The 60948-nt window shown below is 38.1% G+C and overlaps 2 protein-coding genes and 5 pseudogenes across 3 annotated transcripts; 3 read left to right on the forward strand and 4 right to left on the reverse strand.

Moving 5' to 3' along the window:
- Nucleotides 1-8600: 8600 nt before the first annotated feature.
- Nucleotides 8601-10591, reverse strand: LOC149101011 (melanocortin receptor 5-like). Its single transcript, XM_089276205.1, has one exon. It carries the CDS (start codon nucleotides 10307-10309, stop codon nucleotides 9386-9388), a length of 924 nt encoding a protein of 307 aa, XP_089132331.1. The 5' UTR covers nucleotides 10310-10591; the 3' UTR covers nucleotides 8601-9385.
- A 3324-nt stretch (nucleotides 10592-13915) lies between these two features.
- Nucleotides 13916-14720, reverse strand: LOC149101012 (5-hydroxytryptamine receptor 1D-like; annotated as a pseudogene).
- A 7309-nt stretch (nucleotides 14721-22029) lies between these two features.
- On the reverse strand, nucleotides 22030-23514 carry LOC149101013 (trace amine-associated receptor 9-like; annotated as a pseudogene).
- A 3774-nt stretch (nucleotides 23515-27288) lies between these two features.
- LOC149101014 (melanocortin receptor 4-like) lies at nucleotides 27289-29235 on the reverse strand (annotated as a pseudogene).
- Nucleotides 29236-38597: 9362 nt separating this feature from the next.
- Nucleotides 38598-42877, forward strand: LOC149101015 (melanocyte-stimulating hormone receptor-like). 2 transcript variants are annotated; one of them, XM_089276202.1, is made up of 3 exons: nucleotides 38598-38716; nucleotides 38898-38952; nucleotides 41354-42877. In XM_089276202.1, exon 3 carries the CDS (start codon nucleotides 41473-41475, stop codon nucleotides 42394-42396), a length of 924 nt encoding a protein of 307 aa, XP_089132328.1. In that variant the 5' UTR covers nucleotides 38598-38716; nucleotides 38898-38952; nucleotides 41354-41472; the 3' UTR covers nucleotides 42397-42877. The 2 variants fall into 2 exon arrangements, with proteins under 2 accessions (XP_089132328.1, XP_089132329.1); XM_089276203.1 differs by lacking the exon at nucleotides 38598-38716 and having other exon boundaries at nucleotides 38842-38952.
- A 9806-nt stretch (nucleotides 42878-52683) lies between these two features.
- LOC149101016 (beta-1 adrenergic receptor-like) lies at nucleotides 52684-53981 on the forward strand (annotated as a pseudogene).
- A 4887-nt stretch (nucleotides 53982-58868) lies between these two features.
- On the forward strand, nucleotides 58869-59857 carry LOC149101017 (adenosine receptor A3-like; annotated as a pseudogene).
- The last annotated feature ends 1091 nt before the right edge of the window (nucleotides 59858-60948 follow it).

A 60948-nucleotide genomic window follows, 5' to 3' on the forward strand; every position in this document is an offset into this window, starting at 1 on the left:
GATTCGACTGTTAAATGCATATAAACTTTCAGCGAACAAGAGTATATCTTCTTTCTTACCATTCGCTACAAACAATGTAACTCATGATGTTTTACTATTATATGTGAATACATGTGTGGGCAATGACAATTGAAGGTCTTATATAGCCTCTTTGCAAAGTTACCTCACAAAATTGCCACGGCTGCGTTTTCGTGTCGATCCTGATCTTACCTGAAATTACATTTCCTAATCATCTGAATTTATGCCCCATAGACCTATGTCGTATAATTACAAGTAAAATTTATTTCGTAGCTGAGAAAGATTGAAAGTTCATGCAGCTGTCAAAGGCATCTGTCGAGTGTGAACAAAAGTAAACATCATGCTCGAGATCAATAAATGTAAACACGGTGAAATTAAAATTAAAAAAATACAAACAGTTTGTGTCAAAACTAAGCAGCATCTGGCTGTCCCGTATGTTCATTCAAAGAACATAAAAGATTAAATGCATTGGCTAGCTGTGTGTAAAAGGTTTGAATAAAGCGTCAAACATGCAGTTTTTCATTCGATGCTAAAATTCGATTAACCCTATATTTTGTTCAATAAGTCTTTGAAATCAACTGTCGTTTTGAATTCTGAACTTAGATTTTAATTAAATTTGATTGTTCTGGAAATTAATGTTTAACAAAAAAAAACTAGTTTTGCTATACAATTTCAACGTAATATGAAATATGAATTTGTCAAACAATATTTTGGTGGTGACAACAGCAGTGAACGACGATAACATTGATATCAAGCATCTTGTGTATTTTCCGTCTATGACAAAATTTATGACTCATGCGTTAAGTAGAACACACGAACTGAAATGAACACGAACACAATGTTTTGTTTGATTTTTCCCTCGCTCCCGAGAAAAACAACCTCTTGAAATTTTTACTGGGTTCGTGCAATAATTCAGATAAAAGTCTGGAAGGAGAATTTCCGTAATATCGACTCCGAATCCTGGAAAGTCCGCTAGAAGTCCGCGATCTGCTCTGGTGATAAGTAATTAGAGTCTACCAGAAAGATTTAAACTGAATGAAAATCATCACTGAACAGTTCATTGGAAATCTTGGTCTTCTCATGTAATATCAATTTTGAAAACAAATGTAAAATTTTGCTAGAGTAAAATTCCTATTTGACTAACAAACAATTGGTTAAAACTGAGACCTTATTTAAATATCAGTATCTCCAAAACAAGTTTAAAAAAATCGGAAGCCTTGTTCTACCTTAGTCTTTCCGTGCTCGTTCTTTCATGTCTTAGTGGAATGAAATGGATTTGACCAATTTTAGTTACTGTAGTTTCGGTGCGTTGCTAATATTTCGAAGCAAGAACCTCAAGCATCAATCGCTCTTCGTTGTCCCGCGCTTCTATCGCTTCTCTGAAGCTGACCTATTTCCGAGATGGCGACAAACTGTTCTTCCCTTTTGCAGACGGAAGAGGATCACTGACCTGGTCACGAAGCAAGAGACTACTACACAGCTACCACAGTTAACGCTTTTGAACTGGAAGAAGAACGCCAAACACATAAGATGTCACGCTAAATCGCTTTAATCAAACCGACAGAAATCGCCGCCAAAGTGTACCGCCAAGCTTGTGATTGTGTTTTTTCTCCTGGACAGTATGCAATTGCCAAGAGCTAAAGCAAGGAAATTTCAATAGAAGCTTGTTACATCAAGTCTCTTCTTTGTTACATGTTACGTTCAAAGAAGTCTTTCCGTTTGAGAAAACAAACTATAGACCGTTGTGTGGGCATTGCAATTAATACTTATCTAGGGCAGCCTTCTGGAAAACACGTAAAGCTCATTACCATGTGCATAGGGAGTGTTGGAAAATCAAAGAGGAAGCTAAGCATTTGGAACATGAGACAAAGACACTTAATATGATCTATAATCTCAGGCATGGGGTTTGTAGTGAAGGTTTAGCCGTGCAGTTTGTAGCCGGCGCGAAGAACGAATAGATAAAAAGGCGAGGAGGTTTCGTTCGCCCCCACAAACCGAGAGCTAAGACCAGGCTAGATCATGATAAATATAGCTGCATGATAAATATAGCTGCAAGTTCGTCAAAAAGTGGTATTATAGTAAGGACAGTGCTAGAAAGCCAAAAGATAACAACGAGGGTCCATATTCGCCTCAAAGCTACGACTTGTCTGTATCTTAGTCCCAACATCAGGGCGAGAAGTCTGTCCAGAGTGACCAAGAAAATTGTGTTCTATGACTTATTTCAACTACAATGAAATATACGAAGAGAGACCGACATTCGAAGTTTATGTAAGTTTTGTTTTAGGAAAAAAATTACCATAGCTACCACACCTGTTTTTTGGCGTCAATTCCAAAATTTGTTTTTCTGATATAAGCTTCTAAATTTGTTTCGCAGAAAATATGCTGGAGTAACGAGAGGATTTCTTTTGCAGCTGAGCAAGGTTGAACATTTGTCAGCCGCCGGAAAACATTTTGTCATCAACAAAATTTGTCCAACTTCAATCAATCAACGTTATTATTCAAACAAACTACATGTAAACACGGGTAAATTAAAAGTAAAATAAAATTAAAACAGTTAAGACTTTGTCAATAAATCTTTGGATGTAAAGTGATATGGTTCAATTTGCCATGACATTCGCCATTAGACTGTAATTTAATTTTACAGGTCAATCCTTTCCTATTTTATAAAAAAATGGCAGTCTATCAAAAAAATTCGAATTTATATGGAAAGAAAAAGAATCCTATAATCTTTGAGTCTAGTCCACTTGCAATTGATTCTGGTGCGATGAATGGCATTAAAGACTAATATTTTAGTACATATGGACTCTTCATAATTAGGAAACAGCTTCTTTGCATTTTCTTCTTTTTTTTTTCACCAGTACTGTCTCTTTTGTCACATGAGTTTTAAAATGTAAAACTTCTATTTCCTTATCATGACACTGATGACACACAAATTGTTTTCGATGAAAGTTAATAAATTGATGGTAGCGTTGTATGAGTTTCTCCTCTACGATGTTTTAACTTAATTGAATATATATACGGCGACCTTCATACACGAATATCTTTCTGAACCCTATCGCTAAATTTCGTTGTGTGAGGAACGTTAACTAGAAATGATTTAATATATAGTGTTAAAATATAGAATGATTTTATACTCCTCAGCCAATGATAGGCGTTTCACTAGACTTGCCACAAGTCAACCTTTTCTTAATCCTTGACTGATTTATCTCCCTCGAGCGAATTCGAGCGACGAGGTCGCGAGGGCGAACGCGAGTGACCTAAGTCGTGAGAGGTCGACTTGCTTCACTTGCAGGAATGTGAATCAGAGTGTAAATTTTTGGCGCGAAAAACATGTTTGACATTTTTCACTTTTCAAGTGCTCTGCGCGCGATCATCGCGAAAGCAGAACTGAAATGATTTTAATCAAAGCGTTTACGAGTACTGTTCCCTAACTCAAATGAATTTATTTGAGTGCAGTGTAATATGTAGCCAGCAGACAAATGGCAAAAGCTGTTCCATTGACTAACGCCTCCTGAAAAGACACAACCGCGTTTAAACCGATCGGGAATTATTTGTTTTAGTCTAGATTAACCTGCGATCGACCAGAGAGCTGCCTGACAAGTGCTCTAAAATTATGTAGATCTAGTTTGTGCCGACAATAATCCGAATTAACTAAAGCAGACGGAATTAGCCGGGGAGAAGTTTAATTCTGTAAAACTCTCTTGATCAAACAACGTTGATAATCGAAGTCGCAACGAACGAAAGAGAATCAAAGCGCTGCTCCCAAAAGGTCCTTTATCGATCGACGACTGCTTTCACCACGGTAAAGTCGGTAAAACAGCCGATGCAAATTTGCTGCGATGCCTTTTCTTTGTAGAGCAGAAACTTGGTCATTTATTAAATCAACTTAAATTGCAACAATTACACAAACTGCAGGAACGACTCTGTTCTTCGTCGGCAGGTCCAAACTTAATTCGCTCAAACGATCCGGATCACGCAGGAGCTCAGATCGCGCCTCCCTAAGTAAACATACAGGGAATAGTCGGATAAATAGCCTTCCACTGCTTTTCCCTGTCCTTCTTTCAAAGACTTGAAATTAACTTGGATAGACCATATTTAATTGCTTCCATAAAATTCACATCCTTAAGTATATCCGAGAACAAAAGCTAAATGAAAAATATTTTTAATATACTTGAACTCAGTAGATATTTGCTCTGCGAGTTGTGTCGTTGATCGCGCGCGACGTTATGACGGATAGTCAGTACTTGTTTGTTCATTGGTTAATGTGTATTTACGTCACCGGTGGAAAAATCCACCGGTAAAATATGGCGCGCTGCAAGTGGGAAAAGTCCAACGGCGAAACCAACAGGCCAGGCCAAAATTATTGGAAAGGACTTTTAGAAAGTCTAACGTTTCACGTGCAGGGCAAAGATCATTTTACGAAGGGACTTCGAAAGGAGCAGCGCGGGCTCATTTTACCGAACAGCGGCTGATAATCGGACCTATAAAGATCATGGATTTTTCTAATGATGCAGAAGAAAACCTTTAACTTCGACTTGCTTTAGTTTATGTTCTAAAGGTGGAATTCCCGTTATGTAGATGGTAATTTTCTTTATTACCAGAAGGTAATATAATTAAGGACTTGACCTTATTCACATCGGCGTTTTTTGATCGTCTACAACCTGTGAGGAAATTGAATCCGTCAAAATGCATCTTCTCGCCCCTGTAAATTGAAGAATACGTATTAACAGTTGTTTCAAGTACGTATGGAAATTTTTTCTCTTAAATAAGAAACATGAAATAATGAGGTTATATCACAGGGAGCACACGATTTTGTTGAGTAGGAAGAGAGTTATAAAGGAGTGAAAAGAATATACAATTTACCTTTGTCTACTGTTTCATTTCTTACGCGACAAACCCCTCCGCAGTGTTCGGAGTTTTTCTTGCGCGTCCAAAGTAGCTCGATCTCCGCACGGACATGAAATGTCGCGGGTAAATACCTGAAGCGTTTTAACGAGATTCCGCGATTAAAAGTGAGAGCTGGGGAGGGATTTTGTGAAGATTTGTTGTGTCAAAAAACACGTGTGGGAGATGGAGGGGAGCTTGAGCGCGCGCTGGATGACGCGATTGGTACCGGTTTAACGGTACGATCACGTTACGAAAAGCGAGTTGAGAAAAACCTTTGCAAAAGACGCTAAAATTCTCCGACTGTCGTAAAAGCATTCGAAAACAAATTAGGCCAAGTTGTAGAAAAATCTTTCGACTTCGTTTTGTGTTTGTTTGGTTTCGTGGAAGCAACGAAATTTAGAGATTCGAGCGAATATTCGGATTGTGTTGAAAACGTTTGGGCAAAGAGTTGCCTCCCTTGTCAATATTATATGTAAACCAAAAACATTTTTGCAGAGCGGAAAAAGGCATAGGTACGAGATTGGCGCTACAGTGTTACGTAGGACTTGTAGGCAGAGGTTGTCGCGTAAGACAACAGTAGACAAAGGTAAATTGTATATTCTTCTCATTCCTTTATAACTCTCTTCTTACTCAACAAGATCTTGTGCTCCGTGTAGTTATATCTCGGGGTAGTAGTTATATCAATCAGGATATTCAAACGGCCGCCATTTTGGATCGCCTTCTTGGAATTAACGTCAGAAAAGACACTATAGATGACTCAAACCTAACAAAATCAAAATCAAATTTTTAGGACGTTGAGGTTTTGTTAAAGAAAATTGTAGAATTGGGAAAACCAATACCTGTCAAAATACCATTTCTATTGAAACATGAGTCTCGTGTCCTTCTCCCGATCCTGAATAGGATTAACCGAGTAATTGGTTCCTGACACACAAGAAAAAACCTGATCTGTTGTTTAGTTACTTCAGTTTCACGTTCATCGGGGCAGTTAAGTAATTAGTTATAAAGAAACAGCAAAATCGTCTGAACGTGTCCATCACTGCTTGTATTACCTCCTTTATCTTCCAACATTAGAGGAGTGGGTCTAACGTTGAATTTGGCATAAACATGGATAGTGTTAGTTGTCGTGCAAGATGACGAAATTGCGTTCCTAACCCATTGATGACAAAAAAAAAAAGCCGCGATGCCACAGAGAAGATAACAGACAACTAATGTTATCTGTACTCACAAAGCACTGGACACTGTCTTTCAGCGGCTAAGAAATGTATCCACCAGATTTCGTAATTGCGTCGATAGATTCGTGGACGTTCTTCCAAGGATATACTTCCCTGATGGATCACCCGGTACAATAAGTGTGAGACGACTTATGAAGCAACATGGCCCCTCAAGTGGACTGGTATTAGAGGTGAAAGCTTTCATCAATAGCAATCGTTGGCACAATGCTTGGCTTGTGCTACATGCTCTAGGTTTAGACTGGTTTTGAATTAAGAAAATTTTCTGGCGAAAGTAAGACATAGAAATACATGATCATGAACTGCTGTTGCTGTTGTTGTTAGTTTCGTTGTTATACCTTGCCACACAGCAAATGTGTACGTTCTAGTTCTAGTTTCTTGACTGAGAAAGGAGTCTCACATCATAAGTGATCGTCAAGATAATTTTCATATAAGATGTAGTGATTAATTATTGAGTTAGTTAAAGATGATAATGTAAAATCAAATATAAATAAAGTTCCTGTTCAAAGTATTAGCATGTAATGTAATTTACCCACTTTCGCGTGCATCTTCTGTACAAAATACCGATGCAGATACTGTACAAATATTCAGTTTTAAAAAATCCTACAATAATACAATAACCGAGTTTCCATCAGGTTGGTGTTGAAGGGAATCCAGCCAATCTGTATGCTTCGTGAAATTATCGTGTGAAGGGACTTACTACAATTTGCGTCACCACGTTATTACAAATTGCGTACAAAATGTCGCAGAAGAATGTTGTTTTAATTTTAACCGTTAAATCAGTTGTTGGTTTTTTTTGGCTGCCATGACGCTAAATGAGCCTTAGTTTTGCTGAAAAATCTGATGTTTTCATCAAAAAGATAGATTTCCCTAAAGATGAGTTACAAAAATGTACAATATTTTAATTTGATGCAGGAGTATAAACCAAAATTTGGACTTTGACTTATCAAGACCATCTAGTGACCTGTAGATTGATGACGTCGCAAGTGGTGCAAAGAGCACAACCACTCAGCGTCAATGTATGGGATCTTGGGCGGAAAAGGGTTAATGTGTTTGCCGAAGAACACCAAGAAATAAATGAAACTGCTCCTTTCCAGCTTTGACTCGACAGAGACGCAATCTGGTGATTCTTACCCCATTTTACTTTGGCATCATTGGCTACAAACAACACGTATTGCCCTATTCTCTAGCATCTAAATAACTGAGAGAGACATGGGACAATGACGATCAAAGTTCATTTGGCCCCTAGTATGACGTCACGTATTTGACATACCTGCCCTTTGGCATCAATATTTTTCGGCGTTTATCAGATTTTGAGGGAAGATTCGTTTGGAAAATTCATCACAGAGAGCAGGATTCGCAGTCAAAACGAAGATCTATTTTGCAATTAAGGATAAGAAATGGTTTCTTGTAGCAGACAGCTGCCGGAAAATTTCGTCAGATAAGTAAAATATGATTCCACCAGATCGAACAACCTAGCATGTATATCAGACAAAGTGTAAACATTATAAAATGAAATCAACTTGAAATAAAGAAAAACAAAATAAACAGTAAATTTAAATTTGATTTCATTGTATAAAGTGTAAAGTGCTATTATCTTAGACGTTTAATTAAGTTGTAAAAGTTGTAAGTTGTAAATAATTTTTTTCTAAGGTGGACGATATCGTCATTTACATTATCTTTCAATGAGAAATCTGGGATTGTGGCAAAATGTTAGTTCCAATTAGAAATAAATTAAATAGATTTTAAAGCACTTTTAAATTTAGAAACAAGCACAGGACATCTACATTTCTTGCTTATCGCCTGTGGGTTTTAATTTTTTTTTCCTGCAATTAACCACCCACTTGTCAAAACGTAAGTATTTCATGGTAGCAGTTGAAGTGAGAACGATTAAGGTAACAAATTGATGACAGTCATGTCTTCTGGGCGTACAAGCAATCTCATATATTAGATTTGAGCGTTACTGTAAAATACGCTGCTGAATTTGCTAATCGGTGAGCAAATTCTAAATATGAACTATCCACCTTTCTCGAACATTTTCCCAGTTGATTAACCAAGTTCGTACAGCACGGCTTTAAAAAAAATAATCTTACACAACTACACATGCCTGGTTGTGGGCTCTGGTTGCTTGATTTAAACTCTTGTCCTGAAATCATCTGAGAAAGCATCAGTCGCAGTCAAGGGGAACATACATAGGAAAGTACTTTTCGCAGCAATCGGCTTTTTCTCGCATCCACGTTGGACTACATTGTAGTGCAAATGAGAAAAACTAACCGTGAAAAGGGCTGTTACAATTATGTATACTTGTTTATTAAAATCTGGATCATTGGATAATGGATTCAAGACGGTTTTCATTGACTTAGCTACAATGGTACAAGAGCCGTTACACAATGCTCTACACATACGTTGAGGCATACGCTTAATTTTTGGAGCGTATCTATTTTAATTTTATTTCAGTTTTCCATATTTTGGGAACGTTTTTAATAAAGCAATTATTCCAATCAGACTCAATTAGGGCAAAACTATTTGCGTGACATTGCATCTTAATTAATTATTTATTATGTTAATCTTTTTTTCTGACAGTTTATATCTTATCTTTCTAAACTTAAAAATGGTGACATGACGACTCCGAAACGTTGTTCGCTTTTATCGCCTTTTTTAAACTTGTCTCGAGGTTTTGATTCAAGAAAATTCCAAAATTCGGAAAAAATACCTGCTAAAATACCATTACCGTGGAAGCACAAGCCCCGGGGAGGGGGATTCTCATATGAAGGTATTTCCGTCGTCTCGCTTAGGGGTGTAAATCAAAGATTAGGTTGTTCATGACGAAACACTATCACTGTAGCTGTTAAAGTATCTTTTAGGGTGCACTCGAAGAAATAATAGCAAAACCCGCTCTTATTTCGGTTTTTACGCTCGATTTCCATCGGTCTCTCAAGTTCGGTCTACTAGCGCGGACTTTTTTCCAGACCAGCGGCTAGTAATGGAGCAATTACGTTTAAAGTGGCATCTTTTCGAGTCTTTTAGGGGTAAAATAAAGCTTCAACACACAGAGATTGGTCTCCTTTAGGGGTTTAATTCAAATTTTCCGACGAACATCCCCGACCTTTACATATAGGAGTCCTACCCTGCCGGTCTCGGGTCCCTCTCCCGGTATTGAATAGGGTTAACCAAGTCATTGCTTTCCTACACACAAAACCAAAAACCTGATCTGTCGTTTGGTTATACGAGTTTCACGTTCAATATGACGGCTACGTCGAGAAACAAGAAAACCGTCTGAACGTATCCATGACTGCTTGTCTTATTTCCTTTATCTTGCAGCAGTAGAGGAGCGGGTTTAAGGTCGAGTTTAGCATAAACAGAGATAGTGTTAGTTCCCATGCAAGATCAAGAAATTGCGTTCGTGATTCATTGATGACAAAAATAGCCGCGATGCCATAGGGAAGATAACAGACAACTAATGTTATCTGTATCCACAATGCACTGGACACTGTCGTTCTGTATTGAGTTACATTCAGTGGCATTCCACCTCCGTTTGGAAGTCCTTGGTGAACCTGCCCTTGCACTTGAGCTTGATGATTGCGAAGCGTCAGATAAATTTTTGTGTAAGAGAAGATTGAGGTAACTATGCAAAGTATTGTCGCTGAAAATGTGATCGATAGCGTTATTCGCGCGTCATAACTGGACGTCAATGTAGTGACGATGCTGAAAAACCAGCTAATAACAACATAACTCTGCACAAGTCTTAATGTCACAACGTGTCTGTATCTTAGACCCAACAACAAGGCAAGAAGTCTGTCCACACTTATCGCAGTCAGCGTTGACACAGATACTCCGCCAAGAATTATGCTTAATCTATTAAAGAGGATTGAAAGATAATAACAAAGCATGGAGTGTTCTGGAGACATTATATAAGCCACGAAAAGAGGCTGAGTAATGAGACCCACGCAGAGATCGGTGCTTGCAAGACAACCTAACAAGAGCTTTGATGGCGGACGAAGAGATGACACCTTTTTAAGTGCAATAATGATCAAAATACTTCCAAGAAATGCAGTGATAGATAGGGTCATGTTCACTGCTGAAATAAGTAGTTTTTGATATGCTGCATAAGAACCGGTCGTGCAAAATAGGCTTTCGGTCTCTGTGCGGTTTCTATCTTCTGTTAAGTTCACCATGTTTATGTCCTTTCCAGCTGGTTAGTAGAGGTGTAAATGTTGCTTTAGTTTGTTATCCCAGGAGTGTTTTTGGGTTCATGGCTTGCCAAGGAGACTTCTTTTTTCAACGCTCGCCTGTTCCCTTATCCAGGGGATCGTAACGTAGGTACAGTCCTTTTTCTGATGGGAAGAAAGTAACGAAAGGTAAAGAATTGATTTAGTTCTGAAAAACAAACCTTAAGTAAACAGATAATCCCAAGACTTGATGAACTTAATTTGTTTTGCCTAACAACAACAAGAAATAAATCATAAACTGCTTTGTCATTCTCACCGGCGCCATTTTACCTTTGCACCATTGACTACAAACAACAACTAATGCCCTACTTTTTAGAAACATAGAGACAACTGACGCCAATCAAAGCTAATATGGCCCCAAACGTATGAGATCGCGTATTGGAGAAACCTGCTTTTTGGCATTAACCCTTTTTCGGCGTCGATTTTTTGACGGAAAGGTCATCACAAATAGCACGAGTTGCAGTCAAGGCGAAGATTTATTTTGCAATTAAAAGTTAGAAATCTTTTCTTGTAGCAGACAGCAGCCGAAAAACGCCATCTAATCAAATAAGGAAAGTATTATTCCACCCGATCGATCAACCTAACATGTGGATCAAACAAATTTAAATTTTCTATTTTTTTTTCAAAGCTGCGGTGAATGATATCTCCATGTATTAGCTTTCAATCAGAAATATGGGATTGTGACAAAAAATGATTACTTAAAGTTAAAAATAAACTAAATCGATTTTAAGGCTCTTTTAAAATCAAAAACAAGTACGGGACATCGACATTTCTTCTCTATTACCTGTGGGTTTCATTTTATTCAGTTATTAAATACGCACTTCTCAAAACGTATGTATTTGATTGTAGCGGTTGTGGTGCGAACGACAAAGTTAATGTCTAAATGTCAGTCATTTCTTTTGTATTTATATCATATGCTGCCTGGCTTTGGGCCTTACTGTAAAAAAACGCTGCCGAATTTCTTGATCAGTAAGCAAATTACTACAGCTACCCACCTTTCTATTTTGCCTTGTTCTCGAGCATTTTTCCCATGTTTTTAATCAAGTTCGTACAGCCAAGTTCAAAAATACAACCACACACATCTACCACGCCTGTTTTTGGGCACCAAACTTGATTTAACTCTTGCCATGAAATCATCATTATTGATTACAACATATAAACATGGTATTATTAAAATTGAATTAAAATTAAAATAAAATTGAAAAGAGCTGAACAAAAAGCAGATCAAAATCTCATATATTTTCTTTTTGTCTCAACCTTCCACGCATGTTTCTATTCCCATTTGTTTAATTTGACGTCTGATTCAAACTTACATTGTACATGTAGTATGAAATCATATTCGATTTGTGTTTCATTCAAGTGCTTTTGTTGTGGCACCTCCATTGCACAAGGGGGGTGGCTGGATCCCCTACCCTTCCCCTGAGCGTTTCCGTACCGTTACGCTATTTTGAAAATGTTTTACCTTTAGTGGATATCTTGTTATATCGTTTACAAGATGATGTTGATATATTGGGATAAAAATGCAAAGAGCTCTGATGGGGGGCCAGTTACGTCGTTCAACATGCATGGCGGACAATTTTAGAGTTTTACTCTTTCCAAATTGCAGTGTTGGCTTGTAAAAGAAGAATAACTTTTCAATTTGAAAGGATAGAAAACAAGATACAGAAAAAAAAATAGGTGTACTTTTCGACTTTAAAACATTGATTCTTTCATAGTGATATCAACCCTTAAACTTGTCGTTTAATATCTTTTATATCTAGAAGCCGATTATCATAGAATTTTCAGCATATATGTCTCGTAGATAAACGAACAGAGGTTGAAATGGGCAGGTGCTCAGAGAGATAATCTTGGCAAAATTAAAAAAGAATCCGATGTACATGTGTAAATGGAACGGTGTTTGGGACAATTGATTCAGCTTTCAGCTTTTAACACTTCACCGCTTGCCTAACTTCTCTTACTTTCCAAAAATACAGAGATGGTTCAGAGTCGAATTAATAAAGTGTAGAGAAAGAGTCACAGGCGAAGCAATGTCAGGGGTTGTCGTAATTGGCTGAATGATTGCAAAGATTCCAACAGTTATAATGTATGGAAGATAACAAACCAGTAATGTCATTTAAAGAACGTCATTTAAGTTTTATATAGATCGGTTTTAAATTCATCTGTTTTTTTTTTTTTTTTTTTTTTTATCTTATCACCCGATAGGTTGTGAACAATTAACCACTCGCTCTTTCTTGATTTTTCTCCAAGTCAACAGTAAATCAACAAATAGTTTTTAGATTCCTTTTTGCGCCAAATCTTTGGATTCCAAATGTTTTCCACATAATAGAGTGGATCAAGAAAGTACTATATGAATCCTAATATATCATTCCTTAACTTGTTTAAAGCTGTCAAGCAGCGGTATAAAGTTCATTCCAAACCTTCTACTTGAGGCGTTTCTTTAATTTTTTTTTTTTTTTTCTGAACAATAACTCACACGGAAAGAAGAAAAGTGTGAACGTTTGCACTGAGTCCACCAATATGAATAACAATGCTATAGTTTTCTATCCAATATCATTGCACAAATATTACATGTACATTTTAGGTGACTTTGCCCGTCTAGCACCAGCACCGGACTGGAAAGGCTTCATTTCGTGAAATATTTTAACTTCTTTATCAGTGGTTGTACAACAGGTACCGCTTAATTGATTTGGCTGATTAAATTTTTTCACACTCTTCTTATTCTTTTCTCCTCGTTTAACTTTACCATGAAAAAGTTTGGTGTCTAACCATAGTTAGTAGAGGAAAATGGTTATGAAACCTGGCAAAGTTCTTTGTTGTAGGTTTTTGTTGGCTATTTTTGGGGTTGATTCTGCACAAAACCTGGGAAAATACAGAAGTTGATTATTTGTGCTCATACGACTAACCAATAAGGAAGATTATGTAATTCATGCATAGTCAATGAGTATAAAACAAAAGATGTGCAGGGTCAAGGACCTTCTAACATAAATCTTAGCCTGTTTGTTTTATTCTTGATGTTTACCGGCCTTCTTAACCATTTCCCTCTATTCACTACTGTCTAGCGACCACTGCGTTTTATAAAGGTTATGAGTATTTCAAAATAAGACAAACCAGGCTAAAAAACACTGAGAAATTAGAGAGGTTCTATATAGCTAGCTTCTTTTCGTAATGCTAGTTCAAAATGGTAACGAATGAATTCATCGATTGTAAAGTTTATTGAAAGTTGCGTTTAGCTTCTTGCAATTAGTAGGTACATGATGTAATTTTACAGTTCTTACAAAGGTAAAGATTCGTTTACATAGGTACGGTTAATTCAAAACAATGTTTAAAAGTTCATAACCTTGTCTTACTTCAACCTAAAAGCCTCAAAGTTGGTCGAAAAACCAATCTCAAAGTGATCTTTCATGTGGTTGTGTCAGTTATCGATCGTTTGAAATTTGACACTCGCCCCAGTTACCTGTGCAACTCCAAATTGGCCAATATAGTAATGCACACTAAGCGTTAGTCTCTGAAACGCTTAGGGCAAGTCGCAGTTACAACTAGGGCATTGTACAGTTAACAAGAGAAACAACAAAACTGTCTGATCGTGACCTTCACTGCTTGCCCTGTTCCTTTCATCTTCCAGCGATACAGAAATGGGCTCTGAGATGAGTTGCACAAAACAACAGTTAGCGCTGCTTCCAAAGAAAGATCAAGTTACTGTGTGTGCGCTTCCGTGATGGCGAATATTGTAACTACGATAGCACATGGAAGATAACAAACCACTAATGTAATTTGTACCCATAATGCACTGGACATAGTTTGTTTGGTACCGTTCTATGTTCAGCGAAATTCCTCCTCCATTCGCTATAGAAATCATGAAAATGGTAATACGAAAGTTGAAAAATATCATTGCAACCGTAATGCTAAAGAGCCAAACCACAGCACAAGAATCCATGCACGTCTTAAGGTTACCACCTGTCTGTACCTTAGTCCCATTAACAGGACAAGAAGTCTGTCCACACCTACTGCAGTCAGTGTCAGCAAAGATACTTCACCGAACATTGCAGTCAAGCTATTAAAAACAATGAAAATATAGTTCTGAGCTTGGGAATCTTCTGGTGATGACAAAAGGACAACGTGGAGAGGCTGTGTGATCATACCCAGACAGAGATCGGTGCAGGCAAGACAACCCAACAATAATTTTGATGGCGGATGCAGGGACGACAGCTCTCGAAGAGCAACAATGACCCAAAACATTTCCCAAAAAGGCAATTACAACTAGAGTACTGTTTACTGCCGAGTACGCAATCTTTTGATGTGTCACGCATCCAACATTTTCAGTTACGTTCGCCATTTTCTTGCTTTTCTCTCAGCTTTTCGTTAGAATTGTAGAATGTTCCTTTAGTTTGTCGCCCTCTGTTGGAGTCAACACTATTGTAATTAACATGCTTCATGTAGAAGATAATAACACGGGCTTAGTTGTCTTATCTGATTACTAGAAAGTAATAAGACTCCGTGGGATACTTTGGCAAGTGAGCGTAGTATTGGAATGAATTGTGAAGTTACTAGTAAAGTGCCAGGATTAGTCAGTTAGATCAGCCATAGAAATTACTGTAGAAAGTGTTGAAGAAACCGTCACTGTGCTTGTAGTGGAAAATAGGGTGGTCAGAAAATTACTGTGCGAGTACAGTCTCTTTCCGGGTCATCGGCAAGATGGAACAAGAGTGAGCATGGTGTTTAGAAATGGCATCAAAACTGGCTGAAGTAGTGTTGCAACGTGGAAAATGATATTTGTTTTTGTTTTTTTTTGTTTTTGTTTTTGTTTTTGTTTGTAATGAGGCCAGATTTTCAGTGTCACTTCGTTCAAAATAAATCAAAACAGTTCAATAGATAAAGTCCAGAATCTTGAAAAGAAAGAAGGTAAATATACAAAGACTCTCGCCAAGATTCAGGCGCAAGATATGCGGAGAAATGTTTTACCCAAATTTATAGGGATTTTCATGGAGAAGCCATGCTGGTACCCATCCGGATGGCGGCAGGGAGCCAGCAGAAACATCTGTCACTGAGTTTTGCTACAAACGTGTGAATTTATCTCTCCGCGACCTCGAAAACATTTTAAAAATAATACTTTTTCTAATACATAAACTGTTCAGATAGCCAAATTCCCCGAAATAAGTCACTTTTTCAACCAACATGACAGCTCTCTTGCCCGTCATGTAAATGCCGCGTCACGCAAAAGCTTAGAAATTCAAGCGTAGTCTATTACAAAACCAAGAACTAATTGGAGCGAAAATTTGTATGAATATTAGTTTTCAGCTGCTCTTATACATCACGGAAGTAAAATCTCAGGAGGATCAACAGTTTTGTAGTTTGAATTTTAGCGACGTCATGTCAAAACCAGATTTAGGGAACTGTTGATTTATCGATTAAATAACCAAAACTGTGTTTTTCTTTGATTTGTCATTAAGTCGTAAGTCCGTGATAAGGCTAGGACAAATATCTTTCGCTGCGAAACTCACGATAAAAATGTCACAGTCCGGGGTTAAGATAAATCCAGGCGGTTCGATTCTTCGGTCGGTGTAACGGATCTGAAAGAGTGAGAATCGAATCGCTCCACTATCCCGCTAATCCGTTGTGCTTTAATAGCGTACAATATAATTACAATGAATAAATTTTACAACTGCATTTGTACCTCTTGATTTGATACATGTGACAGACTAATAGCTTCCGGTGCGAAAATGAGGTATTCTCGCTCACTTTTCAGTAAAGATTAATTAACGCGATTAAATATTCCCCATTTTAAAGATTCCCGGTTTTAAAGAACCCCGTGTGAAAGATTCTCGCTTTTAACGATTCCTCATTTTAAAGATTCCCCATTTTAAAGATTTCCGCTTTTAAAGATTCCCCGTTTTAAAGATTCCCGCTTGTAAAGATTCCCCATTTTAAAGATTCCTGCTTTTAAAGATTCCCCATTTTAAAGATTCCCACTTTTAAAGATTCCCCGTTGCCCGTTGCCCGTTGCCCGTTGCCCGTTGCCCGTTGCCCGTTGCCCGTTGCCCGCTGCCCGCTGCCCGTTGCCCGCTGCCCGTTGCCCGTTCTTCATTTTCTTTTCCCGTTCCCCATTCCCGTTGCCCGTTTCCCATTCCCGTTTCCCATTCCCGTTTCCCATTCCCGTTCCCCATTCCCATTCTCCGATTCCCAGTTCCCTGTTTTAAAAGATAGCCGTTTCGAGATATGAAGGAAAATATACTTTGGGGCGTTCTTCCGTTGTAATGAGATAATTACACAAAACGCGTGGAAATTAATGACCCGTTGATCGACCAAGTGAAGGCTTGTTTTACTTAAACAACAGAGCTCATATCAATTGCAAAGCGGGTTCAAATGTTGCTCCTGGCGGGAAATATCCTTTGCAAGATCTGAATTCCGCCGCTCGCGCAACAGGGTTAGTAAGGAAATAATGTTCGTTCAATTTTTCGTTTTCCATTTTTTAAATGCCCTAGCTAATGTGGATTCACATTACATCTAACGAAACAGGTTGAGAGATGCCGAAGACAGGTAAAAAGCGCTCGCGTAAACAAGGGAAAGGAAACCCACGGGGACGTACGCGTGCAGATCAAGACGTTACCACTACAAAAGCAAAACACTCGAAGCAACTCGTCGACGACCAATTTTAAAACACAAACGCAAACGTGTGAAAATCGCACAACACCGCGTCTGTCACCTGATCTGTTAATGGAAATTTACTTCTCATGAGAACATGTTGACAACTATCAATTAGAGATAATTTATCGTAAGAAACGTTTTTCGCTAACAACTTTGCGTAGAATCAATCTTTTTTTACAGGATTTTTTTTTAAATGAAAGATTGCAATAAGATCTGTCTGAAATAGCGAAAAACAGTTCTTTTGAAAAATGATCAAATTTGGTGTACACTGATACCTTAAATAAGCCCACACTGGTTCTCGAATGGCTGCCATATCAATTTCTGAAGCAAATAAATTTTCTAACCAAATAAAATGCCTGATGTGAAACTTCAAAAAATTCATTTCGTGCAATATGTCTTATAAAATCTTTCAAGATTGCATAGTCAAGTTCAAGAAAACAGTCTACTGCAAATGAAAACTTTCCTGAGTGAGTTAAGCAATAATTCAGGAAATGTTGTCTTCGGTCGTTTGTCCCCGTTGCAGTTCGCTGATGGCGGTGACATTTATCTGTTTCTTTGGTACGAGCTGGTACATACTCCCATTGAGAATGTGTGCGTGTTTATTTGAGATCACGAAACGATTAAAGCTTCCATGAGAAGCACGAGGAATTCTTCTTAACAAATATTTCCCTTTGTATTTATAAATGTTAACAGTGGAACACTGAAAATAAAATAAACATCGACTGGAATAAACCTTCTCTCAAGCACTATTTACATGTGCGTTATGGTAAACAAGTTAGCACATTGTTAGCAAGAATACACAAAACCTTAAACATACACGCAGCACGATTGTCGACTCATGGATTGAACTGTGAAAGTTTCGATAGAGTAAAACTCTCGAGGCTTAAATATCTTCACTTGCAAACCAACAAATATCTGAGCCAATTTTTGAAATGGTTTTTGTCGATGTTTTCCGTGATGGACTCCTTGAGTTTTGAATACTCTGATTTGATAATTATCGTGTGTCAAAGTTGCTTCAAACTTCTTGTTTAGACTAAGCGTTAGGCACGTAGGCCGGATGAACACGCAGGTGCGGTTGCTGAACTCGTCGGCTCGTTTGGCACATAGGTCAAGTGAACAGTGAACTCGTTGGCTCGATGCGTAACACGGCACGGATGAACCGCGAACTCTATGCAATTTTCACAATTCAATTCAATACACAAAGTCGAAACGCCTTCTAAAATGTCTTACCTTATGTTTATTTCCTGAACAAGTACACGTTGTTAAGAGCACTACACTGTCTACACAAGCTACTCTTTGCCAGAATCGCAGATTCTTTGGAAATAACATTACTTTTACTCCTGTCAAAAACATGTCATCTTGCATGTGCTTCCAAGTTTAACCCAATAAAAATAGGACTTTCTAGCTGTGACGTGCATTTCATTGTCAATCAAATTTGTCGATTTTCGTCGACAGTGAAAAAGGAACCCCGGGCAAACCTTACCGTGGCCTGCCACAGGCATCCCAGGCAATAATTAGCACGGTATAATTGCTTTTAGATGGTCACACGATATGTACGTGCTATACAGTGTAAACAGATTAACTCCAGTTGGTTTATTTTTTGAAAATTGAATCATGAACTTCCAACGTTTTGTAAATGCTATCCGAAAAACAAAAAGGAAATTGTTGAACAAGTTATCATGTCGATCGGGAAAATGAGAATAGCGTTTCAGGGTTCTTATAAATTAAAAACCACCGAAGTGCAGAGACAATCTGCCAATATTTGTTAGATTATCATAATGGCTCCTTTTTTGTTCGTGGGTGACAATTTCCGTTCACTATATATGTAATGACCTTAAATTACGGCTTAGTATACGCTTTAATATACTTTTAATATCCCAGAGTCAATATTCTAATTAACAATTAGATTATGAGCTCGAGATTTCTATGAGGTTATATTTGATGTGGCCGAAGAACGTATCAACTATCGCCTCATACAAATCAAGAGCGAATGATCTAATTGCTTTAGAGAATGTCTAACTGAAATTAACGCAAATAATGGTTTCTAATTATTTTTCTACGCAGTATTGAACCTTACACTATAGCAAAATCGCAGGTACTAAATTTGCCTTTGATAAATTTGCAGTTGTTTACACGCGCTCATCTGTTTTTTCAATAGTTTCAAGTTTTAAAGTCAAGAAACCGTCAATGTCCTTCTTTTAGTCTTCTCAGGAATTTAATTACCCATTTACATCTAAACTTTCTTCCAAAACTTTGAAAAAACGATGAAAACGTCGCATTTCGTGGACGACCGACAGCTACTGCACTCTAATGGCTGATCGATAGTATACCAGTAGCTCAGGCAATCAGATTGCAGCATTTACATTAGCATACTACTAGTAGAATTCTACCAAACAGAATTAATGAACTTTATTTTCAGTTGAAACACCTTGAAAGTCAGTGCAGTCACTTTCAGGTGTAAAGTCTTCTCTGTAGATGACCCAGCTTTGGTTAAGATGATGCACTTGAGTGTCTTTTAAAATAATATTATGCATGCATTATTGACGTAACCATGCTTTCGTTGTGTTTCGTGCCACTATATGGTTTTATTCGGTTTGAGTGATATGAGTAATGTTGTCAGCCTTCCGCTTCAGCTGATAAAACTAAAATCTACCTTTATTACTCCGGATACGATCACAAAATAACAAAATAGCTGATCAAACACTATACGCCGCCTGTACAATGTTCTGCCTCACTCGCACTATTATTCCTGTTGTTAGGTACAGTTGTTTTATATACAAGAGGTGATGTCTTTATTTTATTTTTTTAATTCCCGCACTGTCTTTTTAACTTGTATAATTAACGCAATTTTGGAACGGGAGGCATTTCAACTATTCATAGCCTGATAATAAAACCTTTCATCTAGCGAGGATTCAAATACTCAAGTGTGTGGTTCAACAAAGGAAAGTTTTTCCTCTCCCGACTAGAAAATTCCTCATTTCGGAACCAAATTGATTTTTTTCTTTAACGCTGACTATTGCTACTGAAAATCTTGCGAGCTGCAGCTGTTGTTGTTTGTAGAAAAAGCACTCAAACTTTGACATTAATTTATTGGCAATACAACCTTTTTCGCATGGACCAGCCAATACTAAATGTGCTCAAAATGTTTATCTTTCATACTTGAGTAAACATATACAGCGTGTAATATTCAATTAGTTCGTACGCTTGGCAGATAAGAAACCTTTTTTTGCGGTGGCCTCAAAGATCACGCAACGGTCTTTGTAATAAGGTAAACACAAAATTTAAAGTTCGACTTTGCCTTCAGGGGGTAATTCACGTCATGTAGCCACCTGTTTTCTTGAAGGCAGTAATTTTGGTTGCAAACCCTGCCTTTATATGACCTTGCGCAGCCTGAACTTTTCTTAAGAGCTAGTAGAAAAACTAACTCCGCATGGCTTTGTTTGATCTTACCAAAGTGCCCTGGTAGTGTAAATTGCGCACGCGCTAATAGGGTAACTTCCACTATATATCGGGCGCACTTCCGGTTTCTTTAAATGGTAAAGGAAACGCGGTTTTCCATTAAATCCAGCCTTTTTCGACGAATTTCGATTAAAGCCAACGTTAGAAACATAGCTATGCATTCCTTTTCCGAAATCATGCTTTTTTCAGAAAATTACGAATTTTTCAATATTTTGAAATTCTCTCAAAATCTGACCTTTTAGAAATGAAACAAAATCTATGCACGGCGTAAAGAGGAGTAAAATTAAAATATTAAATCAATGAAAAAAATCCCGATAAAGCAATTTGCCTAGGAACATTTGCATTTTTTCTGTATTAGTCACATGACCACTGGCGTGGCCTGATGACGTCTTCACTAGTGTTACTGACCATGAAATAGTTACAACACATGAAATAGCTCTGAACTAACCAAAAATGATGAGGTTATATGAGAAAGAATTTTCCCTAACAACGGCTCGAAAAGATCAGTTAACGGGCCCTTAACCAGTGACCCAAAGTCAGTTCCGGAGTGAAATTTCTTTTTCTGAGCAATCTTTCTGGGAGAGAATTTAGCATAAAAGTACAGAAACTCTCAAGATTGGTGCTTGAGGCTATTCCAAGACCCGCAGCAGAGAAGAAGAATGTTTCCAAAAGCCCATTTTATCAACAAACAGAACTACTCTGCTAGATATTTCGGAAAGAACTGCTTATATTTCATCATATCAAGTGCATAAAAGTGATGTTCAGTGTCACATCACACCTTTTGTGGTCATGACGTCACAAAACACCTTTTTGTGAATAAGTTAGCTTGCAAAAGAACTTTTAAACCAATTTGCTGTCGACGTGTTGCCTAGGTAAAACAAATGTCGATAATATGACAATGTCCAATTAGACTCAATCCTGGCAAAACTATATGCGTGACATTGCATATTAATTAAGTATTTATTATGTTAAACTTTTTCTCACAGTTTATTTCTTATCTTTTTTAACTTGGAAATAGTGTCATGTCGACTCCGAAACGTCGTTCGCTTTTATCGCTCGTTTTTACTTGCTTCAAGTTTTTGTTTCAAGAAAATTGCAAAATTGGGAAAAAATGCCTTCTAAAATACCACTACCATGGAAACATAAGTCTCGGGTCACTGTGGAGATGGACTCTCACTTGAAAAGGTCGGGGATGCTCTTGGTCTCGCTCAGGTGTATAAATGAAGGATTCTCGTCTTAGTTGGGGTGTTCATTACGCAACCCCACTAGTTTTAGCAGTTAAAGTATGTTTTAGGGCGCACTCGAAAAAATAATAGCAAAAAACAGTTTTATTTGGGTTTTTAGGCTCGATTTCCATCGGTCTCTCAAGTTCGGTCTACTAGCTCCGACTTTTTTCCAGACCAGTGGCTGGTAATCGAGCTATTACGTTTAAAGTGGTATCTTTTGGGGTCTTTTAGGGGTAAAATAAAGCTTCAACACACAGAGATTGGTCACCTTTAATGGTTTAATTCAAATTTTCCGACGAACATCTCCAGCCTTTCCATAGAGGAATCCTCCCTTGCCGGTCTCGGGTCCCTCTCCCGGTTCTGAATAGGGTTAACCAAGTCATTGCTTTCCTACATACAAAACCAAAAACCTGTCGTTTGGTTACACGAGTTTCACGTTCAACATGACGGCTTCGTCCAGAAACAAGAAAACCGTCTGAGCGTGTCCATGACTGCTTGTCTTATTTCCTTTATCTTCCAGCAGTAGAGGAGTGGGTTTAAGGTCGAGTTTAGCATAAACAGAGACAGTGTTAGTTCCCATGCAAAATCAAGAAATTGCGTTTGTGATCCATTGAGGACAAAAATAGCCGCGATGCCATAGGGAAGATAACAGACAACTAATGTTATCTGTATCCACAATGCACTGGACACTGTCGTGCTCTATTGAGTTATATTTAGTGACATTCCTCTTCCGTTTGGTTGTCCTTGGTGAGCATACCCTTGCACTTGAGCTTGATGCCTGCGAAGCGTCGGATAGATTTTTGTGTAAGAGAAGATCGAGGTAACTATACATAGTACTGTCGCTGTGCATGTGATCGATAGCGTTATTCGCGCGTCGTAACTGGATGTCAGTGTAGTGGCGATGCTGAAAAACCAGCTAATAACAACATAACTCTGTACAGGTCTTAATGTCACCACCTGTCTGTATCTTAGCCCCAACAACAAGGCGAGAAGTCTGTCCGCACTTATTGCAGTTAGCGTTGACACAGATACTCCGCCAAGAATTATGCTTAATCTATCAAAGAGGATTGAAAGATAATACCAAAGTATGGAGTGTTCTGGAGACATTATATAAGCCACAAAAAGAGGCTGTGTAATGAGACCCACGCAGACATCGGTGCTTGCAAGACAACCTAACAAGAGCTTTGATGGTGGACGAAGAGATGACACCCTTTTAAGTGCAATAATGATCAAAATATTTCCAAGAAATGCAGTGATAGCCAAAGTGATGTTTACTGCTGAAATAAGTAGTTTTTGATATGATGCATAAGAACCGGTCGTGCAAAATAAGTCTTGGGTTGCCCTGCGGTTTCTATCTTCTGGTAAGTTCGCCATTTTGTTGTCCTTCTTCCAGCTGGTTAGTAGAGGTGTAAATGTTCCTTTAGCTTGTTATCCCAGAATTGTTTTTGAGTTCATAGCTTGCCAAGAAGACTTCTTTTTTCAACTTTCGCCTGTTTCCTTATCCAGGGGATCGTAACACGGGTCCAGTCCTTTTTAAACTCGTGGATACTTCAAGCGTAGAAACGTGTTTGTTGCGGGGACTCCGATATGTAAATGTGTCACTCACTCACTCACTCACTCACTCACTCAGGTGTAGACACTACTCGTAATTAGTCGGCCCGAACGAGAGCACCCGAGTCCGACGCCATGTTGGAATAGTAACCGCGCCCGACGCCATATTAGAATAGTAACCGAGCACGACGCCATACTAGAATAGTAACCGAGCCCGACGCCATATTGGAATAGTAACCCTGCAGTCAGTGCGAGCCTACCACTCAATGCGTGCATCGTGCCAGCCGGAATATTGATGATTTTGTAGCTTTTACACGACCATTAATATTAGGTGTTTCGCTAAACTGAAGTGGAGTTGACTTCGAATATTCGAATTAGTACTATGGCCAACTTGAAGGCTGAATTTCAGGGACATTTGAGTCGTCCAGGCGTTCAAAATGACCAGGAGATGTGCATTTGTTTGCTGGAAAGTGACCTCAAAAGCTAATGTGGTAAGCTTTGATGAGAATGTGTCTTATTCTTCGACCTTAATGAGTTTATATGAGCGAAACGAACAACTTTTAATGAGCGAAAGAGCTATTGAATACAAGACAAACATCGGCACCATTGTATAATATTGTAATTTCATTTTTATAATTTAGTAACATCTAAGCCTGAGGCCAGCCGAAATATTGTTTTAACTCTACGACGTTGTGTCAGCCTTGCAGTAGTGACGTATTAACGTTTTACTTTTCAAGTTTGGCTGATTAGATCAACGTTCAATCAAGCAGGACCTTCGTTCACCGATTTGCAGTTTAAACACTTAAGTTTTTCATGTTGAGTTGTCCATGTTCAACCGGCATCGAGTTAAGTTTAGATTAAAGTTGTGTTCTCTATACTTGTCTTGTTTATCTTACTCTAAGTGGGATGTGAAATGCACATAAACTTGGAAAGGAACCCCCAAATACTTGATTTTGATAAGCTTAAATGATTTTTACCCTGTCTTTTGTTTACACTTTTGCTTCCTGATTGAAAAGATAACAAAGGGAAAGAAACCCCCTGTGAGCTTGTCCCCAATTATTAGTTAATACTAAATACATTGACACTTAAATAAGGTTATTATTATTATTGTTGGAACACATATTTATAGTCGACAGATTTGTCGGATCAACACTAAAAATGCTTGCAAAAGAGTATTTTATTTTGATGTATTTTACGTGCAATATATATAGAGACAAGCGGTTTCACATTGGAAAAGAAGTGCTGTCTCATAAGAAACCTTACCTATAACCTTGAATGAAATGCAATGAAAAACGTTTGAATACATGCAAATTTTTCCAGCAGGCAGATCAACATCAAGATCTGGTTGTGAAGGATGGGGGGGGGGGGGGGGGGCAGGGGGGAGAGTACTCTATGATTTGTTGGGCAGGAGTGTCCTCTGTGACCCAAGAACCCTTAGCCTTTACAACTCCATGTTCTGTTGCAGTTTTGCCACCCTAGCTATTCTGGAAGTATGTCTTTGTAATATGTGTGCAAAAAAGCCAACGAAAAAAGCCTACACTTTGGAAGTTAAGTGCGACCTTGCATGGTACAAACCCGGCTTGTTTTAACAGCATTCAATAATATACCAGTAATTGCAATTTCACCAATGTGTTTCATCTCTAGATTACCTAATCCACGAGTTTGGCCATAGGTCTCCTTTGATTTCTGATGGGAGGAAAGTAGTAAACGGTAAGAAATTGATTTTGTTCTGAAAAACAGACCCTATGTAAACAAACTAATACCAACGGGTCTTTCTTTAAAGCAATAAAATGTGAACTTAATTCGTTTTGCCAAAGAACACCAAGACATAAATCATAAACTGCTGTGTTCTTACTAGCTATCTAAAGAGAGACAACGGCAATCGAAGCTCATATGGCCCCAAACGTATAAGCTCGATCGCGTATTTGAGACACCTGCTTTTTGGCATTAAACCTTTTTGGGCGTCGATTTTTTGACAGAAAGGTCAGCGCAAATAGCACGAGTTGCAGTCAAGGCGAAGATTTATTTTGCAATTAAGGGTAAGAAATGTTTTCTTGTAGCAGAAAGCTGCCGAAAAACCTAACATGTGGATCAAACAATGTGTAAACATCTCAAATGCAATCAAAATTAAATTAAAAACTTTTTTTCTGAAGCTAAGGTAAATGATATCTTCATGTATTATCTTTCAATCAGCAATCAGAAATATGATTGGGATTGTGACAAAAAAATGATTGCTTCAAGTTAAAAGTAAATTAAATCGATTTTAAGGCTCTTTTAAATTCAAAAACTAGTACAGGAAGTCGACATTCCTTGTTTATTGCCTGTGGGTTTCATTTTTTTTTTCTGTGATTAAATGAGCACTTCTCAAAACGTATGTATTTGATTGTAGCGGTTGTGGTAAGAACGACAAAGGTAATAAATTGATGTCAGTCATTTCTTTTGATTTAAGAGCAATATTTTATACTATATGCTGCCGAGCTTTGGGCTTTACTGTAAAAAACGCTACTGAATTCCGAATTCTGATCAGTGAGCAAATTACTACAACTACCCACGTTTCTCTTTTGCCTTGTTCTCGAGCATTTTCCCCATGTTTTTAATCAAGTTCGCACAACCCAGTTTTAAAAGTATAACCTCACACGACTAGCTACCCCGCCTGGTTTTGGGCACCAAACTTGCCTTAAACTCGTGTCATGAAATCAGCTGAAAAAAGGATCCGTTGTCATCAAGCACATAGGAAATTGCTTTTCGCAGGAATCAGCTGCCGGAAAACTCTGCGGCCAAATAGTAAAACGTCATCCTGAGATAAGTAAACGTTATTGATCACACCATGTAAACATGGTGATATTAAAATTAAACTAAATTTGAAAAGAGCTGAACCGACAAAAAGCAGAGCAAATTTCCATTTGCTTATTTTGACGTCTGATTCAAACTTACATTGTACATGTAATATGAAATCATATTCGATTTGTGTTTCATTCAAGTGCTTTTGTTGTTGCACTTCCATTGTACAAGGGAGGGGTTGGATTCCCTACCCCTCCCCTTACAGTTTTCGTACCGTTGCGCTCTTTTGAAAAGGTTTTACTTTGAATGGATAGCCTTTTATGTCGTTTACAAGATGATGCTAATATTTAAGAAATAAAAAAAACATGTACCGTGTTTCTATCGAGTTATAGAAACACAAGTGGAAGTTTGGGAGAACGGGAAATGCTGTAGGAACACGAGCCGTAGGCGAGTGTTTCCGCAGCTTTTTCGAGTTCTCCCAAACTTTCACGAGTGCTTCTATAACTCGATAGAAACACGGAGAACATGTTTCCTATTTCTTTTAGAAAACACCGCGACCAAAAAAAAAGAAAACAGCTTGTCAACTTTCATTATCAAAGATTAAATTCTCTCGTGCTAGTTCTATGTTTCCATCGAGTTTTAGAAACACGATTTTTAACCAATCAGCGCGCGTATTTTCTGAGTACTGTTTTCTAAAATGGGATACAAATGGAAATAGCTCTGATGAGGGGGAGCAGTGAAGTCGTTCAACATGGCCGATTATTTTAGATCTGTTACTTTTTCCAAAGTGCAGTTTTGGCTTGTCGAAAGGACAATAGCTATTCAATTCGACAGGATAGAAAACAAGACACAGAAAAAAAAAATAGGTGTTTTGTGCTTTCTCTTTTCAACTTTAAAACATTGATTCTGTCTTAGCTGATATCACCCCCTAAACCAAACCTTGCTTGTCGTTTAATATCTCTTCTATCTAGAAGTCGGTTATTATGGAATTTTATGGGCGGGTGCCCAGAAAAATTATCCCGGCAAAAGTAAAAAAAAAAAGAAAACACCCGATGTACATATGTAAGTTGTTCGGCGTTTGGGACAATTAATTTGAGAGCTAATTCAGCTTTTACCTTTTAAGCCTTCACCGCTTGCTTAACTTCTCTCACTTTCTAACAATACAGAAATGGATTCAGAGTTGAATTAATATAGTATAAAAACAACTGAGAGATTAAAGAGGGAACGATAGTTCTACATAGCTAGCTTCTAGCTTCTTTCCGTAATGCTAGTTTAAAATGGTAACGAGTGAATTCATCAGTTTTGAACTTTATCAAAAGTTGAACTTATCTTAAAAGTCTAAATATTGGGAAATCCAAGATGGCGGACTTCATGATGTCTTGGAACGTCATATGAAGTCTAAACCAATAAAAAGCATAAATATTGTTGGTACAGTTTACCTTATGTTAGCTCTCCTGATTATTTACGGTTTCGCAATTACTTATAAAAATATCGCTTTTGTTGCGTTATTACCTTTAATTTGTTATCAATCTATTACTATTTTTAGCCTTGCAACACACGCAATGGTCCACACGGGTATTACCCCGATACTTTTATATGGTATGTAGGTCGAGTAGTGAATACATTTCTGGTAAATGACTTGCTGTCATTAGTTAGGTGTCCCGACTAAAAGAGTTAACACACACGAACATTGATTGTGACTTCACTTGTGACTTGATCCACCCATCCACCCATCCCTAAACGTTTCTGACAAAAAAGGTTAATGAAATTGGTAACTTTCATCTTTCCAAATCTTCTGACAAATTGCAATTATATATGCTTGTATATTCAGTGCAAGCAAAGTTTTAGTTATTTGAAGAAGGCTGGGAGGCGAGTATTCCTCAGTTTTGATGGATATCTTGCTTTCATTGGACACATGATTCGGTCAAGGAACAGCACAAGCGTCTGACCGTTCCCATTACTGCTTGTCTTCAATGCCTTATCTTCAAGTAATACAGAAATGGGTTAAGAGTTGAATTCAAGAAAAGCAGAGTCAATGTCGAATCCCAGGCGAGGTCAAAAATCGGTGAACGTAATCCAGTATGAGCAAATATAGATACGATACCATATGGAATATAACAAGCCAGTAATGTCATTTGTACCCACAATGCACTGGACACTGTCTTTCTATACCGCGCTATATTTATCGAAGGTCCTCCTCTGTTTGGTTGTTGGTGAGCTTCTTCTTGTACTCTTGCTCGATGATGACTAATTGTAACATATATTTTGATGTAACAGAACGTTGAGGTAACTATGCATAATAACATATTTATGTAACTGAGGCGTATAGCGATATCGTGGTAAAAAACTAGTATTATTGCCAAAGCAAAGCTACTAAGCCAAAAAATGACCACTAGGGGCCGTACTCGCCTCAGAGTTACCACCTGTCTGTATCTTAAGCCCAACAACAGTGCAAGAAGTCTGTCCACACTTATTGCAGTCAGTGTTAACAAAGATACTCCGCAAAAAGTCACGGCTATTACATTACCTAGGCCTGCAGAATAATAACAATGTTTGGAATGCTCTTGGGACAATAGAAAGCTAGCGTAGAGAGGCTGGGCAATGAGGCCAACGCAGAGGTCGGTGACTGCAAGACAGGTTAAGAGAAGTCTTGATGGCGGATGAAAGAACCGCACCTTTTGAAAAGCAATAATCATCAGAACGTTGCCCAAAAACGCAGTCATAGATAGAAAGCCATTTATTACGGAAATGACTATCTTTTGATGTGCTCCATAAAGACCGGTCGTGCAGTTTAAATCCCGAATTCTTGTGTGGCTCCCATAATCAGTTAAGTTGGCCATTTTCGTGTTCTTTTCTATCTGTGGTTAGAATCGTTAATTTACGTTGTCATCTATTCGTCTATTCGTCTGTGCAGTTCAGCACTTAGCAAAGCATGTTCAACATGATAGAATGTTCTTTTAAGGCTTCAACTGATGATCACAAGTACTTGTTCAGTAATTGTTTCTGATGGTTGAAAAATATTAGTTTGTAAGGAAATTGCTTATAGTACACGTATAAAAATAAAACCTAATGTTCCATCTGTGGGTGTCACACGCAAAGGGATTAATTGCCACCGCAGACACACCCATGGTCTCATATCAGATTTCAATATAACAGCCTTGCATGTGACCATGATATTATTTTTCATCGCCAGTGTAGTTCTACTAGCAAGACGTGTGAATAGGCTATTTCTGAGCTACCCTGTGCCTTGGTTTCAAAACGGTTCCTCGTTTAAAACCTTTCATATGGAAAGGAGTTTGATTTACATGAAAATGAACCTGTAGGCGGAACACATTTTAATATACATTAATGGTTTAGCACGGAAACTCGTTTTGACACAGAGGCAAAAGCCAACTCGGAAATGGCCAATTTACACAAACCAGTACTGGCAAGCCTTTATATATGAAATCCCTTGCCCCGGAATCATTAAATGAAATGCAACTCCAAAGTTTTTGTGTGGAAGTTTGATTCGACGGTTAAATGCATATAAAGTTACAGCGAACAAGAGTACATCTTTCTTTCTTCCCATTCCCTACAAACAATGTAATTCATGATGTTTTACTGTTATATGTGAATACATGCGTGGGGAATGACAACTGAAGTTCGTTTATAGCCTCTTTACAAAGTTACCTCACAAAATTGCCACACATGCGTTTTCGCGTCGATCCTGATCTTACCTGAAATTTCGTTTCCTAATCATCTGAGTTTATGCCCCACTGACCTATGTCGTATAGTTACAAGAAAAATTTATTTTGTAGCTGTGAAAGATTGAGAAAAATTCATGCAGCTGTCAAAAACATCTGTCGTGTGTAAAACAAAAGTAAACATCATGCTCGAGATCAATAAATGTAAACATGGTGAAATCAAAATTAAAAAATGCAAACAGTTTGTCTCAAAACTGAGCATTGTCTAGCAGTCCTGTATGTTGATTCAAATAACATAAAAGAAGATTAAATGCCTTGACTGTGTGTAAAAGGTTTGAATAAAGCGTCAAACATGCAGTTTTTCATCCGATGCTAAAATTCGATTAACCCTATATTTTGTTCAATAAGTCTTTGAAATCAACTGTGACAGATCCAAGTCTTTTTGAATTCTGAACTTAGATTTTAATTAAATTTGATTGTTCTGGAAATTGACGTTCAATAAAAAAACTAGTTTTGCTATACAATTTCAACGTAATATGAAATATGAATTTGTCAAACGATATTTTGGTGGTGACAACATGAGTGAACGACGATAACATTGATATCAAGCATCTTCTGTTTTTTCCGTCTGTCTCCTGAGAATACTATGACAAAGTTTATGACTCATGCGTTAAGTAGAACACACGAACTGAAATGAACACGAACACTCTGTTTTGTTTGATTTTTCCCTCGCTCCCGAGAATAACAACCTCTTGAAATTTTCACTGGGTTCGTGCAATAATTCAGATGAAATTCTGGAAGGAGAATTTCCGTAATATCGACTCCGAATCCAGGAAAGTCCGCTAAAAGTCCGCGATCTGCTCTGTTGATAAGTAATAAGAGTCCACCAGAAAGATTTAAACTGAATGAAAATCATCACTTTACAGTTCATTCGAAATCTTGGTCTACTTATGTAATATCAATTTTGAAAACAAATGTAAAATTTTGCTAGAGTAAAATTCCTATTTGACTAATGTCGATAATGAAATGAGTGTAGCAGACAATTGGTTAAAACCGAGACCTTATTTCAATATCAGCATCTCTAAAACAAGTTTTAAAAAAATCGAAAACCTTGTTCTACCTTGGTCTTTCCTTGCTCGTTCTTTCATGTCCTAGTAGAATGAAATGGATTTGACCAATTTTAGTTACTGTAGTTTCGGTGCGTTATTAATATTTGAAAGCAAGAACCTCAAGCATCAATCGCTCTTCGTTGTCCCGCGCTTCAATCGCTTCTCTGAAGCGGACCTATTTCCGAGATGGCGACAAACTGATCTTCCATTTTGCAGATGGAAGAGGATCACTAACCTGGTCACGAAGCAAGAGACTACTACACAGCTACCGCAGTTAACGTTTTTGAACTGGAAGAAGAACGCTCAACACATGCGATGTCACGCTAAAATCGCTTTAATCAAACTGACAGAAATCGCCGCCAAAGTGTACCGCCGAACTTGTGATTGTGTTTTTTTCTCCTGGACAGTATGCAATTGCCAAGAGCTAAAGCAAAGAAATTTGAATAGAAGCTTGTTACATCAAGTCTCTTCTTTGTTACGTATTACGTTCAAAGAAGTCTTTCCGTTTGAGAAAACAAACTATAGGCCGTTGTGTGGGCATTGCAGTTAATACTTATTTAGGGCAGCCTTCTGGAAAACACGTAAAGCTCATTACGATGTGCATAGGGAATGTTGGAAAATCAAAGAGGAAGCTGAGCATTTGAAACATGAGACAAAGACACTTACAGTGTGATCTATGGTCTCAGGCGTGCGGTTTGTAGTGAAGGTTCAGGCGTGCGGTTTGTAGCCGGCGCGAAGAAAGAATGGATAAAAAGGCGAGGAGATTTCGTTCGACCCCACAAACCGAGAGCTAAGACCAGGCTAGATCATAATATGGGAAAAAAATCATTAAAATTAAGCATACTTTTCTGTCGCAGTTAAGCGGCTGAGAGGTCATTGCAAGGGATTTGGTTCATTTTAATTGCCCATTAGAGCAGTTGATTTATCGAATTGTCAACATTTAAGACTCTTTGAAAAGTATTCTATAAAATAAGAACCTGTGTCAAATGTTATACTTAAAAGGGGGGTCTAAATGGAAATCGTAGACTGACAGGTCCTTAAAAACGAGGGGTTGTAACATGCGAGTTTTACTGTATCAGGAAAGAATTACAAGTCCGCACCACTTGAAAAAAAAAAACTGGGAATAAACTACACCAAATAACTTTATATGATCACCCACAGTAAACCAAGCTTAAGTTACACAAAATGACTGCTTTCGATTGTAATATTTGGTAATTTCCAAGACCTAATTACTTGGGAAGCACCAACACTTCCTCGTCAAGTTTTTCACTGATTGTCTCACTTCCCGCATCTTCCAGCAGTACAAAAATGGTTAAACACACTCCAGTGAAAAGAGATTGACTCTTTATATACCATATGGAAGATAACAAACGAATAACCTCGGTTGCACCCACAATGCACTGGACACTGATTCTGTATAGCAGTGCGGTGATTGCGAAGCTTGAGATAAATTTTCGTGTAACCACGTAGGGGCCAAAGCACCCCGCAAATGCTTCATCAGTTCTTGGATATTTCACATTATTTCGCATTACTTAAAAAGTATTGACTCTTTCTACACCAAACTTGGCAGAGGAGCAGGAGACCTATTGCCAATTATATTTACGTGAAAAATGTCAGTAAATGTCAAAGTTGTGACGTCACAGTGATGACGTCGTGTTTCTTGCCACTTTTGAAGTTTTTAATATGCATATTTTTTGCAATGTGTTCGAAAGAGCACATCAAGAGGAGTTGAAACCTGAAAAATTTTTGTCCATATCACAAAAATTAAATGAAATATGGCATTTTTAAATATGAAAAATAACTCTGCAAAGTATGGAGTCCCCCCTTGAGAAAAATCCCCAAATTGGAGCCGTAATTTTGTTCCAGCAAATGCAGCTATGTTCCACATGTGATGTGCCAGATGACTAAAACCAAAATAAAGAAGAAAATCGGAATAAAAAATTATCCCTTTAGTGTTATTGCGTTAAAATAAATTTTGTCACGTCATAACCTGTGACGTCACCCGTTTTTTAACTGTTAATACTATCCTAACAAAGCCGAAAATCAAATTTCTAAAACCATACGATTTTTGACAACATCAAGCTTTCTATTTTTCTAGATTATTAGCCTTCCTAGAAAAAAACTGAAAAAAATAAACCAGAGAGACTAACTTAAGAAGGACAGTATGGTTAAGCAAATTCCGGGGGGGGGGGACAGCAAAAAAATATTTAATTTACCATATCTCAAAAAATAATCATCATAGCAAAAAGCGGTTTCCGGCATTTTACTCCTCAAGTCAAGGCCTTTCCAATGATATAATCTTTACATCAGATTTTACAAAAAATTATAGCACGTTTTGGTGACGTCCTCAATTATGACGTCATAATCTGACATTTTGTCACAACTTCCAAATTAAAATAAACTGGAGAACAAAGAAAGTTCATCTGCCAAACTTGGTTCAGAAATATATAAACCAAGCAAATATAGCCTTCATGAAACATTAGGGGGGTGGTTTGGCCCCTACGTGAACAGACTGTCGAGGTAATCACACACAGTTAAGTTAAAGTGCAGCTGAAAGAAATAGTAACACGTAACCTGTAGAGGTATGATGACAATCCAGTGGCTTTAGCGAAAAGCCAAGAGGTACCAATAAAAACGCGTACGCGTACCAATAAAAACGCAAAGTCACGACATTTGTGAACCTTGAAAAATGAACTTTGCTTTAAAGCATGCTGCTCACGTTAAGGTGTCAGGTGCGGGAAAATTAGTACAACAACAATTTGTGGAACTAATGGCTTTAGGCTGTACTTATCGGAAGAAAATTCATATTGTTTAAACGGTATAGTCTTTGAACATTCCTTCTTTTAGCTGGGTTTAATTCGATTCATTCAAGTCAATAAAGTTTGAAATTAGAAGCAGATATATCTATTTACAATTTTCGTTTATTCTTTTTTTGCGTTCTAGTTATGGTCATTAAGAGCAGAATTCCAATTTCCATCAAATTTAAGGCACACTATTCTTTCTGCCTTGATAGGATTTCCTCCCTATTTTCCTGTCCACTAGGCATTCGGCACTTCATGTTATATTTACTAGACCACTAATGTATACATCTCTTATACTCATCTCAATATTCTTTGAAATGGGTGGAACTGATTCATTTGAAACAAAACCTTTGCCAATTTTCTTCATATTGGGACCATTTTAACAAATTCAAGAAAGGCAATTACAAACAAACGATAACGGACCTCTTAGAATCTATCACTATTATGGCCTGTTTAGTCATGCAGAGTCATGATTATAGACTGAACAGTAAACGACGATACCGACAACCAGTTCCTTTTTCAACACAATAATGCACTGGGGCGAATATATTAAAACAGAAGATAAACGACCACTTAGTGTCTATTTACGCTGAAGAGACAAACAGCTGAAGCATATCGTTTTATCATCGGGATCTCAATATTTGCTATTGAGTCTCTGTTGAGTCTTCTCCCGGGATTCTTATTTTTGAGATCGGCAGAAATGATTCCCCGAGGTAGTTGTTGGGGACGGTATTCAAAGAGTATTTAGTTTACTGGAAAAGCTAAAAAGTGACACGGAAATGCCAGAGAATAGGAGGCAACGTATTCCTCTGATCGCATCTTTTGATCATAGGAATCGAACCCCAAAGACGATGAGTCGGAATGTCACCGAAAGCGTGGATGAAATACATGAAATTAATTTTACTTCTCTTTTCTTTTATTCCCACGCGCACAGAAATGGCTTCCCGTTCAAATGGCATTGGCTTGTTATATCCAAATACATTGGGTTCTTAGCCACATATTATCTCTAGATCTAGAGCTCGACCTGTTGATTTCGCTTTGTCTCCAGCATGTTTTTGCTTTTTGTTAAATCAAATTTTGAAATCACTGGTTATCCTTGCAATCTGATTGGCTCTCGGCGGTGCGATTTATTCGCGAATCACTATTTTTCTCCAAATCGCATCTTTTTCTCAGCCAATGACAAAGGGACAGATTTCAAGGTTAGTTTAAGTTTAAAGTAACCAATAAAATTTCTGGAAAACGAAAGACAAAAAGCCATTGTGTGGCGAATTTTTCAACTATTATTGCCAAAACTTTAAACTTAATGTTGTTGTTGTGGTTTTCAAATTTACAGTTTCTGAATGACGATTATGAGCTGGTTCAGGCTGGCGACTTACTTGAAGGGAAGTTCCCAACTTTCAGTGTCCATTTTGATGATTTTTTCCGAGTCAACACCTTCTCAAAATCCGTATGATACCGAGTCCAACAAGATATAAACAAGTGAAAACCACACAGCAACAAATGCAGAGCCATGTCAAGAAGATAGATGTTTCCAGGTCTTCGGTAGGTTCAACCGAAATAATACAAGCGCTCAAATCTGTCGCTGTGAATAAACATGTATAGTCAAAATACGCTTTGCTCCACAAAACAGTGAATGAACGAACGTCTTCCGAAGCTGGTGCCAGTCCCGCCATCTTGAAAATATCTTGAAACAAATGGCACCGCAAGAGCTTGACAAGATCCTGAGTATTAAGTTCTATGCTGAGGTCACAAAAAGAAATGGAGATGGTAACGAGCTCGAATCCCTTAAAATCATGCAGAGTGCCACTGAACAGTATTTAAAAGAGAAGAACTATCCACTGGGAACCGTGCACTCGAGGGAGTTTCACAACTCAAAAGAAATCCATCGCAGAACTACACAGGTTGCAAAGTCAACGAGAAGCCTCAGCCTCAACCACAGAAGGAAGGGAGGCCTTCCATCATTGATTCAGGAGACGAGAATTGAATTTTATGAATGAAGTAGACTGTTTTCGTCCTGAGAACTGCTTGTTCCCTTGTTATGCTCGAATCAGTTTTCAGTCACATGACATCGTTTTGCATAATAAATGAGATGTAAAGGCGTTTCCGGCTCCGCTATTTTTAACAAACCGGTAACTGGAACAATACACCAAAAATCTAAAACTTAAGGCAATAGCATTTTGCGATTTCAACTGAAATGGATCTAATAAAGTGGCAATTGAACTGAGTGGAGTGCAATTTTGGTCTGAAATCGCACTTGTGATTTCAAATCGAACTCGCGCTGCGCACTCGTTCGATTTTGAAATCAAGCGTATGATTTTAGATCAAATTGCACTCAATCCACTCAGCTCAATTACCATTATTTATCAAACTTATCGCTGACCACGATTATTTACTGCTGTAGTATCAATTAAGAATGTAAGAAAAACAGTGTACGATACGATCAGGCAGCTTGGGTGTTTGACGAGTAGAATGTGTCTTGGAAAGTAAAACACTTTGTTAACAACATGTAATTAATTCTGAAGAGCGGCATTATTCGATAGAATAGGGAATAACCTTGGTACACCTCTAACAACATAGTGACTACAAGTAAAGTATATAGAGTTCTGCTAAAGAAAAGATATGAAGCTACTTTCCCGCAATATAGTACATTACTGTCTTTTTTTGTAATAAGTATTTCTTTACACTTCTTCTAAGAACAATTTTTGTAATGTCGTATTGAACTGTGGGATTCAAAAGAAAGATAACAATTAAGGAACACGCTACTAACTCTGTACTTTACTTTACTGAATAGACACATCGCTTCCTAGCCTGATAATTTAACCTGGGATCCCATTTAGCATACGTCGAAAAGAGAAAACAACTTATGCTTTGTTTCAGAAACAAAGAGCAACTTAGCTGAGCTGGGTTTACTGTTTCTAGTTTGGATCTCCACTCTCGGTCTACAATCGCATAGTCACAAAGTTTTGCTTTACTCTGCCTCTGAACACCTGCTGTGTCACTTGATCATAAGTGTACCGCCAGTTTTGGGTGAATTATGGGTTTGTGCGTCACACCAACGCAAATAAACCTTTATCTTCAGCTTGTTACGTACAATAAGTTGTGAATTTTCTAAGAAAAGCCCAGCTGAGATGTGTATTGTTCATATTTCAGTCTACGATGATTAGTCATTTAATCAGATATAATGATGGATGATAATGTGTCTCTAAGTGGCCCATTATCTTCTGTTGGAATATATTCCTCTTACATGAACAAGGTATCTATATCGTCGATTACTGGTCAGTGTGTGATCATGACTCTGCATGGCTTTGCATGAATAATCGATATCAGTAGTCACGATAGATTCTCAGAGGTCCATCAGAGTCGTTCTTGTGCTATCGAATTTGTTAAAACGACCAAAAGGATTCGTTAAGGATATTGAGATGAGCAAGTGAATTATGCATTTGTGGTCCTGCAATTAAGTGTGGAATGCACTAGGGCCGAAACATGTCAAAGCAGAAGGTACTAGATGCCTTGATTTTGATGGAAATTGCAATTCTGCTCTTAATGGCCTTAGCTAGAAGACAAATGAGGGGAAAAAATGAAAAAAAAAATTCAATTTACCTAAAGCTTGTAATTGAACTTAACTTTGGAGGGCTTATCAAACAAAGAAAGTTTTCTTTTTATCACCACATCTTGAGTTATGAAATTATAATGAATTATTTTTCCTCAGCTTTGCTGCAAAACAAAGTACAACGACAACAAAACGCATTTATACTTGAGGTAGCTTGATCAAGGTGGAAAAAGTTTGTAGTGCCTGAAGTTTGAGCTTGAATGAAATTATGTATCCGAATGGAAGTAGCGTTCTTCATATGTTTTTCTGATTCAATTAAATTTGAAATGTCTATTGACTTGAATGAATGACTGAGGTAAAAGAGGAAAAAAAGTTTATAAAGAATAGTTCGGACGCCAATGACCGACTGGAAATAACTGTTGATGTTTATTTTTTTAATCTTTTTTTCTTTCTTTTTTCTTTCTTTCTTTTTTTTTTTTTCATGTTATTAAATTCGAAATATCTATTCACTTAAATGAATGGGGTAAAAGTGGAAAGATCTCAAACGAAAATACCAATGACAAATAAACATAGAAAGAACTAATTAGCCTCCTCACAACAACACATTAAAAGAACAAAACAAAGGATTATAGTTAAATAACACTGCTTTGAAGCAAACTCTGTAAAGTCATATCACCATTTACTGCATGATAAATAGAAAAAAGGATGCGTTGACGCTTCTTAGCAGAAATGAATTATCAACCTGACAATGATGATATTGATCTAAAATCGCACCAGATAGATCCACGGAAATGTCGAACATTTCAACCTAAAGTAATCAGGTCCAGCAAGGGCCGGGAGTTGGATTTCCTGTTTTAGAAGCTTAAACGCTCTTTGTTCGTAGCTTTTATCAGAAACTCGGGACCTTGACACTGAATACATCTTTTAAGTAATCAAAAAAGACATAGGGGGAATGTTTTCCGTTCTTAAGAAATGCCGAGGAAAACTGGACTGCCTTATTCAAGAAATGCTATTTATTCGTGAACGGAAACCGAAGTAAAAAACGTAGTCAGACTCAATACGTGCAAGAGCATTTATTTAAACATATACCGCACGCACTGTCACGTCAAACATCATTGACAACGAAACACTTATTGTTGTAATGTACTCTATCCATTCACCTTTATTTGTATTTAATTTCGAAACTACAGCTTACACCTGTACTTGATAATGGAGTCACGGAAAGATGACTTCGAAACGACGTAGTTTTAGTCCTTGAATATTCATTATCAAATGTATTTCGAAATGTTCTGTTATCAAAATAGAGATATTGGTCAACATATTTGTTCAATTTTTTTGTTCACGGAAATAGAATTTCAAATTTGGCAATTAATCACACTTTAAGGTGACCGGAATCAACGTGTATAAATTGCAAGGCTTTCACAAACTGAAGCGTAGTCATAAGCAGCAGTTGTGAAGAGTTCATCAAAGTTGAGAAGACTGCATTTGCAGTGCTGAAAGCGGCCTCCAGAAGATCAGATAACTTTATCTAATTCGATCGCTTACATGTAGGTATGTAATTGAAAGAAAAGCAAATGAAAATGTAGGAAATTATAGACTGTTATTGTGGCCTACATCCTGAATCTGTTGGTAAGACTTATATATCAATGTTTCAGTTCTTCTACATGATTTTTTTTTTTGAAAAATATATTTAGTATGCTTTATTCTTCCTATTCTTAAAATTATTCCACAGCAGCTTGCAAGCTCAGTTAAAAAGCTTTGTTACATAACTGGATCAAGAAGAAAAGGTAACTACAGTACATGAATAATGCATGGCAACTCACTAAAAGATTACATCTTCTGATATAATATAATACTGGACGACCTAGAGTCACTGAAAACGTGTAGCAGAAGCAAAATTATTTAGGCAAACATGAAGTTTGGGAAGAGAATGTTTTGCATCTTAATCCTAAGGTTACCGTAGACCTTCAGGAGAGTCTCTGACGAAATCTTTCGTACTCGCGTCGCTTTTGAAAAGAAGTGTGAAAAGAATATATCACTGTAAAGCCAATCAGATGTAGAATGAGAAAAAAAAAGAAAAAAAGATTTTTGAAGATTTCATTTATTGATTAGCGCACGCAAGAGTTACCTGGATACGATGTACAAGCTGCGTCATGCCAATCTGCGGATGACCGACTACAAAAAGTGCGTGAGGCTTTTTCGATTTTCCTTTTGGTTAATGAAAAATATCTATATTGGATTAGATGAATATAATATTAGTTAACCGATCTTCGTGACATGAGAAGGCCTTAGAGAGGCCTGAAAAATCAAAAAACCCACACACTTTGGTGCATTGATAATCGAAGAACATTTTGGCCAACCTTGTTAAAAATCTACCCGAGTCTACATAAAACCAATTGAAAGGCTGACCGGACGGCTGAAAAGGGTAAATTTAATGCCCAATATTTCGGTTAGACAGGACTAACCTTCTTCAGGGCCGGGGCTACACTGAAGCTAAGTAGATATGGATAAAACAGACACAAAAGTTGAGATGATACTACAGGAAATATGTGACATGGTTCGTTGACAAAAAATAGGGAAAAAGGAAACGTGCACTAAAGCGAATGCATAAAAAATAAATAGATTAAATTTCGTCCGACCTGTTTAACCCAGAAGGTTTAAGGGTCTTGCTCTTGGAGATAAAAATACTTCTCTTGCCTCGCGAATAGCGTCAGTTTCATTTTTTTTTTTTCAGTCCCTATTTGAGTTGATGATTTCGAAAGGAACGAATTCTATGTTGTGCATACAGTGGGCAGGAAGGGTAAAGTGATCTGTAACGGCGGTGGGTTGGTCAATGTGTCGTTGTGTGATGGCTTTTTCGATTGCGCGTCTGTGCTCACCAAATCTGTCGCTGAAACGACGTTTAGTCTCGCCTATGTACTGAGCATTGCATTTGTTGCCCTGTATCATATAGACGAGATTAGAAGAAGAGCAGGAGATGTGATTTTGTATACGTCTTTGTTCGTTGGTAGAGAAAAAAGTATGAGACGTAGTTCCCTCTGTAAAATCTGTATACCCTATTAATTCGCTTGAGGCAAAAAAGTGGAGGATCCGACTACGAAACTAGCAACCAAAATCGATCAACCACCCATCCGAAACAAAACTTGGAAACTGCTATAAACTTACTAAGGTGAGTTTTTACTGGAGTACCATACTTACAACCTTTTTGGAGGCCACAGGTTGGTCGAAGAATGAGCCTTTGAATTGTTGCTGGTGGTGAGTTCCTTCTTAAGTTGTTGCTTTCATGGAACGATCCTTCGTCTTTCCTCGTTTTCTTCGGCACGAGTTTCTTACCAGCTGTTATCCAAATTGTCTTCTGTCTTAATAATGAACTCAGAGCAATCTCTTTTTGCAGACATCTTCTCCATAATTAACTGATCTTTCTTTTAAACGAAAAAGCAGTTGTAATTCTTTCAATGTGAACAATGTAATTGAAATTCCAATGTGTATTTATTGACGGAAAATCCACAAGGGGTCTCATATTTTTAAATTTGGATTATAACACCATGAGCTAATTATTAAATCTTCTCCAAAATTGATTTCTTTTTTCTAGATTTCTCGCGATCATTTAACAATTTAAAGTAATCTTTTACCAGACTTTAAATCAATCTTTTAGCTATGCAATGAGCGAAGGAAAAAAAAATACAACATTTGTCCCCTGAATGTCGACGTCTACAGTAATCTTTACCGGGAAACAACTGTAGTAATTTCTCAGTAAACTTCTTCTCCAACGAAAATGACTCAGACAAGCAAACTACTTCAAATCAGATTCTGCCGTTCTGAGAGATTCTCACTGATCAATTTTTCGGATGAAAATTGCAAAGGCAGCCGATGACGGAAAGCTCAGCGGATTTATAGAAACTAAATAGTTCAAGAATAGTTTATGGCTTGTATAGTAAAATTATTCGCCTTTTTTTCAACACTAGCATATTGCTGTATGTGAGTCCACGCTCTATCACAGAGAAGTGAGGTGTAAGTAAGATGCAAATGTCCGAGCCGGACATTTGTATCTCACTTGCAAATGTTACAATGACATATCTGCATCTTACAATCAGATGCCGTTGTTAACACCAAAGGCATCTCATTGTTAGTTGTCTAGGAGAGATATTTCTGTAGTTAACTAAAAAGTATGTACGTTCTCTTTTTCAGGAAATCAGAAGAAACTGTGTCGTCTGATGTAGGAGTCCTCACCTGACGCAAGAATTCTCGCCCCGGAAATGAGAGAATTTTGTTAACACAGAGAGGAGGAAATCTTATGGAGACAAAACATGATGAATTCTACTGAAATTGGAAAATGCACCATAATTCAAGAGCTCTGTTGCTTGGCAAGCCTTAAGGAGCCACATCGAACAATTACTTCAGCATTAAATATTCTCCTTTCCACCATTGCTTTAATGGGGAATGTTCTGATTTTTGTTGCCCTTCAAAAGGTCTCTTCCCTTCATCCGCCATCAAAACTTCTGTTAGGTTGCCTGGCGACCACTGATCTCTGCGTGGGCCTAATTTCACAGCCTCTCTTTGTAACCTTTATTTTGGCACCAGAACATTCCAAACTTTGCTACTATACTAGCATATCTTCAAATACATTAGGGTACATTTTCTGTGGGGTGTCATTTCTAATAATAACGGCAATAAGTGTAGATAGGCTTCTCGCCCTGATGTTGGGGTTAAGATACAGGCAAGTGGTAACTTTGAGGCGAGTATTGGTCCTAGTATTCTTATTTTGGATTTTTACCACTGTCTTTTCAGTCACAGTGCTCTACGAGCGTCGCATGGCTGAAATGATTCTTTCCGTAATAATGCCATCATGTCTATTAACCTCCATATTTTGCTACTCGAAGATTTATCTTACCCTTCACCGTCGCCAAGCTCAGGTCAAGATTAGTACGTCCCAAGGACAACCAAATGAAGCACGAATTCCACTGAATATAGTACGATACAGAAAGACCGTCTCCAGTGCTTTGTGGATACAAATGACTCTACTTGCCTGTTATCTGCCTCTTGGTATTGTAACAGGTTTACGTGGCGTGCTTGGATCACACTCGCCATCTTTTCACCAAGCTCATGCTGTAGCGATTACCCTTCTTTTGTTGAACTCCACTTTGAATCCATTCCTGTACTGTTGGAAAATAAGAGACGTCAGGCGAGGAGTGAAGGACACCATCAAGAAGTTGAACTGTTTCACGGGTTAGCTTTCTTGATCGCTGATTACCATCAAGACTCATTTATCTGTCAAGCAAACACTTCATACGGGTCGGAACAAGCATTTTTCTGACTGACACCAAAAATGCTCTAAATACAGCTATCAGTTACAGGTTAACCCTGGAGGTAGAAATCGAGACAAAAGAGAAAAGTCAATAAACACTTTTCAGAATAGCATAACTTAACCAGAAAAGGGTGGGAGGGGGGTAATCTAACCCCTCTAACTGCGGTCCGGGTGAGGGTATGAGTTAGCATGTACCTACGAGAGTAAACCCCTTGCCTACGCTTATTTTAAACTTTTCTGACTCAAAGAACATTCAAAATATAGTGGTTAAGCTTTTCTTACTCTTTTTAAAAAGTAGCGGAAAACGTTCTACGAGATCTTGGAATTGCCCAGAAATTGTACCATGTAAATGTTAAGTTTATTATATGCAACTAAAATACAGTTATCATCGGTGCTTTTTCTCCAAACATTTATTTAGAATTCCGGCTTTATATATTTATACATGAACAAGCACTTATCCTTGAAAATTGTTCTCTTTCGCTGTTAATTAAAACGTGGGTTAATTTCTTTTTTGCATCGATGTTTTGAATATATTCCATTATTAAATTCTCAGCCTCGGATAATGCAATTCTAGCTTTCTGATTGGTTCACTGGATCTCGGTTACCAGCCATTATACCTGTGTTTGACCTTATATGGAAATGAAAGCGGCAAACGTCGCTCGGCATAAGCTTTTTCGCGTGAAGCGAAGTTTCGTCGACAAAAAAAATGGATGAAAAAAAGCACATTCGGTGAGCTATCTACACAGGAAATACAGGAAATTATGGACAATGCCGTCCCAGTAACAACAAAAAAGCCACAAAGTTCGATATAAGGTTATTTAACGGTACGTGTACGTTAAGTTTCCCTTAAAGTTGCAAAATTAAAATATCACCGGCGAGATTTTACGCATTCATGAAGATTATGTGACAAAAACAATGTTTACCTTAACAGAATGGCTTGCTAGTCCTGGTGGGACCAAATTTTCGAAACCGATATAAGAAAAGTCAAAAGAAGAACTGAATGTTCAGTTGAAGTGTTTTTACTCGTCTGCGAGGAAGAAAGATGACACGTATTGCAAAAGTTCATTGATTAAATCCATTAGAGCCGCCGGTTGATCATTTCCTTTGCACGCCGCCCCACAACAAACCGTTTTCCTTTATCTCTGACCTGGCAAATAAATTATTAGAGCATATGCATTTGTAAAAGGCCGCAGGAAAACAGGCATAATTGCCGGCGTAGTCTATAAGAAACCAGTTTCCAATGAGCAGATGAGGAAACTCTTCGACTAAGCAAGCTCGGATCGGCCGAGTGCAAAAATCCCGCACAGCTACAGAGGACGATCTAGTTTCATCTCAGTCTCTTTTTTGGCCGACGACGACAAGAGAATCAACGACAGCTAGCGCCAACAATTCTGTCCTTGCGAAAAACACCTCAAGGAGTTGAGTGTTTTGAGCTGAACCGAAGCCCGGTTCTTTACCAGCCACGAAAAATCACCAGGGTGGCCTCGGAGATTCTGAAGATGAATGTGACGCTAAGATAGTTTCTGTCCTTGACTCTAAATCTGGCCAACAATGAGCTCCACACATACAGCTCGAAATGCCAAGGCTTTCAAAGCAAGGGAATCCTGAAAGGGGTCTTGTCGAGAATAATTTTGGCACAACGTCTGTGTCACATTGCGATCAAAGTTTTCCGCGGCATTATTACAACGGCAATGTGCAAGTGCACAATTATTCGGCTCTTCTCCATGACTCGAACTTGAACGCTTTTCAAACTTTCTGACCAGGGTTATATCTCCTTCATTTGATAGACTTTCCTTGAATTCTACGTGATTGTAATTTCATTCAGCAAATTCGCTTGCTTCGCTTTCAAATTTTTCATTCAACTGATTTTAGAAACGACGCGCATGTCATGTGATTTCCCACTTGTTGTTGTTTTTGTCACACCGACTTCCGGTCATTTTGTAAAATTAAAATCCAATAAAATTAAGCTATATTTCCAAGAATACAAAAGCACCGAATTTAATAAAACAATTATTCCATTCGCGCTTGTTGGATATGAGATTGGTTATAGCCAACTCGGCCCTACGGGCCTCGTTGGCTATTTACCATCTCATATCCAACGCGCGCTCATGGAATAATTGTTAATTATTCAGCCACTTTAAAATGAGGGCTCTATAATCTATAAATGACTGTTGTAAGCTTTGTTTTCCATTTTAATCTCATTTTTTATCCCACAAACAGTGCATTGTGCCTGATCACGGATGTTTCTTCTGTGGGTCTCTTGTTTCTTCTGATTGAACAAATAGAGCATATTTTATATGACTTTACCGAACCCATAAGGCTACAATGGTCAACCGATAGATAAGCAAAAGCACCCACATAATTACTTTAATCTGCCAATTATTATAATTCTTCTATTGTTTCTAAAGAAAATGTAAACATTTTACGATGCACTACGTTTAAATGATTATAAATTCGTTCATACGAAAGTTCTTTTCCATTGGTCAACTCATCCTCTCTGTAAAGGGAGAATTAACAGGAGATTTGATGAGCGAACTCAATGTTAGCTAATGTTTTCTTATGCAGTCACAATGGCGGTACGAGAATGGAAACAATAATCTCACCAAAGATGCAAAACATCCAATAACCTTCATATTTTAATTTTGAAGAGCTTTTTTTTTTTTTTTATTTCGCTGTTGACCATAAGATCTCGCAATAGTTGTTTGTTCATCTTGGCAAAAGTTACCCACTCATTCATACATGTCCGTGATAAACAGAGAATTTTCCATGGCAACTTCACGTCCCGATATGGGATAATAAACAAAAGTAGTATAGGGGGAGTCACACAAAAACCGTTTCGCAGAGGGAGCTTTATTTCACCTTATCGCAGCCCCCATCGGCAAGTCCGGCCCTCACATGCTCGGGCCGGTTGAACCTGAGGGCTGCGAAACGGTGAAATTCAGCTCCCTCTTTGAAACAGTATTTGTGTGACTCCCCCTATACTACTTACAACAAAGGAGGGCCCCATATTAGAAACAAGCGAGCCCGCTGTTATACCGCCCGAGCCGCGATGTTTCGAGCGACAAACAAGTGCGCGTGGCTGATGCGGGCCCGGAAAGAAAGCTGCGGGAAGAGTTGTGTCAGGGGCTGTACGTATTGCAGGCAGCATAAATACCAGCTAAAGAAAGGAATGAAGATGCCAGAGCCGTGTAGAGGCTGCGGGTTCGGGCTTTTGTGCGATTACCGCCTATGCAGACCATGTGGCAGGAACGCGCTAAAACAGCGTCTTGCCCGCAAGCGCAAAAAAGCAAAGGAAACTTTTGAACTTGTTTTGCTTGAGATGAAAGAAACACAACAGTTAGAGAAATGAATACTCTTGTAATACAAAAGGAACTATGGCTTCCAACAACCAAAGGTACCAAGAAAGACTGGAAGAAGAACTCGCAAAAAGTCGATCCAGCAACGTTGGAGTATTTGGAGCAACTTCTTGCAGAAAATGCGCCAGCTGTAAGAAAGGTTGTCCAGAACGTGCTGGATGAACCAATTTCTCAAGAAACGCAGAAGAGTTTGCAAAACCCCTTACTCCCAAAGCCTTACCAACCAAGACCCCCTTCACGCCAAAGAAAGTCGAGAAAAACGCAAGCCCTTCTGAGTGAGTTCGACCCGTTTCCCGCAAGGAAAACCTGAACAGTGACAGACTACCAGAAGGAGATTCTGGATCTGTTCGATGACGCGGAAAAAGAAGGGGAAGAGACACCGGCTGGGGTGAGGAGGGTGGGGGGGTTGGGGGGTGGCGGACTCCTTTGTGAAAAGGTCGGGGATGCTCATCACCTCCCTTAGGAATGTAAATTACGGATTTTGGTCTCACCTTATAAGATGTTCAAGTCGAACCCCAACTATTTTTAGCCGTCAAGGTTATCTTTTAAGGTTGCACTCGAAGATATGATAAAATAAAAACGCTGTCTGCCCGCAGAGATAATATGAATTATCTAACTTCTTGCCTTGAAGGAGAGCATTAGTCTGAAAGTAACGCATGGTTTTTCTTTTGCATCCATTCCGCTGAACAAAATAAGCATGTTTTGGTACTTCGTAGATTGAATAGTGTTTGTCAGTCGACGGTGTTATAAGTCTGGTCAGTTGAAAGTGATTGGTTAGTTTAGCCGCGATGGTATTGACTGAAAGACTCGCATAAAGTTTATTAACAGTATTGGTCGGTTTTTTTGAGTTTCGATCCGTCTTTTGTTTAGTCAATCAAGTCGGGGTTTTTTTTGGCCTTTCCCGAACCCATTCCGCTACAGAAGTCTACAAAGGCAAGTCAAAGCATACACAGATATAATTACTTTTTGTTGTCAATTCTATTTGTTTTTCATTCTTTCTAAGGGAATTTGAAACTTTTTTTTTTCATTTACTGATTTCAATTAACTTGTTATACGAAAAGATTATACGAAAGCTCTTTCTCATTGGTGAACTTTTCGGCAGTTCTTCTTTTGTACGGCTCGTTTAAGTGTGTTAATATTCTTGTCACTTATCTGATTCTTTGAGCATTCCTCTGCGTCGCATTATGATGACATTTAGTAAATGACAGGATAGAGTTTTCATTCAGACAGCTTGATCGCACGATTTTACATCTACATCTACATCTACATTTATTAAGTTGATAAAATCTTGGAAGATATCACATTTACCACCGATATGACGCCGAGATCTTCCAAGCTCCGTGGTGTTTCTCTGTAAGTCAGTTCTGCGATGAATGGATTTCCCTCCTGAGGCATTTTCAATCTGAACTGTTACAATTTAATTGTAACAGTTCAGATTGAAAACGCCCCAGGAGAATTAGTTGGTTGTGCTGTTGTGTGAATATCTTGTCACTTGGTACCTTCGATGGAGCTGACAAGGGTCTTTCCTTCATTGTCTCAATCCGCTTCTGCCTAAAAGTGTCTAAACAAATCATAGCGCCGAGAGATTCTGATCTAAATAGTTGTGCGCTTCGTTGCTTGTTTTGAAGTTTTTCGACATCTAGCGATGCCAAGGAATAGCGACGTTGCCTAATGTGACGCGCACTGCGAGCTGCTGGCCTATTTCTGCACTTTAACAGCTCCATTATAGCTTTCCTTAAGCGGCGGTTTCTATACCAGTACAATAATGGGTTGAACAGAGAGTTCAACTGAAGTATTGTTTCCGGCTATCGTATAATGGAAATCTGGCGGAGAAATGGTAAAGCTCCTTGAAAGATAAGGACGTCGACGGTAGGATCACTCGAGACACCAACGAGAACTATTAACCAAAAAGTCGTGTAAGCAACCTTGCTTTCAAGCTCCCTTTTGACCAGAACTTTTACTGAGCGGATTCCCGTTCGGTTCCATTTTCGCAAAGCGAAATTAAATAACCCTTGGCATAAAAAATATGCTATAAACGATACAGACAACGCAGAAAATGCTCAAAATGACATTTACGACTGTTATAATTTCATAACGAACGCTCATAGCAACCATGATGACCAATGGAACAACCAATGTTACTGCCGACAGCCATGCAACTCTCGAGCTCGTGTTTTTGGTTACACGACCTCCTCAGTAACAAAAGCCTTGTACTACATCCACTTCGCTACTGCCACATATCTCTCCCAAGCAATTAGAAGCAGATGACAAAATGACGAACTGCAAACAGTGTACAGTACAGAGACACTTCTGAAAAACATCATACAGATCCCATCGTTAAGAAAACGTCTCTGGATAACTAACGCGTCTAATGTGATACACAGTGGTATAGATACAGCGCCCACCAAAAGATCAGTTAAGGCCACGCTAGACAGCAGAATGTTTGAAATATTTTTCAGTTCTCTTCTCTTCCTCGTCGCTATTATAACCAAGAGGTTTAACAGAATGGTAAAGGGACAAGCAATGGTCGTGATGGCAGCAATAATCTTAAAGAAGTAAATCCCAGATGAATTGTTGCGACTCCGGGCCCAAACACTGGAGGAATTGCAGAGTGATTCTGTATTCTTCACTGTCATGATAAATAAACCTCCTTAAAATGGATGATTGCAGAGAATATGTTTCCTGACTGCTCGGTCCTCTTTTGATTCTGTGTTTCTGTCTTCTTGTCAAAACTCCACTGGTCTTGAGAATTGCTCGACCGAGTGGAAAATAAGGTCGCTTATGGCGTAATGTTGTTTTCAATCTGCATGTCGAGTGTTACAACTGAAGTGACGCTAGAGGATTCATTCACTGAGGGCTTCCTTTAAATGGTGAATATAGCTTTTAACACTTTTTTTTGTTCAAATTTTATAGTGTGTATTGAGTGAAACAGTAGCTTATTCGCGTGGCTTACTCTTTTTATTTGTATATAATGACGCCAGCTGATAATATTCTTACTGGAATCGGCTAAGTTCCCTCGTTAAATTTCTCTTTCAGTGACGTAAGTGTCACAAAGTGTCACAAGAAATTTATTTGATTGTTAAGAGAAGAGCAGATTTAATTCATAGCCTGAATGTCAGAGACTCCAGCAATTTCTATTTTCTTTGCTTTTTGCTCACCGTCGCAGAGCTCTTCGCGTTTCTCTTCGAATGTTTATTGACCGTCAAGCTAATTCACAAATTTAACATAACAATATGTAAAACCCGAAAAAGGTATCAGCAGTAAAGTATCGTATACAGAGAGTCATTTGCTAACATCAAACTTGAATATCAATTTTTTTCACAACAATGACACACGGCATTAAATTGTACCTACTTTTTCTTTTGCCGTTTTCAAGAACAGTCTAAAGTTAAATACCTTTTGACATTTTTTACATGAATTTCCGAAAAAAATGATTAGAAAGTCATTTTACAGCTATCTAGTACACGAAGAATTAGCCAAAATTACTTTTATTTGTGGCTTCAGTTTCCTCATGTGATCATATTCCCACGCTTTTGAAGCGAGATTTTCAAGTGAAGTGGCCAATTTTCTTTCTTCAATAAAATAACCTGCTCCTCACATTTTAAATTACCAAGCACAAACCGAAGCAATTAACCGCAGTATATCGTATAGAGAAAATTGACCGGAAATTTGTCGAGAGAACTTATTGCCTCAAAATGGAGGTAAATCTCCTCATTAGTTAAAGGAAAAGGAAAGAAAAGAAAAGACGTATATTTACCTTCATATTTCAATATGTCAGTTTTTATTTTGCAGATAATCATTCGATCAGTTCGTCTTATTAGGAAACGTTACCCGCTCATATATATATAAACAATAACCTCCATTTGGCGCGAAAACATGCTAGGATATTTGACCGCGGACATTATCTGTTCCGAGAAGCCAACAGTTTTCCGACAGCGTAGCTCGAGGAAAACTGAGAGCTTTGAGGAACAGATAATGTCCAGGGACAAATATCAGAGCATATTTTCGCGCCAAATGGAGGCTATTGTGTTTATTATCCTTTAAATCTTTTTCGCAACACGCGCAGTTTTGAAAATTGGGGAATATTCTAGGATATTTAGCGGTTATGTGCGTCTCGCAGTCTCGACTTTTCGCAAGGCTAAAGGGTTTCAAAGTCCCGATTCGTTCGTTTATCTCAGTTTTTATAAATGACGTCTTCTCTTCACTTGACATTGAATTTCAATAAAACAACTTACAAATTTCAGAGAAAAAGTTAATCTTAACTTCTCCTAAATTGTCTGAATTCCACAAAAAGCTACAAAACCTGCCGCAACGTCGGTTTTGGCTCCAGTAAAACAGTTATTTTGTTCTACGATATCATAACGTTAGTGTGTTATAATCGAATTTCCAGTTCCAGCCAGTTTGAAGAAGCTGGCTAAAAGGCTGCACAAGCTCGATCTAGCTCTCAGCTAAATCTGGGGCCCGAATTTAAGAGTCTGAACGTCTTGTGCTCGCACGTCAAACCCTTTGAAGTCTCGGTCTCGCAATTTAAAATGTCAAAATGTCTCGGGCTCGCAGAGGAAAACGCTTGTCTCGCCGTCTCGCGCAGTCTCGCATTTACCATTCGCCACCCCTAAAGATCTTGGAGGTTCGGTGACCTCTACTTTTCTTTCCAGAAACAGATTTTATTTACAATTATCTCCACATTGTCTAAAATGAACAAAAAATCATCGCGGGAAGAAAAAAAAATCAAGATTTCTGTCCACGGGACATCGAATCCTGCCACCTTGCGGCTGCCGGGCGCGTGAATCTGTGTTTGCTAAATGCGAACTTGTTCTTTAAGGAGCCCCACCAGTTGACTAAATTCACTTAATAGGTCAACTTAGTTAAATGTTCCACAGAGAACATTTCAGTTCAAATATCTAATTGCAGTGTTTTCGCGTTTACAGACATTGTGGCCTTATTCGCTAACGAAGCCCGATTTTTTTCAGATTCAGGGTGATCTTCCGAGCATGTTCTCTCCAAAACGAAGTCGGTGACCCCCTCCCCCCTCCCCCCATTTTGCATTTCTGACATAACTAACTTATCATCTTAGAGTGGTAAAAGTCTCAGAAAAAATCAATGTTGAAAAATTTTCGTGCGAACGTCCTTGAGCCGAAAGACGCGTACTTTTTCCCCTTAAGCCTGGGAGAGAGCTCTCTGCTCACAGCTGTTTGGCGGAAAATAACGGCATTTAAAAATATCCGCCAATTATATTTTATTTTAGTTTATTCCATATGTAACAACTATTCCTCTTTTTATATTTATAATGCTAACTCATGTAAACACTGTAAATAGTGCACAATAAAGAAGTAGAGTTGGGTTCCGCTAGCGGCCGCTCTTCTATGTCTAAGGCTATTATATTGCACTCTACTAATTGCCACCAGAGGCAGCATGAAAAGCTGACTTGGAATGTAATGCCGCCTTCGCGGTCTTTCACACCTCGGTTAGCCGGGTAATCCGGCATGAACCGTTTATAAGGAAAAAAGGAAAGGTCGCCTAAAAGGGTGCCTTGGGCAAGTAGACAGGGTGCCCAGGGAATATCGGCTACCCTGTCTAGCAAGTTAACGATCCAATGCCTGGGAAAGCTCGCTCATTTCACAGCTGTTTGACGGATAATAGCGGGAATTAAGTAAATATGCTAATTATATTTGATTTGAGTTTATTCCATTTTCATCCTATTTTATCTAGAGCTTGCCACTTTTGCAAGGAAAAAAACTAATTAGAAGACAACCTACCGATACAGTTTTAACATTGCACTATTGTTAACTCAAAACTGCAGAGAGAACAGACGAGGGAATTTCCGTGTAACTGTTGGCAAAATTAGTCACAAAACACACAAAAAGTCTCTTCAGTAATGCTTTTAAAACTGCAACTTGAATATGTATATGTCATTAAATTTTCTTTCGGTTTAAACTATTGTTTGAATTTTATCACTGGAATCATTTTTTCTTGACCAAACGTAGCCACTAAAAATGGCTGGAAATTGACCCTGTTTTCTGACTGACTGCGTCTCGACCGCCTAAGCCATACACAAAAATATAGAGGACAAATCAATTCTGAAACTAACGGCAAAAAATAGCTTACGCTAGAACTAAGTTCTAGAAAATAAAATTTACAACCAATTCATTGCAAGCTGTTAAGATGACTGCAACAGAAACAACAATCATCTCTCGCGAAAATAAGCAACTTTACTGAACACATAGAGTAGCATCAAACAAGTTCTGTATATCATGATCAGATGAACGCAAAGGTAAAACAGAGTTTTAACATTACAAGAAAATCATAGGAAACAACAAGAATATTTTCTATTTGGAAAACAATGACACTTGTGGCGGCGAGATGTCAGACGGAATTTTAATCACAAACTCTTACACTGTAAACGCATGAATATTTCAGATATTTTATTGCCAATACTTAAACTCTTAGCACACAAACCGGGGTATCAAAAATGCTTAACGTGTTAAGAACAACAAGGGTACCACCAAATATTGCAATCACCGCTTGCTCAATGCACTTAGCGGTTCAAAATTCTCCAGTGTTATATATCTACTGAATACTTTCTGTTAAAGATCTTTTTTTCCCAGTGCATCATAAATTTTGCCTACGTGTACTGAATATTAAAAATTACCCAACACTTTACTGTGGTTTGCTAATAAAATGCTGCAAATGAGTTCATTAAAATGTAAACAGGTGATTAAAGTAATTTTTTTAAAACTAAGGGAAATGATACAATCAAAATTAATTCCACTTTTATGAGAATAATCAAGGAAACTTGCAAGCAAAGTGCAAAACTCAAGCAAACTATCTCAACAACGCAAAGCGGTGAAGAAGCCTTGACGAGTCAGGATCGAGCAAAGATGAATCACACTACGATCAACAATACTTTCTCGAGTTCTACTTTCTGCCTTCATCTTCGAAATCTCGTAAACATTTCTCCTGATGTACGCGCTGTATTCGTTGCCAGAATGGTCGTGAATGCTCTCACCTTTCCTCTCACCACTGTGCTCAACATCCTGGTAATGGTTGCGTTGAAAACCAAACCACAGCTTCGCACCAAATCTAACATAGCACTCGCCCGCTTATCAACAACTGACCCTGCAGTTGGACTCGCTGTTCAACCTCTACATATTGCAAGCGAAAGTTTACTTCTCAGAGGTGACATCATGTTTTGTACTATAAAAGAGCTATCAAACACTGTCACATATATATGTTTACTGGCTTCATTTAACCACTTAATTTTGATGAGTGCCGAGCGTTATGTTGCGATAAAACACCCCTTCACATACGAGACCCAGGTAACTGAAGTTCGCATCATCATTGCCTCTGCTCTGGCATGGGCTGCAGCCATCATCCTTGTCAGCGCAGACGTTTCGCGCACAGCAACTCTAATAGTTTCTGTAACGCTACTCATCATTCTCCCCATTTACTTCAATGTCTCTGTGTACAAAGAAGTCCGTCGCAATAGAAATAAAATTGTTGTTAACCTAGTTTCTTTAGGAGCCAGGGAGAAGTTACTCAAGAAAAGGAAAAGCTTTTTACACGACTGTTGTTGTACTACTTGTTATTTCCCTGTGTTATATTCCAACGAATATCTCTGCTTTTATTCTGTCCTGTTTCAATGAAATAATCCCTCCCAATATAAAGGTTATTGCGTCTTATGTTATTACTTTATTGCCAATACTGAATTCGTTGTTTAATCCGTTGGTTTACGCTGTTAGATTAAGAAACTTTCGCGTAGCCGTGATTCAGTTGTTGTCACGAAAAACTATTGCAAAAGCTGAGGAGCTTAAAAGCAAAATCGGACCAAGACAGATTGGAGTCAGCGGTAATGTTAATGCAGGACAAAGAACTCAGCCATTGAGTGATGAGCACGAGCCGAAATGATAGGGAGAGCCGCATGGTGGATGTGACGAAACACCTCTATGATAAAAACAGAACATTTACCACAAAATGGATTAGACCATGCAGATACCCATATATATGTGAAAAATAAATGAAATGTGCTTTCCTAATGTTTGAAAATTTAATATTGAAGTTTGAATGTTTTAAATTTGTTGTCCTTGTTTAGTTCTGATCAGGTGGGATCTTTCTTTTTTTTTTTTTTTTTTTTTTTTTTTTTTTTTTTTTTTTTTGATTTCTACCGGGAAGAGAACAAAAAAAAAAAAAAAATAGAAAAATATTATCCAAAAGCAAGCTGTAAGAAGAACTAAATAGCCAGATATCCTACTTTAGAAAGATGTGAATAGTGTCAGTTTAATTCCATAATTTACTATTCCTCTATCGTGGACAACACGGTTATCATTTTAATGAACAAAAAGTAATTATTTCAAAATCAAATAGATGTGAATTTATCATCACGGAGCAACATGGGAGAAGGCGTGAATCTATTCTCTACATCCAAAAAAATAAAATAAGAATATTTTCAAAAATAATTTTGTAATTTTACCCCGATTTCTGAAACTGCATCATTTTGTTGGAGAGTTCAGAATTTCTCTGTTTTGTTTCCTTTTTCTCTATTCATTACACCACAACAATTACATTTCTCAGTACAAAAGTATAATTATTTCAAAATCGAAATAGGGAAATCCCATACTCGAACGGCATAGGGAAAAGTAAAAAAAACCAATATTATGCAGTGATCATGACAAACTTCGTTAGCTGTTTATTTTCTGCGCTAAAGGATGTAAGAAATGCATATATTTTTTCTCAACAGCTGATGTACACTGTCTCACAACTGGATAACGTTAACGGAAAATATCCGGAATAAAAAAAGATACGCACATATTTACTTTATAGCTTGCAATTTTCTTTGCCCAAAAAGCAAATTACTAACACTATTAAATTAAAACTACAGAACGAGTAGACTAGAGTTAACGAAAAATGTATCGTGTAACTGCTGATGTAAATAGTACTCTGTCAAAACTCACCAGACACTCAGAAAGTCTTTTCAGTAAAGCTTTTAAAATTACTACTTGAATATTTATTTACCATTAACTTTTCGTTCCGTGGAACCGCTTGCTTGAATCTTATTACCTGAACCATCCTTGAGCTAATTGATACAATCTCACAGCTGTTTAACGGAAACAACCGAAGTAAAAAAGATAATCTCGTTATATTTTATGTGAGCTGATTCCATTTTCGTGTTATCTGTAGCTTGTAATTTTTTCTTCCAAAGGAAGAAAATTACTAAAACTGCAGACAGAGCATGCGAGGGCTAGGAAATATTATTTCCTGTAAGTGCTGATGTAATTACTATTCCGTAAAAGCTTAGTCGGCACTCAAAATACTTTTTGAGTGAAGCTTTTTATTGACCAAGCGTAGCCGCTAGAGATGGCTGGTTATTGATCTCGTTCACTTTGAAGAAAATGGCGGACACTTTAATTCTAAAACTAAAGGCAGAAGGAACCAAGTCCTGGAGAGGAACATTCTTCGCAGCCAGTTTCTCGCAAGCTGTCTGAATGGCGGCAACAGAAACGGCAATCATCTCTCGCCAACGAAAGCAATATGAATCAGTGAACATAGCATTAAATTAAGAAGGTTTTCTTCTTTTTTTCCGTTATATCGGATGGAGCCAAAACTTCACGGTAACACGGATTTTTAAATGCAACAAAATAAAAGAAAGCATCATTGTTTCCTATTTGGAAAACAACGACACCTGTGGTGGGTAGATGTCACACAGAAATTCAAATCACTAAATTTTAGTAAATGCACCGAATGCACGCTTTTCCGATTTTTTTATTCAGACAACAAAAAAACCGCACTGCTTGATCTATGATGCCAAATTTAGCAATTATGTGAAGTTGTATTAGAATCCGTTGCAAACTCATAAAAAAAGTGGGACCCCTAACTTGCCAATTTTTACAAAGAAATGTATGCCAGGGGGGAAAGCGCGCTTGCACCCTGGAATACATTTGTTTGTAAATCAACCAACGCCCGAAGAACCCCTTATGTCAGCCCCCTTTCCGTCCGGTCCATAGGAATGGATTGCAACCGATCTGTTGGAGTTGAAAGGAAAAGACTACCTCGTTGTCTTGGACTATTACTCCAGGTGGTTTGAAATAAAGGAACTTCGCAATGAAAGCACTCAAAGAACTCTTTGCCATCCACAGAGTTCCAGACCTGATAATATTTGACAGTTAAAACCAGTAAATTAAAGGGCAGATTCCTTTCGCGAGTTTGCAATCAAATAAACTAATGGAACGTCGCCTGCGAACGCAACTGCCTACCCACCTAAACAATCTGTACCCTAATAACATAGAAAACAAAATTACTGAATGCTGGATGGTCAATGAAGAGGGTAGATCGAGCAATAGGCCATGTTACCGTTGTGTGCTTAGTTTAGTTACCTAGACTATAAATGCAAGCGAAGCTGGAGGTGACCGTGCAGATCTCTCTGCTCTTCTCATTTAAATGCCAACGAGTTAGCATAAAAACAGCTTGATTTACACAACAAACGCATGGAGGTTTTTGTCAAAACAAGGTCACCTGCAGCCTCGCAGTCATTCAAAGGCCAGGTCACTGAGCAGACAACTGTAAAACGGTCTATTTAGCAAAATCACGTCAATTTTTCATGCGTCTGTCCTGTTATTGATAATGAACTTAGTGGATGTGCTGTACATGCAGTGTGATTTGATTTATTATGAGAGCCTGCAGTCCTTATGATTGTAGTTGGCCGCCATGTTTTCTGTTAGTGAGAGATTTGGTGATTAAAGTCTAACAGGTACATGACGTCTTTTATCCACAACAATTTAATCACCAAATTTCTTACCAACAGAATTCAATGTAACTCGCACGCTATCTCCTGATATCGCTTAGGTAGTAAAATTCTCTCAACGTTTGTTAAACTCGATCAGTGAATCCATTTCTTTGTTGCTGGAGGATAAGGGAGAAGCAAGCTAAAAAGCAGTTAAGGACACCATCACTCACTCGAAGTGTTTTTGGAATAATCGTATCTATGACAAAATCCCGATCGTGATTGGTTCCCCACGCGCCTATCAGTCACGTAATCGGCGCGCGATTACGTGGGCGTCTAATTACAGGTATCCAATTTGAACTTTACGTAATTAGATACCTTTAATTATATACCCACGTGATACGCACGTCAATTACGCGCGCGCTTTAACTGCTTCCTTCGCACTGTTTCCTACAGTTTTCAAAACTTTTGAAAAGCTTTAGAGACGTTTTCGCTCAAAACAAGTTCTCTAAAGACACATTTAATCTCCAAATTTTGTTATAGATACGATTAATTAGTAATTGGACCCCGTTTCGTGCAATTCAGGGGGTAATCGTCCTCGTAATTTCAAATCGGCTTTGCACTTCGCGCTCGTCCGATTTTGAAATTACTCGCGCGATTACTCCCTGAATTGTACTCCACTCGGTCCAATTACTATTACTTATCAGTTTGTCTCGTGCAGAGTACCGCAATTTTAATCCAGCGTTTATTTAATAACCAAGCAACCAAGAAAATACGGTGGTTTTAGTGATAGAGGAGAATTGGTGAACATTGCGAATAATTGTCAGCAGAGAAATGACCCTTTTTTTGAAAACAAACATTCTGATAGCTGAGAAATGGGAGAAGATTTTATCTGATAACAATTTGAATAATGGTATTCAATGCCGGTTTCCTTAACTATCGGGTCCAGCAGAACACAAGAAGTAATTATATGCATAAGTCAAGAGGTTAAAAATTATTCATCTCACTGTAGTTTTCCGAGTACATTTTGTTTGGTTAAAAAATGCTGATGCAAGTATCAAGTTTCATTTCCTCCACTGGCAGGTGCGATACTGCTGTTAAAAAAGGATTATAGCTTGTGTATCGGTTTCATCATGATAAAAGTAGACCAAGCTGACAGGTGAAATTAGATCTGAATTTCCATCTAATTAACAAAATAAATACCACTGAAGCACTCAGGGAAAGTATTTCAAGAAATTAAGTGAAAACTACCATTTTCTCCTTTCAAATTCCGAACTTCTGAAAACAAAGATTAGCTTTTGATCTTTACCGGAAGCTAATATCATCTAATTTGACTGGAAATTTTGCATGAAAATAGAAACGTAACATCAAAGCCTAAACCTCGTTGGCATAACAGCAGGCTATCGTTTAGAGCATTCTAAATTAAAAGAACGAACTTGGTCTAAATAAATCATGCACAGTAGTTAGAGCATTCAGATTCAAGATTTCTTAATGATACAGGAGGTCATTGCTGAAGAACCGGTAGAATTCAACCATGGGAACAACCTTAGTTTACGCTTGACAGTTTGGAATATTTTAAAGGTAACTTGCACAAATGCATTCGCTCAAGCCAAATGTCTTTCATGCGCAAGTCACTTGTTATGATCTGCGTAGCCAGTATAGCTAAAGCTATAATATCGGTCACTTGATTACTGACAAATACAATGTCTTGGCCTTGCTTGAGATGTAACATTGTTTTCCCGTTGCCAAATTCAACTCTGAGTAAGCGATAAATAGAAACGTTTCAATGATTTGATATTTCTTACTGATCGATGCACGCCAACTTTATCAACCACCACCTGCCAGTCATCGCACAAAACAACTTATTAAGGTTTAGGCATATAAATATAAGAGTAGTAATTAATCGTTTCAGAAAGCCTCAAGAAAAACAGAACAGAACTATCAGGCTTTCTGTAGTTTACTTTTGATTCTTATCATTATGAAAAGCGTCTGACTAACTCGATGAAACAATAGATCAACGGTGGGAACATCTGCCCAAGGTTAAAAAATCGTTAATTCTGGCCAAAGCTACCTAGGAGCAACACTTTTAAGGACGGAAATGGTGCAATTAATAGGAGCTGGAAAACTTTTGCTGCAGCTTATTATATTTTCTTTTCTTTCAGCGAAAAACAAAACCATCTAAAACGGTATCACGAGACTTATACGACTGAGCAATAGCAAAGAGGCAAAGGAATCTCGAGTGGCAAAGTTACATTTGGACAAAGGATTCTCACAACACTTTTGTTAAACCAGCAAGAAAACAGTATAACAATCGTTGTCAAGGACAAAATGTTGAACTTAACTGAAATTATTAACCAAACTACAATTGGAGAGTTTTATTGCTTGACGACTCTTACCGAATCAAAGCCAAAGATCATTTTTTTCAGCAATGAATATTCTTCTTTCCATCGTCGCGTTTCTGGGAAATGTTCTGATCATCGCTGTCATTCCAAAAGTGTCATCTCTTCATCCGCCATCAAAACTGTTGTTAGGCTGCCTTGCGATCATCGATCTCCGTGTGGGTCTGGTTGTACAGCCTCTTTACGTTAACGTTTTATTGTCCGCTGCGCATTCCAAACACTGTTATTATTCTTTATCCCTTTTCAATACGAAAAGTCCTTTTTTTCTGTGGAGTATCCTTGATGACTCTGACTGCAATAAGTGTTGACAGACTTCTCGCCCTGAAGTTGGGGACTCGGTACAGACAGGTGGTTTCTTTGAGGAGAGTATGCGTCCTTACGGTTATAATTTGGCTTTCAAACACTGCGAAGGCCGTCATAGTTCTTTACATCCCTCTTTATGGCTCTGGCATCTTTGCTATAGAAGTAATCCTGTGTATAATAGCGTCAAGCAGCTGTTACATGAAAATCTACCCAATACTTCGCCATCAACAAGCTCAAGTACAACAGCATGTTCATCAAGGACAACAGAATGGAGGAGAAACTCCACTGAACATTGTGCGATACAGAAAGACAGTGTCCAGTGCATGGTGGGTGCAAATAACATTACTGGCTTGTTATCTTCCATTTCTTGTAGTGATGGCCATATTAGTTATTTATAAACCCCTAGTTTTCGCACTGCATGCCCCAATAACTCTTCTTTTACTTAACTCCACTCTGAATCCATTCCTGTACTGTTGGAAGATGAAAGAAGTGAAACAAGCAGTGATTAACACGATCAGGCAGTTGAATTGTTTCTCCTGTTAACTCTTTCATGGACGCGAAGCCCTAGCTCTTCTTGGCATCAACTCAATTAACATCCGTAAAAATAAAAACAAAGCATGTAGCTCGCCTCTTAAGAGTGTGTATATGAGAAAACCAGGCAGCAGTTGATACAGCTCAAATCACTGATTTCGCTCAAACTTGGCACACTCAGATGTTGGGTTTGGTAAGTTAGTGATTGTGGCAAAAAAATAGGTCAAAATATCTTATTTCGTTCAAGTTAGGGGGACCCCCTGCAAAAATGGCCAATTAACACTAATTTATGTATAGTTGATTAGCCACCTTTGGTTTAGTATTTCTACAACTAGAAAAGCCATGTAAAAATGAAATTCACTTGATCACGTTTTGCAACTATCAGTCTAAAAGCACAGATATTTATTTGAACTAGGCAATTTGATTTCTCTCGGTGGCCTCATCCAAAGTAAGGTGCATACTTCGTAGTGTTGTTAATAGCCTTTAACTAATGGCAAATATCTGCAATGGGAAAAACCAAATACACATTATTGTTACATGGATAGAGAGGGTTGCTTGCCCTCCCGGCTTTTCTTCCTTCTGCGATTTCTTTTTTTCTACTAAAAATAAAAGGGGGCCCCTGATCCCCGGGACCGTCACCTAGATCCGCCACTGTGGGGTACTGTTTACGTAGAGCTTTAAGATTTATGGCCGTTTCATGAACATTCACTAAAGCACAAAAGCAGTTTTTCTGTCTTAACCTAACTCGAAATCAACAAGAAATACCTAGCTAAGCATTTTCCTATCGATTACGAATAAAAATTTGGCGAGAAGAAACTCTTGAGACACTTCTTTCCATTTTCGCAGCTATATCTTGAGGCATTCTCACTTTTTCGATATAAATACTGCCGCAGAAGATTTAACTCACAAGTTCCCTTAACTTAAGTTTTCAGTTGTAAAATACAATGGAAGCAAGAAATTTCTACTGCATACATGTCAATTAGACGCAATTTTGCGCCCCTGCCTGGTTCCGCCCGGTTTTTTCATGAACACGCTCTTAAGTAATATAATGGCAATGAAATGTCTAATATATTCATGTTTTTACCAAGATTTAATGATTCAAAGTTCTTTCTAATTACATCTTGGCACCATATGTACGTGTCATTGTTTTGCAAACAGGAAATAATCATGTTGTT

This window comes from Orbicella faveolata, unplaced genomic scaffold, assembly GCF_042242905.1.
Source record: "Orbicella faveolata isolate gen_17 unplaced genomic scaffold, um_ofav_v1 contig_4, whole genome shotgun sequence".
NCBI lineage: Eukaryota > Metazoa > Cnidaria > Anthozoa > Scleractinia > Merulinidae > Orbicella > Orbicella faveolata.

Coding starts and splice junctions, on each gene's coding strand:
- LOC149101011 (XM_089276205.1), bottom strand. CDS start 10,309: ATGGTGAACTTAACAGAAGATAGAAACCGCACAGAGACCGAAAGCCTA.
- LOC149101015 (XM_089276202.1), top strand. CDS start 41,473: ATGATGAATTCTACTGAAATTGGAAAATGCACCATAATTCAAGAGCTC.